Genomic DNA, 72,089 nt, shown 5'->3' with positions numbered 1-72,089 from the left:
ATACTGACCATCAATGGGCAGATTTCTTCACAAAGCCCTTAGCAGAAGATAGATTTAAATTTATACTGAAAAATCTAAATATGGACTTTTGTCCAGTATAAAGATGGATCAGAACCTCTGACTATGATACTTCCTCATCAGAAGATGTCTAGTTCAGAAGGTAACTTAGTCAGAAGTTAAGTACCCATTGGCGCTTACTCTGAGATAAGGCAGTAAGCGTGTGTCAGTTACTTTGATACATCGTTCCTTGTGCCCATGCTGCCAATCTGTTGTAATGAGTGTTGATGTGCTTTATCTCCACCGTGTGATGTGTGTAATAAATGTTCATAATGATGTCCTTAATTTTCAACCGTTGATCTTACTTTTGCTTTTACAATCAACAACGGTTACCTTCTAAAACCACTACGCACACACGTTCTCCATCATTCACGTTTTTGCTTCTCTTTCCTGTTTGCAAAACCCTCGTTTTCTTCGATTCTCTCTCGTATTCTCTCATCTCTATTCTACCCAAACCTTCTACCTTCAACAATGGAAAATTCTGAAAGAGCTGACTCCGGTGAGGGATCTGATTCCGCCGATGGAAGAGTTTTTCCCAGAATGGTTGTGGGTCTTCCAACAGGGCAAGTGGGTCCTGCTCTGCGTCCTAGATCGACTGAGAATGCTCAAGCACAAGTCCAAGACGCAAAAGATGTTATTCCCAGAGAAGATGTGCAGTTACCTGTGTCTTCCCTCCAGAAGATCTCCAAGTTCTTGTTGAATGGAGATTCGACCCCGACAATATTGTTGACAATGGAGTTGATCTTCGTCCTGAAGCTCAAGCTCAAGGCTGGGAAGGGTACTTCCAAAGACTCCATGGTCCCATTTATGACAAACTCGTGAAGGAATTCTGGAAGCACGCTGATTGCAATGAGCATCAAGTGGTGTCATTTGTTCTGGAGAAGAGGATCATTATTACTGATAAGTCGTTTGCAAAGCTTCTGGGTGCATAAACAAGCAAAGGCTACAGATTCCAGTTGCAGGAATCAAAAGTCAAACTAAAGACCAAAGAGGCAGTCAACATGGCTCTCTACTCTACATGGAAGCCAGGGAAAAATGACTGCAAGACCAAGGATCTTCATCCTGATTTGAGAATCTGGCACAAGATTCTGCTAAACTGCATAAATCAAAGGCCAAAGGGAAGCTCTCCATATTACATCAACTTTACCCAGAAGGTGTTACTATTCTTCATCAAGGAGCGCCGCAAAGTCTGTCTGCCCAACTTTTTCTTCTCCTATCTGAAGGAGTGCATCAAGAAGTCAAGAACCACTGCTTCACCCAAGTCTGCAATCAAATACATACCATTTGGCAGATTGCTTTCTGACTTCTTCATTGAGAGCAAACTGATAAAGGATCTGCGACAATTAGGATGCACTGAAGACTTGACAACAATTACTGGGGATGTCTTCACTCCTTCTTCTATGAAGAGAATGGGCCTGATAGAGACAAAGGTTGAGGTCAAAGTTGCTGATGCAAGACCAAGAAGAAGAACTCATTTGAAGGACTACCTCCTCTGGTCCAAGGCTGATGATCCAGAGGCAATCAGAATCTACCTTGATGATTTGAGACGGCAAGGCTTTGAAATTGATGTGGATGAATTCTTCAGGACTCTCCCAGATCCTCCTGATTTTGAATCTCCCAGGAAGAGGAAGAGCAAGAGAAAGCAAGTTGAAGCCTCTGAGGAGAATGATCCCTCTGATGGTGATGACCATGATGATGATGAACCACCGCCTCAGAAGAAGGCCAAGAAGGTCAGGATTGTGACTCAAGTCACTCATCTACAACCAACTCAGGAGCCTGCTAGACCTGCACCCTCTACCAGAGTTACAAGTGAAGGTGCGAAAAACACTAGAAAAGGGGGGTTTGAATAGAGTTTTTGTATCTCGGGTATACTTTTTGACTTTTTCAAAACTCAAGGATAAAAACTAAGTGCTAAATAATAGAAGGTAAAGCACACGAGTATTTTATCCTGGTTCACTTGAGATAAAAGCTCAAGCTAATCCAGTCCACCTGTGAAGGTGATTTCTTCCTTCTTCTGATGAAGGCAATCCACTAAAATCAATGAGTGTTACAACTGCACTTTGCAACCTGCTAAGTGACTAACAGTACACTGATTTTCTCACTAGTATCCTCTTAAGAAGCTGATCTACCGATCCTCTTAAGACTAGCTAAATACTGAATCAGCCTTGATTCAGTCCTCTCAAGATCTGACCAACCTTGGTCTCTTGATGAACTTTACAATATGATGTAAAAGGTTTCGGGTTTACAATGAGTGCTTCTAACAAGCGAATAGTAAACTCAGATGTTTAAGAACAGTGAAGAAATAATGCTAAGAGAATGGTTCGTTTGTGTTGAATATTTTCAGCAAAGTTTCTTGACCTCTTTCTTCTTTCTTCAGCCTTTATATACTCCAAGACTTGTGATGTAGCCATTGCTAGGGTTTTATCCGTTGGAGTGGCAATTCTGTAATATCAGACTGCTAGGCTGTACAAGGTAGGTGGCGGACAGACTGAGACTTGTACGACGTTGTACTGTGATAGCGACCTGTCCTTTCACCAGTTGACTTGTGATGAAGGAGCTTCAGATGAACGTTTGATGAAGCTTCTGATCATCGTCAGATTGAAGCTTGGAGTCTTCTGACCATGCAACTTCTGCTTCTGAACAAGTTCCTCAGAACTTCTGATCGTCAGAGCTAGAATAGCCTGGGTCTTCAGAACCAACTTCTTGCAAGTCTTCAGAACTTGAGTCTTCTGCTTCTGGACTGTTCCACTGGAACATCTGGTCTTCAGAACTTCTGACTTGAGTTCTTCAGATCTTCTTGAGAGCTTCCATCTTCAGAGCTTCTGAAGTATTTGCCACTGTTCAGAACGAACATGGTAGGTTAATGAGCTCTCTTTTTTAGTAACCCTTGGTTCTTCTTCTTCTGAACGAATAGGCTTGGGTCAGATTCAGAACCTGTTTGTCACAACTAAACAAAACAAACGTTAGGGTACCACAATTGTTCATCATCACAAACCTTAATTGTAATCATCAAAACATAGAGATGCAACCACTGATCAAACCTTGATCTAACAATCTCCCCCTTTTTGATGATGACAAAACAAGTATTTTGATGAACAATTTTTACACAATAAACTGAATACACAAGAGAGAAAAGATCAGAGATTAAACTTATCCTTGTGTAACAGTTTGCTATGCTCTTTCTGAATCTAGGACAACACCTGTTTCTGAGCTAGTGTCTCCCCCTGACTCCCCCTGAATCTATGACTTGATGAATTGGTGAATAGTCTAGATTCGGAGTCTGGTTATGTGATCAGATTTTACGCTTGAATAGATGTATACTCATCAGAAGTGATGGTTCAGAACTTAGCGTATATCACATAATAACGTAGAGTGTTGTCTAGATGTAATTGGAATAGGGCGTCAGAAGCAAGATTAGTTCATGATAAGAACAAAATGTATTCCTTATCTGAGACGCTTGACAATATCTATGTGCTATAAGTATTAATACTTGTTCTCCTCTACTGGTTTTATATAATATAAAAATTTATCAAAACCAATATATGTACTCCCCCTTTTTGTCATAATCAAAAAGAGTGAAAAACAAAAATTAACAATAACAATAACAAGGAAATGATGCAATGAAGATATGTTATTATTTCTGAATGGAGAAGAAGTACAACGGATCGAAAGGAAAGAAGAAGACTAAGCCTAGACAAACAGGAAAGCTCGAGAATTCTTCATGGAGAGAAGTTGAAGATGGAGAGGACGAATGTCCTTATCAAGTGAGGCTAACTGAGTAGCCAAATCTTCCTTCAAGGCAGCATTCTCCTGGACAGCCTCTTGATCTGCTTCATGATTATCTGCCTCATATTCCAGAAGCATGCAAATACCCTGGAGTTGAGCTTCGATGTCCGCCTGGCGATTGGTCAGACGGAGGAGATCATTCAGAACATCTTGAAGGTTCTGAAGACAGTGAGTCTGATGAGAAGTGAGCCAACATGTCAGAAGATGCTCAATCTTCTCAAGAGCTTGAGAGATCTGAGAGGAAGAGAGATTAACACTCCATGGAAAGACTTGGTCAAATACCAAAGTCTTGAGTTCAGAAATTAAGTCGACAGAAGTCATTCTTGAACAAGGGAGAATGAACAGAATGAGAAGGAAGTGAATTGCGTTGTGATGGAGAAGAAGGATTGCGGAGATTATAAGGAGAAAAGGTAACAGAAAATCATGCATAAAACTGATCAAATCATAAAGGCATGTGAGTTACTAAATGGACGGTGCATTGAATCAGATAAATTAAATGTATGCATGATAGAGATGAGGAATTCAAGGCTTGGAGGAGGAGGAGGGAAGGTTGTCCATGAGGTACTTCATGATTGCTTCCATTTTGCCTGAGGACTCTTGAATTTGCTTGCTTTGCTCATTCTGAATACGGCCTTGTTCCTCAACCATCTGAAATAACCTCTGCTGATCATTCTGAATTCTGTCAATTCGGGCAGCAAGAACTTCAACTTCTGGAGCTGGATCAGATGTAGGAACTTCTGGAGCTTGAACATGAGGAGTAACTTCAGCCTCTGATGACATTGCAATATCAACTTGAATTGGCCCTTGCTTCTGAACTTCATCAGCATCTGCATCTTCCAGAATGACTATGCTATCTGTGCTTTCTTCTTCTTCCTCTGCTGAGAGCATCACAACATCTTCTGAGGTACATTCAGAGACAACACATGGTCTTTCAGCCATAGCTCTCCGCAAGGGTTCACAGACCTTGTGTAGCACTCTCTGCTTCTGCTCATAGGCTCTTTCGGATGCATCATGAACTCTTAGTCGTTTCTCCCTGCTAAGTTGCTTCTGAAGTTCATGACCTTTGCCTTCTGACCATCTCTCAAATGCAGACCATAGACTATCAACAAGAGAAGCATCAAACTAATTATCAGTTACCTGATACAGCCAGTTCAGCCTTCTAGTGGCCTCTTCAGAAAACTCCTGAATGAGTTGAGGAAGGTTCTGAGGAAGGAAAGAGGTGGCCAGGGTCAGAACAGGCTGAGGAGTTCTGGCAGCATTGGAGCTTGAAGCATTTGATTCATCCATGTTCTCTGAGATAGTGAAACCAATCTCATGGACCTTCTCTACGCCTGAGTGATCTGATTCATCCATATACTCAGCTTCAGAAATAGTATCTGGCCTTTGCCTTGAGGTGACAGTCTTCTCAGGTGAGGTGAAACTCAGATCCTGTGAGTTGACTGCTGAGTAGTTAGACAAAGACACATAGGAGGTCTCAGCAGCATCTGGAATCCGATCTTCAAAATTGGAAGCAATTTGTTGAAGAGGCTTCACATTGAAAGGTGGCACAAGGATCTGGACATCATCATCTTCCTTTTCTTTCTCAGCAGGGATCTCACCAGTCTGGGTTATGAGAAAGGTGTGTGGAGGGGATGCTGGCTTGGGAGTGAATTGCTCAACCAAGGTTTTTAGAGTTGCCTCACTTTGAATAATGCCTTGAATGAAGGAATTGAAAGGAGGTACTGGTTCAGTTGGGATGGATGTGGAAGAGGTGTAAATTGGAATGGAAGGGATGGCTGTGGTAGCTGTTTGGATGGTTGAAGTAGGATCTTGAGGTTCAGCTTGTGTGTGAGTTTGTGTTTCAGGTTGAGTGGGTGCTGTTTGGGTTAAGGTAGGCATGGAAGTAGATATAGGCAGGTGTTGTTCAGGTATAACTACTAAAGCAGAATCAGAATTAATGCTTTCAGTAATTACCTTACTGGGGCTTCTGATGGGTGAGGTTCTGGTGAGACTTGCAGCCCTTGCTGGATCAGATGTGCGTTTAGATCTTCTTTCTCTCTGAACTTCTGAAGTTGGTTCAGATGCTTGTTCTGCCGCTGTTTCCTTCTGCTGAAGTGGTCCCCTCAGAGGAAGCTTCCTTCTCTTCACTAGGGGAATAACATCAGAATCAGTGGATTCTTCAGCATCTGAAGCTTCCCTTATACCCTGAATCACATTCTGGATGATCTCATGGTCATCCTGCTCATCTTCCTCTTCCTCGAGAATAATTTTGCGTCTCTTAGCCAGAGGCATGTCTTCATCTTCAGTCTCCTCACTTGAGGAGTCTTCCCATGTGTCTTCTGAGCTTTCAGAATCAGACATTTGTTGTTGTTGAGCTGAGGTTCTCTTCAGAGGCCTTTCAGGAGATGGTTCCCTGATGATCACAGTCTTGGAAGCAGCCTTCTTCTTTGCAGGTTCCTCTATCAGAATCCCTTTGCCCTTAGGATCTGAGGGCTTGCTGCTTGTTGCTCTCCTGGATTTCCTGGTAGTCAGCTTAGGAGGACTTTCAGGAAGAGTGTTAACAAATTCTGTAAGGGTGATAGGATCTCCTTGTCTTCTGAGCATCCTTACATATTCCAGAATGCATGCTGGATTGTCCTTCTTGGACCAAATGGGAAAGTCATCAATGGGGTAATTTCTCCGACGAACTTCATCAGAGGTGTCTTCTTTGGGAGCAACTTTAATCTTCTCAATGATCTGCATTTTCTTCAATTTTGTGCCATTGAGAGCATCACCAACTGTCATGGCCAGATCTTCGTGAAGTCCAAGATCTGATAGAGTCTTGACAAGCTTATTTTGGACGAAGATGTCTGACAGGAGCCTTCCATACGGAATGTAGGAGATGAATCTTTTGTTCTCAGAACCAGTTGTGGTCCTTGATTTTTCAACACATTCCTTCAGATAATTGAAAAGTAGGAATGGCAGACATATAAGCTCACCAGTTGAAATATAGTACATGATTACCTTCTGAGTTGCATTCAGGTAATCAGTTCCTCCAGTTCTGGGGTGAATACAGTGCATGAAGATCTTTTGCCAAATCTTCATTTCAGACTTCAAGTCCTTAATGTTGTACTTGGTTTTCTCATAAGACCAGTTATCATAGAGCGCCTTATTGACCACGGTCCTCATTCCAGCAACATTTGCTTCAACATTCTTGATCCTTTTTCCCTGCTGAAACTCCATACCCAGCAGTTTTGCTATAGATTCTTCAGAGATCACAATTTTCTTGTCCAGTACATGGGAGACGACGTAGTAGTCGTTGCAAACTGCATTCTTCCAGAACTCGACAACCAATTTGTGATAGATTGGACCAACGAGCCTGTTGAAGTACCCAGACCATCCTTGCAACTCGACTTGGTTCCTAATATCAAACCCATGTTGAGCAAGATTATCAAAATCAACTCTTGCTTCGCAGCACACACTCAGTTCTTCCACTTTCTTTGCACAGGTGACTACATTTGGTGCATTCAGAATCTTCTGTGCTTCCTCGAATCTTTGCTTCTCTTGATCTTTGGCAGTTTGTGTGGTAGAAGCAGAAACATTCGCCTTAGGTTTCCTTGATTTGCCCATGATTCTTAGAGATGGAGGTTTAGGGTTCAGAGAGAGGAGGAAATGTTGGAGGAAGGAATATGAATGAATGCAATGCACACGGATAGTTTCAAAACCGTAAGTGTAAGTGAGTGGGAGATCGTGTGTGACAGTGCATATAGTGGGTTTAATGGTAACTGTTGACAGTTTTTCTAAGAAATTAAAGGCAAAATCAACGGTTATAAATATATAGTCTGAAAATAGCATAGTAGAGGAGAGTAGACATCATCATTATAGCAGATATACCACGCGACCCAAGGAACTATGTCACAAATGAAGTGACACATGTATTGTTGTCTACCACAGAAGTTTAACCAGTGGGTTAAGTGCTTCTGATCGAGTAACTTCTGAAAGGGGTAACATCTGATGACTTCAGAGGTACCATGGTCAGAAGTTCTGAAGAAAACCTTACTCTGGACAAAAATCCATGTTCAGGTTTTCAAGAATAAATAAAAACCTATCTTCTGCCAAGGGCTTAGTAAAGATATCTGCCCACTGATGGTCAGTATCAACATACTCTAATGATAGAGTGCCCTTCTGAACATGATCATGAATATAATGATACTTTACCTCTATATGCTTTGCTCTTGAATGTAGAATAGGATTCTTGCTGAGTGAAATAGCAGCCGTGTTGTCACAGTAGATAGGAACCTTCTTCATAGACAATCCATAGTCCTCTAGATGGTTCTTCATCCATATGGTTTGTGTACAGCAAGTGGCAGCTGAGACATACTCTGCTTCAGCAGTTGATAGAGCAATTGTGTTCTGTCTTTTGCTTGACCAAGATACAAGATTTGATCCAAGGAAATGACAGCTTCCAGAGGTGCTTTTCCTTTCCACTCTATCTCCAGCAAAGTCAGCATCACAAAAACTTGAAAGTGTATACTCTGATGTTTTTCTATACATCAAGCCAAGGTTAGTAGTTCCTTTCAGATATTTGAGGATCCTCTTAACAGTAGTTAAGTGAGTCTCTCTAGGATCTGATTGGAACCTAGCACAGAGATGCACACTAAACAATATATCAGGTCTAGATGCAGTTAAGTAAAGAAGAGAGCCTATCATTCCACGATAGAGCTTCTGACAAACCTTAGAGGAAACTTCCTCTTTCTCAAGAATGCATGTTGGATGCATTGGAGTCTTTGAGATGTTGCAGTCACTCATGTTGAACTTCTTCAGAAGTTCCAGGGTGTACTTCTTCTTATGGATATAGGTGACTCCTGGTCGTTGATCTATTTGAATTCCCAGGAAGTATTTAAGTTCTCCCATCATGCTCATTTCAAATTCAGCCTGCATTAACTTAGAAAATTCCTTGCACAAGGAGGGATTAGCAGAACCAAAAATGATATCATCAACATAAATCTGAACTATAAGAATGTCATTCTTATAGGTTCTGCAGAAAAGAGTATTGTCACCTTTACCCCGTACAAACTCATTCTGTAGAAGAAAGGAGCTGAGCCTTTCATACCACGCTCTGGGAGCTTGCTTCAATCCATAGAGTGACTTCTTGAGCTTGTAGACATGCTCTGGATGTTTGTCATCTTCAAAGCCAGGAGGTTGCTTGACATACACTTCTTCTGAAATGTAGCCATTGAGGAAGGCACTTTTGACATCCATCTGATGGAGAATGATGTTGTGATTTACTGAGAAGGAAATCAGTAGCCTTATAGCTTCAAGCCTTGCTACAGGAGCAAAGGTCTCAGTGTAATCAATTCCCTCTTGTTGACTGTAGCCTTGAGCTACCAGTCTTGCCTTGTTTCTTGTTACTTCTCCTTTTTCATTCAGCTTGTTTCTGAATACCCACTTGGTTCCTATGACATGGAAACCTTTGGGTTTGGGCATTAAGGTCCATACATCATTCTTGGTGAACTGATCTAGCTCTTCTTGCATTGCTTGAATCCAACTTTTGTCTTCAAGAGCTTCATCAACTGATTTCGGCTCAATGATAGACACAAGTCCCTTCAGACTCAGAAGAGTCTCTTCTGAAGGTTTGAGCATAGACCTGGTTCTGACGGGAGCATCTTTGTTGCCAATGATCAGTTCTTCTGGATGAGAAGCAACTATTCTTTTCTTCTTCTGAAGTGGATCAGAAGTTGTTGGAAAATCTTCAGATGCTTCTGCCTCTGGAGCAACATCCTCTGGGCTTTTCATTGGTTGATTTGCTTCTGAACAGTAAATGCTTAAATCTGCAAATCTTTCAAACAGCTTTGACTTTTCTGAGCCAAGCTTATCATCAAATCTAATCTGGATGGATTCCTCAACAGTTTGATGAATAATATTATAAATTCTAAAACCTTTAGATCTTTCAGAATAACCAAGAAAATAACATTTTAAAGCTTTGGAATCGAATTTACCCAATTGCTCCTTAGTGTTGAGCATGAAGCAAGTACTTCCGAATGGATGGAAGTAAGAGATGTCAGGTTGTCTTCCTTTACATAGCTCATAAGGAGTTTTCTCCAGAATTGGTCTAATGGAGATTCTGTTCTGAATGTAGCATGCAGTGTTGACTGCTTCTGCCCAGAAGTGCTTGGCCATACTTGATTCTTGTATCATGGTGCGAGCCATCTCCTGAAGAGTTCTATTCTTTCTTTCAACTACTCCATTTTGTTGAGGAGTGCGAGGACAAGAGAAGTTATGAGAGATTCCTTGAGAGTTGAATAATTCTTCAAAAGCTTTGTTCTCAAATTCTCCACCATGGTCACTTCTGACAGTAATCACGGAAGATTGAAACTCCTTCTGAACTTGGGTAATGAAGTTGGTAAACACAGTATGTGTTTCATCTTTGTGCCTTAGGAACTTTACCCATGTCACCTGCTATAATCATCTACAATGACTAACCCATACTTCTTTCCTCCAATGGATTCAGTTTTCACTGGTCCAAAGAGATCAATGTGAAGTAGCTCAAGGGGCCTTGTTGTAGATACTACATTATTTGCTTTAAAAGGCTTCTTGGTGAATTTACCCTTCTGACAAGCTTCACATAGAGCCTCTGATGAATACTTCAGACGAGGCAATCCTCTGACGAGATTTAGCTTGCTAAGTTGAGAGATTTTCCTGAGACTTGCATGTCCTAGACGTCTGTGCCAGATCCATTGCTCATCATTAACTGACATGAGACACTTAACCTTCTGAGATAGCAGTTCAGAAGATCTGATTTTGTAAATATAGTTTTTCCTCTTCCCAGAAAACAGAACAGATCCATCTGTTTGACTAACAGCTTTGCATCCGGTTTGATTGAAGATCACATCGTAACCTTTGTCAGCAATTTGGCTTATGGAGAGCAAGTTGTGAAATAATCCTTCCACCAGAAGTACATCATTGATAACTGGAATTTTTCCATCTCCTATGGAACCTTTTCCAATAATTTTTCCCTTCTGGTTTCCTCCAAAGCCAACATCTCCTCCTGACTTAAGCGGTGTCAGTTCTTGGAATATAGACCTTGTGCCCGTCATGTGTCGCGAGCATCCACTGTCCAGGTACCATGACAGGTGTCTTAACTGAGCTGCATAAGACGTCTGCAACAGGAATAATTTTTGCTTTAGGTACCCACATCTTGGGTCCTTTCTTGTTAGTTTTCCCAGAAGTTCTTGGAACTTTGGGTGCAACAGGAGGATAATGCAGAGGAACTTGAGTATAATATTTAGACATATCAAGTTTAAACTTCCCCTTTGGTTTCACCACCTTTGGTGTAACCTTTTCTGGAATGACAGTGCCAGCGGGAACGAAATGTTTATGCAAGGGTTCGCGTTTGGACTGAATTGACTCATCTTTCATGGATTGAAAGTAGCCAAGGCCACTGTTCCCATTTCTGCTCATGCCATAGATCATTGAAGCCATAAGACTTCTGTCTATGCCCTTTGCAAGGAACTTTTGAAATGCTTTCTCATATTTTGTCTCATACTTAACATCAGATGATGCAAGTTGGTCTTCTAACACATTATTTTTAGCACGAAGAACAGCATTGTCATTAACAAGAATATAGTTTTCATCCATGAGTTCAGAGACTGACTTCTCATGAACTTCTGAAGAACTGGTTTTAGCAGCATATTTCTTTTTAAGCTCTTTATGCTTATTTAGCAAAATATCATGTTTCTTCATTATTTCAGATAAAGCAGTTCTTAGCTCAGATAGAGAGAAGTCAGAGAATACCTCATCATCATTTTCAGAGTCTGAATCATCTTCTGAAGCTTCAACACCTCTGCTGGTGGTAGCCATTAGAGCCTCCACAGCTTCATCTTCTTCTGACTCAGCTTCTTCAGAATCAGTTGCATCAAAGGTTATGAGGGCTTTCTTTTTGAAGACTTTTCTTGGTCTCTTGTCCTTCTTAAGCTTGGGACAGTCACTCTTGTAGTGCCCAGATTCCTTGCACTCGAAGCAAGTGACTTCCTTTCCTGATGATTTCTTCTGACCAGATGAAGATTCATATCTTCCTGAACTTTTCTTTGGTCCTTTGCCTTTGCTATGTCTGTTCTTCCAGAGTTTGCTTAACCTCTTTGTGAAAAGAGATAGCTCTTCATCATCAGACGCGTCTGATAGCTCTTCAGATGAATTTTCCTCTTCTGCCTGATAGGCTTTTGCTTTGTCAGACTTTGACTTAAGAGCAATAGACTTGTCTTTCTTCTGAGGCTTGTCTCCTTTGAGTTCAATCTCATGGCTTCTGAGATGACTCACGAGCTCTTCTAACTTCAAAGAGTTCAAATTTCTGGAGAGTTTCAGGGCAGTGACAAAAGCTCTCCACTCTTTAGGCAAACTTCTGATAATCTTCTTGACATGATCACCAGTAGAGTAGCCCTTGTTTAGCACTCTGATTCCAGCAATCAGAGTTTGAAACCTTGAGTACATCTCCTCAATGGTTTCACCAGATTCCATCTTAAACTGCTCATATTGTTGTATGAGAGCAAGAGTCTTGGTTTCCTTGACCTCTTCATTTCCTTCATGCGTCATGACCAAGGAGTCAAAGATGGATTTAGCAGTTTCTTTGTCAGAGATCTTCTCATACTCAATATATGATATTGAGCTGAATAGCATGGACTTCGCCTTGTGATGATCCTTTAAACGCTTCTTCTGAGCGTCAGTCATTTCAGAACGAGGGATCTTCACTCCTGAAGCATCTACTGGATCAGTATAGCCTTCAATGACCATATCCCAGAGATCTGGGTCAGTGCCAAGGAAATAACATTCTATTCTATCTTTCCAGTACTCAAACTTTTCACCATCAAAGATTGGTGCTCTGAGTTGATTGTTGTTGTTGTTGTTGTCAACGGAAGTATTGGCTTGGGCCATTGCTTGTTTTTCACACAAGGTTCTGGATCACTGAACACTGTTAGGTGTTAAAATCAGAACCGGAGCTCTGATGCCAATTGAAGGTGCGAAAAACACTAGAAAGGGGGGGGTTTGAATAGAGTTTTTGTATCTCGGGTATACTTTTTGACTTTTTCAAAACTCAAGGATAAAAACTAAGTGCTGAATAATAGAAGGTAAAGCACACGAGTATTTTATCCTAGTTCACTTGAGATAAAAGCTCAAGCTAATCCAGTCCACCTGTGAAGGTGATTTCTTCCTTCTTCTGATGAAGGCAATCCACTAAAATCAATGTGTTACAACTGCACTTTGCAACCTGCTAAGTGACTAACAGTACACTGATTTTCTCACTAGTATCCTCTTAAGAAGCTGATCTACCGATCCTCTTAAGACTAGCTAAATACTGAATCAGCCTTGATTCAGTCCTCTCAAGATCTGACCAACCTTGGTCTCTTGATGAACTTTACAATATGATGTAAAAGGTTTCGGGTTTACAATGAGTGCTTCTAACAAGCGAATAGTAAACTCAGATGTTTAAGAACAGTGAAGAAATAATGCTAAGAGAATGGTTCGTTTGTGTTGAATATTTTCAGCAAAGTTTCTTGACCTCTTTCTTCTTTCTTCAGCCTTTATATACTCCAAGACTTGTGATGTAGCCGTTGTTAGGGTTTTATCCGTTGGAGTGGCAATTCTGTAATATCAGACTGCTAGGCTGTACAAGGTAGGTGGCGGACAGACTGAGACTTGTACGACGTTGTACTGTGATAGCGACCTGTCCTTTCACCAGTTGACTTGTGATGAAGGAGCTTCAGATGAACGTTTGATGAAGCTTCTGATCATCGTCAGATTGAAGCTTGGAGTCTTCTGACCATGCAACTTCTGCTTCTGAACAAGTTCCTCAGAACTTCTGATCGTCCGAGCTATAATAGCCTGGGTCTTCAGAACCAACTTCTTGCAAGTCTTCAGAACTTGAGTCTTCTGCTTCTGGACCGTTCCACTGGAACATCTGGTCTTCAGAACTTCTGACTTGAGTTCTTCAGATCTTCTTGAGAGCTTCCATCTTCAGAGCTTCTGAAGTATTTGCCACTGTTCAGAACGAACATGGTAGGTTAATGAGCTCTCTTTTTTAGTAACCCTTGGTTCTTCTTCTTCTGAACGAACAGGCTTGGGTCAGATTCAGAACCTGTTTGTCACATCTAAACAAAACAAACGTTAGGGTACCACAATTGTTCATCATCACAAACCTTAATTGTAATCATCAAAACATAGAGATGCAACCACTGATCAAACCTTGATCTAACAACAAGATCTGCAGCTAGAGCTTCAAGTAAGTTTGTTGTTCTTTCAGATGATGATTTCAATCTGCTTGATGCAATTCATGATCAAACCAATCCTGAACCCACACCAATCAATCAATCAACCTCTCCTCCTTCACCCCCTAGGGCCTCATTCTTCCAACCTTCCATTGAGGAAGAACCCCTCTGGAAAATGCTCCAAGCAAACAAACCCTCTGCTTCCACCTCACCTATTATACTTCCATACAATCCAGAAACCTCTGAACCACAAGTCATTGAAACACAAGCCTCTGATAAAACCACCTCTGAACCTCATACACACACTCACTCTGAACGTGAAATTCTCTCTCCTGGTCCCTCTGTTTCCTTTCCTACCAATGTTCCTTTCTCTTCTCCCTCAAATGAATCTGAAGCCAATCGCAAATTCTTTCAGATTGCAAGAACAATGATTTCTGAAATTCCTGCACATTTCATATCTGTTCCTAGTCCAAACCGCTACCCTGGACCAAGGTCAGAACCTTTGGTTGCTCCGGATTTCCCAATCCAAGCAGTACCTTTGGCCTCAATGCCTCCTCCACCTCCTCCTCCTCAAACCTCTCTTCCAGAAAATGCTGAATCAGTCTCAAACCATTCCTCAGACAAATCACCAAACCCTGAGACTGAAACCTCTCATCAAAACCCTGAGACCAACACGTCTGCACATCAGACTCTGCAGGTTGGCTCTCCCTCTGAGGTAGCAAGTAGCAACCACTCTTCATCACCTGAACCAAACCTCTCTCTTGTTCCCTACACCTACTCTGGACCAACCACCCTCCTTGATTGCATAAACTCATTTCATCATGAAGCATATTTAAAGGTTCGCAATGTGCATGGTCGCACTGACCTGAGTGAGCATCCAGACATGGTTGTTGAGGGTTGGGATTGTTTGTGTTCTTGGATTGTTGACCAAGTTCCGGTGATGGTTGGTTTCTTAAATGCTGAAAAGGATAAGTGTGTTGAAGCTGCCACTCAACGCCTCAGAAGAAGGGAAGCTCTGAATGAAAAGCTGATGAGAGAACAACTCTATTCTGTTATTGAAGAAACCAGAAGGAAGAAAGAACAAGAAGAAGAAGCTGCACGGATTTAGGCAGAACAAAGTGAAGCTGCAAAGTTTCACGCTCTGGAACAAGCAGCAATATTACAAGCTGAAGCTGAAGCACTCAGAAATGAAGCACTTAGAATTGTTCCAGTTACTTATGTTGCTTCCACATCTGCTCAAGTTCCTCCCTCTGATGAAGCTACAATGTCTGCTCAACCTCAGTCAGATTCAAGGATTGATATTGATAGCGAATCTGCAAGTGTACAGATTGCTCGAAGTAATAAAAGATCGAACCACAGAGATTGCGTAGTTTATACTCTAAATTAACTAAACTTAGAATGAAAGGACGTGAAAATAAAAATAAAAATAGAGAGATGAATGATTGTTGGTATGAAACTTAACTGCAATAAAATAAAATAAAGCAAATAACACGGTTGAAGTGAATTCAATTTCAAAGCGCGCTAGAGATCCTGATTTCGTTAACCTTCTCCCTATGTATCTTCCCAAACAGTTATAATTATGAATTCAATAGATTATCAAGGTGCTAAACCTAATTGTCCACTTATCAATTCCTTGCATAAGTGTCCCTTCCAATTAATTAGTGATAGCTAATTCCTTAGTACCTAATCCTAATTAATTAGAGATGAAGTTCAATTCAATTCAGGCAAACACAAGCAATTCGTTACCCTTATTCCTAAGGTGGACAGACCCTTGCTCAACATCTCCCCAAATCCCTAAATTCTACCAATTTTCCAACTGCCTAGAAAATAGTATGACAAACTATTGCAATAGAAAGTTTCAATTAAAACAGAGGAGAAATTCAAGACATAAAATAGAATCCATAATCATAACTGAAACTTGGTTCAAAACATAGCTTAAAGGAAAACTAGATCAATCACCCTAACACAAAGGGAGTTTAGCCTGACATAGTCATGGAAACAAATCAAAATTCAAGCCAAACCTCAAAATCTTGACAAAGAATCAAGTAAGCTCTAAGCAAAAACCCAAAAACGCAGCTCTCCAAGTTCTAACGTGAAAAAGTATCCTTAGGGTTGAAACTAAACACGTTTAAATAATAATAGATTCGTGACTGTGCCATAGCACGAATTACAGGAAAAATTCGTGCTACTCTCATGCTAGAAATTCCATCAACGGCTTCTGTCATGCAATAGCATCAATTTCCAAGCAGAACTCGTGCTACTTCATGCTACAATTTTCAGCATTGGTTTATGTCGCGCTACAGCACGGTTTTTAGGCTAAAACGGCACGAGCTTCATGCTGAAGTTTCAAGATTTGGTGCACTTCTGAATCTTGCTTATCTTGCCTTGATTTTCTCCTCTTTTCCTTTATCTCTTCATAAAATAAAACATATAATAATTAATAAAGGATGAAATAAAGATAATTACCCTAGTGAACTTTTCAAGACTCAAAATAACAACCTAAGTCCTATAAAACTCATAGAAATAACATAAAACTATAAGAAGATAATAAAACTAATTAGAATATCAAAATATTAAGATAATGTGAATACTCAACTAAAAATACTAAAATACTTAAATAAACCTTCAAAACATATGCCAAATACTAAGAAAAATAGCATTAAATCCCGGGTCATCACACCCATATACTTAACGACAGCTTGTCCTCAAGCGGAAACTTAGGAAAGCTTGTCCTCAAGCACAGAATAAATCAATTCTAAATCATATGTCTGCACTTTTAAAACACAAGATACACAATCAACAAAGAATGATCAATCCGTGAGCATATTGGCTAAGCGAAATAAGGAATTCAGTTTAGAGATAGTGAAATCAATAGGACAATGAGACTCAAAGTTCACATCAAAACTCACAATTGTGATCATCAATTATCAATTATTTAGTGCATCTGACAGTACAAGCACTATGCTTCAGTTCTGATAATCAATCAAATCAAAGTCAGACAATGTTATGCTATGCAATAAGAAAGAGATTTACCCAGGTTGTAACTTGGCCAAGGTGTAACTTTAGGTAGGGTAAGAAAAGGATAAAGCAAGATTACACAAACAGACTGTTAAGTGATCTGTTTCTTCTTCCAATGCAGAACATTTATTTAAAGCACTCAAGGTTCTTTCTCTCTTCTCTCCTCTTTTTATTTGCAAACTTTGCTTTCTTTTTCTTTCTTTTCTTTCTTTTCATTTTTTCTTTATTCTTTTTTTTTTCAAGCATTTTGCTTCATTTTCATGCACACTAGGTGAGAGAAGGAACCAATACGCTAATAATAATTTTTCTTTATTTGTTCAATTCAAAATTCAGATCACTTAACAGTTCACAAATATTTCCAAAGTTAGGGACCAAGAAAATTCACATTTAGGTTCAACTTGGGCAACTAAGGAGTAACTGAAACAAAGTCTGAAGGCCATCAAAAATGCCTAATAATCTCTTAACAAATCACAGGCATAACAATATCAAACCGACATGCATTTCAAAACAGAACCAAACATGTGCAAGCAAGTCAGGAATCATCAGAGATCACTCATCACTCAACAAAAACAAGGGGTAAAGAGATGAACCCCAGTGAACTGCTATCACAATATCCATTGAAAACACCACTCAGTCCTAAAATTCACTTACTTCTCTCAATAATATGTCATGTCCAATACATTAACTGCGCATGTGTATCACAATTTCCATAAAAATAAGGCATAGATTCAGAATTGAAATCACTTGAGTAGTCAAATACAAAGGTGAAATGACTAATGTAACACCCCGATTTCCGGGTGCCACTTTAGTAACCAAAAAATAAACTTTACGCGGAAAACAGGTAATTTTTTTTTCGTTCGATTCCTTTTAATAAAAGCAATAGAAAATAAAGACATAACCCAACAACTAAACTAACCGATATACAAATATATACACATGTACAGCCTCAGCTGCACTCCCATGTCACGCGCACTCGCAGTGACTCCAAAGTAGTGTGCCCGCATGCAAATATATACAGACCAGCAGTGTAAGTGAAAGTATCAAAAGTACAGTCATCCAAGAGAAAGTCGGCACCCAAAAATGGCCTGAACAAAAGACCCCTATACTCCGACAGACTCTCTGTGATTCCTCATCAAAAGAACCACACAAAAAGCCACACATCGGGAACCTACCCTGTCCCAAAATAAGACGAATCAGAGCTCTACACAAAAAAATGACGCTGCCTAACCTACCCTCCCAGTCCAGCTTGTAGCTACTCCTCCTCCTCCTCGTCGCTGCTCGGCGAGTAGCTGTCCCCACTGCTCTCGGAGTCAGAGTCGGAATCCACCGTAATCATCTCGGTGTCCAAGTCCTAACTGTCCTGCGCACCGTCCTATTCAAGCCTGTCTCAACATCCACCTCTCCGGTAAGAACATCCTCCTCCACCACGCGAACCAGGGGATCCACAAGGTAGCCGCGCGGTGAAGCAAAAGAAAAGAGACGTGAGGCAGATGGGACAACAGACTCCCTCTTCGGCCGCACAAGTTTAGAGGACGACGCCACGTCGGTAGGATCGATAGCAGTAGCAGGAGGTGGCGCAACAGGTGTAGCAACAACAGGCTCGATCTCCGCTGGGTCCTCATCATCAGAAGGTGAAGTCGGAGGTGGTGCAGGTGGTCCTCGACCAGTACCTGGTCCACAGTGAACTGAGGGCGGCAAGTCAAAGCTTAGCTCCATACGTCGTAGCACTCCTCTCGTCAAACGTCCACGCTCGTATGTCCGGTCCTCCATGACCCTTCCCCGGTACGTCGCTCGGTGACCCGCAATGTCGATCACCCAAGCGGTGGGGGCATGACGGTCCACCAACTCATACCTGATCCCTCCCGAGGGAGAGACCATCGAAAACCAGTCCGCCATCGACATCTGGCAGCAGGCCGACCGTCCAAACACAAACATGAAACCAAAGCCAAGGCGCTAGGGTCAACTCACGGAAATAAGTAATTATACACTCAACATGTGACATGGGGTATAGATATATATGTTGATATATATATATATAAATAATCCTAGCATGTTATTGGCTCTAACAATGCTTCAATAAATCAAACAGCACACAATTCCAGTCAGAGTGAATGTATGCGTGAAATGCAATCAATATGATCCGGATATTAGTGAAGCATTCCCATTCTTCACTAGTGAAGCATTCCCGTTCTTCACTATGGATGAAGCATTCCCGTTCTTCATCCTTGATGAAGCATTCCCGTTCTTCGTCGAATTATGCATTGGTGAAGCATTCCCGTTCCTCACCATTGATGAAGCATTCCCGTTCCTCATCGAATTATGCATTGGTGAAGCATTCCCGTTCTTCACCAAATGATGCATGATGCAATATGGTTAGCCAAACATTGAATCGTCCTCGCAACACAAGCATTTAGCTCAAAACCCAATCTCAAAACCCAAGAGTTAGTGTCGGTCAGTACAACACAACTCAGAGTTAGTGTCGGTCAATACAACACAACTCCAACAGCAAGGGTACTACAGTACTCGGTGATTTCCAATCATCACCGTGGCTCACCTCCCCCGCCCCCCCGGTGTCCAGCAATTCCCCAAAACCCACAACAAAAGTCGACTTTTCCCCGTCTTTCGCAATCATTTTCCCCTTTAGGTTCCCTATGGTTCATTCAATAATGAAAACGGTTTAAATTGACTTAGTCAGGTTATGAGTTTAATTCTTTGAAAACTAAGTTCTCTAAGGTCTTTAGTTTTCGAAATTCAATTCATTCTAAGTTTTCCAAAAACCCACCAAAAGAAGTTTCCCGGGGAAAGTCTAAGAATACGAACAAATGGCTAAGTCTCAAAACCCAAGTTTGAACTTGCCTAGGGTTGTTCCTCCAACCCGAAATATCAAATAACACCAGTTCAATGAATCCCCACTCCGAAGTCGCGTCAAAACGCACAATTCAATAACATCTCAACATCATCAGTTATGGAAAATATCATAACATCAGTTCATCAACATAATCAACATCAAAGTAAAGCATAAGTCGAATTTATCGACGCCTATCATGCAGTCATAGCTAATAGTAAGTTGCCCTAACCTCGAGCTGCTCCAGCCTCGTGATCTAAATCTCCTTCACACAAATGCTCTGAAACTCCCAAAGTTCCTTCAACTGAACCTCGGAGAAAATTAAAGAAGAATCCAAACAAAATCGATTAGTTCGATCGCAATTCAAATCATAAACGATAGACAAAGCATTAAAGCTTCAGAATACAACAATCGAGTACGAAAAGACAAGTTTTCGAAAACGAAAAACTCCCCCCCTGACTACAAGCTCTCGGCCAAAAAGGAAAAAGGGCTCCGGCTCTTTTTCTTCGATCAAATCTGTTTACAAGGTAGTTTTAGGGTAAAACTAAGGCAAAGAAGCTGTCGGAAAAATTTTCGGACGATCGGATCGAAATACGGCTGTTCAGGGGCGTTTTGGTCCAAAATAAAAGCTCAAAACCTCAAAGTTATCACTTCGGAAAACAAATTTCACAGCAATGATCCTAACGACATCCGTAACAACTAATCCTAAAGGCACGAAGTCAGATTACGACTTTTCGACAGTAAAGTTTCGAAATGTGCGCCAAAAAGAGTTTTGAATCAGTTTTTCAGATCCTTGACAACTCGATCCATATCGGCGAATACCGACGAAGGTTCTAGGCTCTTGGGCATGTAGAGAAGATACCCCAACAGAGAAATCAGGAAAAACGGACAGTTTTACAAAAAGCTCGAAACTTTGAGCACAGAAACAACTAAAGAAACGCAGTAGAAACAGTGATCAGAGGTAAGAATCAAGCTAGTTACCTCGATACCTTGAAGTAGGAACGAACTGCGCGAAGATCGGTCAAGTTTCGGCGAAAAATTCTTCTCCCTCTTCTCTCCTTGAACTCGCGGCCTTGATGGATGAAAATGAGAAGATATTTTGAATTTTCAACTATTTATAGGCAGGTGAAATCGCGGGAAAATGAAAATTTCGCGATTCCGATTTTTGCAGCACATTCACCGATGAATTCTAAGAGAGATTTTGGCGACAGAATTCCAGAACTCAAAACAAATCTCTAACTTTTGGGGAAAACGATATCTAAAATCCCAAAAGCGGTGCAAGTTATTCTGTCTCGAAAAACTACTTTTTGCTGTGATGGTCAGACGACAATTCTCTGATCTGCTTAACCTTCTCAGTCGTCTGTTGCAGCAATTCTGGCCCAATCAACAAACTCTCCCCATCTTGATACCAACACAACGGTGTCCTACACTTTCGACCATACAAAGCTTCATACGGTGCCATCCCAATACTCGCATGAAAACTATTGTTGTATGTGAATTCGATCAATGGCAAAAGATCATCCCAGCTTCCTCTGTTATCTAACACACAAGCACGTAGTAGATCCTCTAGCGACTGAATAGTTCTCTCTGTTTGCCCATCAGTTTGTGGATGATACGCCGAACTCAATCTCAGCTTGGTTCCTAACGCATCATGAAGAGCTCCCCAAAAGTGCGAAGTAAACTTTGGATCCCGATCAGACACAATACTCGTCGGAACTCCGTGTAGTCTCACAATCTCCGCCACATAAATCTCAGCCAACTTTTCCACATTGTAGATAGTTCTCACTGGTAGAAAATGCGCTGACTTAGTTAAACGATCCACAATCACCCAAATCGAATCGTGTCTCTTCTGGGTTCTTGGCAAAGCTACCACGAAATCCATGGATATACTATCCCATTTCCATTCTGGCACGTCTAGACTCTGTAGCATACCAGCAGGTCTTTGATGTTCTACCTTCGCCTTATGACAAGTCAAACATGCAGCTACATACTCGGCCACTTGTTTCTTCATTCCCGGCCACCAAAAAATCAGTTTCAGGTCTTGATACATTTTGGTCATTCCCGGATGAATACTCCATTTGCTCTTGTGTCCTTCATCCATGATTAGCCTTCTCAATTCTGGATTATTGGGTACACAAACTCTGTCCTTGCATCGTAGGATATCATCAGCTCCTATCTTGAATTCCGGGTCTTTCCCTTGAATTACCAAGTTCCTCTTCTCTAACAGAAACGCATCTTGCAGTTGTTGCTCTCTAATCTCTTCCATCAGTCCACTGGCGATTCTGATCATTCCGAATTTCAACTTCCCCTCAGACGGTGTCACACCTAAACTCATATCTCGAAATTGTTCCAGTAACTCCAGCTCTTTAACCATCATTGACGAGACATGCATCTTCCTACTCAAAGCATCAGCAACTACATTTGCCTTCCCAGGGTGATATTGCAGCGTAAACTCATAGTCTTTGATAAACTCCATCCATCTTCGTTGCCTCATGTTCAGCTCCTTCTGATCAAACAGGTATTTAAGACTCTTGTGATCGCTAAATATCGTGAAAGTACAACCATAGAGATAATGCCTCCAGATCTTACGCGAAAACACAATGGCAGCTAACTCCAAATCGTGAGTCGGGTAGTTCCTCTCGTGAGTCTTCAACTGTCTTGAAGCATAAGCCACCACTTTCCGATGTTGCATCAGTACACATCCTAAGCCTTGATGCGAAGCATCACAGTAGACCTCATAAGGTTCCTCCGGTTGTGGCAAAATAAGCACAAGTGACGTCGTCAAACGTTCCTTCAAAGTCTGAAAACTTGATTCACACGCCTCAGTCCATGTAAAAGGTTGATTCTTCCTCGTCAGTTAAGTCAAAGGTCCAACAATCTTGGCAAATCCCTCAATGAAGTGTTGACCCGGGGATATAAGGGTACTTTTGTGGGTCTTTTATTTTATTTTTAATTTATTTTCTGAGTTTTAATTAGTTTTTATGATATTTTTAAGTAATTTTCCGATTTTTAATTATTTTAGGATTTTAGGAGTTTTTATTTTGATTTGTTAGATTTTAGTAGTTTTTATCTTATCATTAATTAGTACTTTTTAAATTATAGATTTAGTTAGGATTTAAGTTGTTTATTTTTGGGTTATTATATTTCTAGTATTTTATTTGATTTATTTTATTTTATTTAGGATTTTCGGAACAAAAAGAAAAGAGAAAATCAGAAAAAAGATCTGATCCGGAATTGATGGTCCACGGAGCTGCCACGCACCCTAGCAGATCTGACGGCTGCAGCGTCTCTCATTGCCATGTGGCTGAATCTGACCAGAGGTCCACCATAAGAGTGTGGTCCGCGATGCAGTAGAATCCTACCCACTTTAACTTTGATCCAATTGCACGAAGACACGTGGCATTGGATAGGTTCTTTTGTCTTATGTGGGGGCATAGTCACGTGAAAGGAGAACAACGTAACAGAAGAAAAAGTGGGCGGTGGAAGTTTGGAAAAAGAAACTAATATATATATATATTGGTAGAAGTATTATTTGGGAGTTTTTGGTGATTGGAATTGGGCACAGACTTCTTAGGGTTTTGAGAGCTTTTGCAAGGTTTCTCCTGGAGATTTTAGGTGCTATTTTTCTTATCTCTTAAATTCTTGATTATGGCCATGCTTGGCTAAACCTCTTTTAGTACCTGGGTGTGGATCCTTTTTAGGATTATGTTTTGATTCGAACCTTTGCTTCATATGAATTTTGTTTAGTAATCTACGTAGTTGTTTCAATTTATCTTGATTATACTTGAATGCATGCGAGTAGTTTACTGATTCTTATGAGAACGGAAGTTGATTAGGAATTAGAGAAACAAGGAAACAATTAGATTAGGCGTTCCCTACTGCTTGATTCAAGAGTAGAACCTAATTGCGTTGGCTAGTTTAAATAGAACTTAATCTTCAATTCCCTGGTCTAGGTGCTCGTAAAACAGACTTAGTAATTGAATTGAAAGTCTAGGGCGTGTGAGTTATCAACATCCTAGAACATAGGCTAAATCGCTGTAGAGGAGTTTATTAAATTCATATGAACATTGTTAGAATAAAGGCATAAGCCGAATAGGTGAAACAGGACCCAAGTACTATCTTTCTCATCTGATTTCATAAACTATTTGATTTTCGCTTTTACTTTTTATTAGTGATTGTTACAATCTTTAAAATCCTTAAAATTGGTTTTTATTTTCATAATCTAAATACTAGAAGTTAATATAATTAGTATTGAATCACAATCCTCGAGGGATCGATAATTTATTACTACGGGCAACTTTGTACACTTGCAAATGAGCTATCAAGTTTTTGGCGCCGTTGCCAGGGATTGTCTTTCCAATACTAGTTTTAATTAATCTCTTTTGTTTAGATTTTTTTTGTCTTTCAAATTTTTTTTATTTCATCTTTATTGAACGGGTGCTTCTAATTAGTGTGTTCAGTGTATGCGAGGTACAGTTGATCCAGAGACATTGCTTTTTGATCCAGAAATCGATCGCACCTTTCATTACTGGTTAGCACAACAAAGAAGAGCCCTTGCATCTGCAATGGCAGCTGAAACAAATGCTGAATTGGAAGCGCGACTTCGAGCGGAGTTCGCAAGGACTCAAGAGGAACAGGTGCAGGAAGCCGTGCGCCGAATCCAGCAAGAAAGAGAATTAGAGGAGGCCAACCGCCCCCTCAGGGATCTGAATGAACCTGTCATGAGTTATGATTACCCAGGAAGTATAGCCCCTCAGAATGCCGAGGCTCAGAACTTTGAACTCAGACCTGCACTCATCAACCTGATCAGTCAACATCAATATGGAGGATCTGCCACTGAAGATGCCCATGCTCACCTAGAGCGGTTCATCAGAAACTGCAGTACTACACGTCTTCCCAACCCCGAGCTTGTTCGTTTGCAACTTTTTCCTTTTTCACTAAGGGACACAGCTGAGGAGTGGCTCAACTCCCAACCTCAAGGCAGCATAACAACTTGGGAAGATTTAGCTAAGAAATTCATTAAAAAGTTCTTCCCTCGTACCTTGCTGAGGAAGCTGAAGAACGACATCCTGATTTTTAAACAGGAAGATACTGAGAATCTCCATGAAGCTCTAGAGCGGTTCAAGAAACTGTTAAGGAAGTGCCCTCAGCACAACCTCACATTGGGAGCACAGGTGGAGAGGTTTTATGACGGCTTGACTGATTCTGCCAGATCAAACTTGGAAGCAGCAGTTAGTGCCGAATTTGATGCTCTTTCAGCTCAAGCAGGTTGGGACTTAATCAATAAAATGGATGAAAGTGCAGTGAACTCTACCAATGACCGCCAAAACAAAAGGGGTGTACTGGAAATAGAAGCGTATGATAGGATGGTTGCTTCAAACAAGCAATTATCTCAACAAATGACAGCTATGCAACGACAGTTCCAGGCAGCCAAGATATCTAATGTGAATAATGTCCAATGTGGAACATGCGGAGGTCCTCATGCCAGTGAAGAGTGCCGAACAGATTTTGACGAGGAAGTCAAGGTTTTGGACAATTCCCAAAATAATCCTTATTCCAACACCTATAATCCGGGGTGGAGGAATCATCCTAACTTTTCCTGGAGGGAACAGAGCAACTCCAATCAAGGAGGAAATAATCAGAGGCAATATTCAAATCAACGATTTCAGTCTCAGAATTCAAGACCTCAACAAACTCAGGATCAAGGAAGTGGCAGTGGAAAGAAAAGCTTAGAAGAGATGATGGAGAATTTCATTAACAAAGCAGATACTAGTTTCAAAAATCATGAAGCTGCTATAAAAAATTTGGAGACTCAAGTGGGACAGATGGCCAAGCAAATGTCAGAAAGACCCCCAGGTATGTTTCCTTCAGATACCGTCATTAATCCTAAAGAAAATTGCTCTGCCATAACTCTTAGGAGTGGTGCTACCTTGAGTGAGCCTAAACAGAAAATTGTAGAAAACAATAATGTCAATGATGAGTTTGTAGGAGATATTGAACCTTTAGGAGAAAATAAGAAAAAACAGAAAGAAAAAGAAGAGGAAAAGAGAAAAGTAGAATTAGAAAAAAAGTTTACCAAAGTCCATTTTCCCCCTTTCCCCACTAACATAGCAAAGAGAAGGTTGGAGAAGCAATTCTCCAAGTTTGTATCTATGTTTAAAAAGTTGCGTGTAGAGCTCCCATTCTCTGAAGTTTTGGAAAAAATGCCTCAATATGCTAAATTCATGAAGGAGATACTCTCAAAGAAAAGGAGGTTGAGTGAAGAGAATGACATCGTTGAGCTTACTGAGGAGTGTAGCGCTATTCTGCAAAAGAAGCTTCCACCTAAACGAAAGGATCCAGGTAGTTTCACTCTACCTGTTAATTTTGGGGCTTCAAAGCAAGTGAGAGCCATATGTGATTTAGGGTCCAGCATCAACTTAATGCCCCTATCAATGTTTGAGCGACTTAATGTTGGTGAACTGAAGCCGACAATGATGATGCTTCAATTAGCGGATCGCTCCATAGTGGCTCCATGGGGAGTTGTTGAAGATGTGCTAGTAAGAGTAGGAGAGTTCGAGTTCCCGGTAGACTTCGTGATAATTGATATGGATGAGGACTCTAAAATACCATTGATTCTGGGAAGACCATTCCTAGCTACTTCACAAGCGAAAATAAATGTGGGGAAAGGAACAATATCTTTAAGGGTAGCTGATGAGAAGATCATTTTCAATATATTTGACCTGAAGCCAAAACCAGTAGAGAAGGATGATGTATTCTTGGTGAAGATGATGGAAGAGTGGAGTGATGAAAAGCTGAAGCAGTTCTTCCTTAAAGAAAAAGCTGTTGCAACAAATAAGAAGAAAAAGGAAGACGTGCAGAGCGACCAAACTAAGCAAGTCTACTCAATGAGCATGGTTGTCAACTCCGAGCAGAAGAAGGAGATCAATACCAAGCAGAAGGAGGAAATGAAGTCAGAGCAAAAGGAGAAGATCTACTTAGAGGAAAAGGTAAAAGGTGGGTGCTTCCAATGGAAGCCAAAGCGTAAGAAAGAAGAGAAATCTTCAATCCCTCTTAACTCTAAATTTAATGATTGTGTTTTAGCTCTTGAGGTTGCATGCAAAAATCTAACTATGGTGTGTGCTCAGCTGAAAGATTCCAAAAGTGCAATGCACTATGAGATAAACCCTGGATGACATTCTGAGTCCAGGGAAGTCTAGCAAAGACTATAAAATTGCGCTTCTTGGGAGACAACCCAAGTGATAGTTTTAGTCTTATTTTGTTAATTCTAATTTCATTTTCATTTTGCTTTCTTAGTTTTAATATTTTTTTTTTCTGTTCTCCGTTTCGTAGTGTTGGTATTATTTATTAAAATAAAATATAAAAAAACATCTGCCAGTCATGGCCACTGGATTTTGCAGCATGAAAACAGTGCCTTTCCAATGCAATTTTATGGCCATAGCATGAGTTGAGGAAGGTGAACACACTACTGGAATTTGCAGCGCGGAAATTGGCGCTATTCCTTCAGAATTTGGCGCAATCGTGCGAGACCAGAGGAATAAACATGCTACTGGAAAACATAGCATGGGTTTGGTGCTATTTTTGTTGAAAATTGGTGCGACAGCACCAAATTTGAATTTTAAAGAATTGAAAGATAATTTCACGGGAAAATATAATTGAAAGATTTAGTTTTCTTTTAAATTCAATATTTGATCTTAGACTTATCTTTTCACCTTATTTTAAAAAGTAACTCTTTCTTCAATTAGTTTTTGTTATCAACGTGTTCTTCCATTCCTCTGGTTTTCATCCACGCCGGTCTTCCATCTTCTTTTTCTATGTTCTAAAATTTTCGAATTTTGGTTTCTTTTCTCCACGCGTGTTTCTCTCCACCAAGGTATGCTTTCTCATCCCTTCTTCTTCTCCACTCACTTCTCCATATTTGGAGCAAAAATAGAACTTCAAAGTTACATGTTTGAATTTGGGGGGTCTGAATAATATTGTGGGGTTATTTGGTTAAATTGCATGTTGTGATGTTATGCTCACCAACTGTTTCATGAAATGTCACAAAGAAATATGAACTTGGTTCTACATATTTTTAGTTGATATCACTCATTGATTGTGTTTTAAGGTGTTTTTTATAGGATTATCTTGGAGGGAGAAGGCGTGAGCATTGGAGCTGGAAGGGAGAATGATGTTGAGCCTCAAGCTCAGAATGAGGGAGTTCTTTCCCTTATCTTTTTACTGTTTTATTTTTCGTTCAGTTTTAGTTTTCTTAGTTTCTATGTCTTATTTAATTACGTTTTACATGATAGTTAGTCTGTGTTTTGTGGAGTCAGTTTACCCTTATATGCTTGTGCTGTGCACCATGTTACTTGCATGTCTCAAGCGGATTCACCCTAAATTTAGATGCTTGTTTTGTTTGTGAAAATTGCTGAAAATAAGTTATTTGGGGCGATTCACATGTGGGAAACTGTTTGTGTTAAGAGAATGAGAGTTGGGTAACTTTGGGAACCTGAGTTAAGTTGCTTGGAAACACTGTTTTGAGTTCTGATTATGGGTACACTTACCCTTTTGTTTCTGAGTGTAGAGTGAATAATTCTGACATACTCGTACCTGCTTGAACCTGTCTTGATTTGCATCTCGGTTGAATATGTGCAGTTTTGTGATTCAGAGAGAGACTTATAGGAATTTTTGTTGGCTTTCAGAATTTGCTTTTATGTTTCCCTTAGCGCCCCTTTGAGCCTTAATGATTATTTATTTGGTACCTTGCTTTGGTGATTTGTTTGGTTGTTAAGTGATCTTAGTTACTTGAAAATTGGCAAGAGCTTCGAAAATTGTAGGCTTCTCTTCTCTCAAAAAAAAATGAAAAGGAAAAAATATGAACTAAGTGAGTAAGGTTATGGGGGTGGTCATCCCACTTTCTATATTCCCCAATCACTTCATTACTTTGTTCCAAATGATGAAAAAGAAAAAAAAAATTAAGAGAGAGAGCCTAAATGTGTGAATTTATTGCTCTTCTGTGCTTCATGAAAAAAGATCACTTAACCAACATTGGGTAGCCCTTTGAGTTGTCAATTCTTTCAATTCCATACCTACATTGCACCCTTAGCCTTGTTACAACCTGATGAGGTCTCTCCTAATTGCTTTACTGTCTTATTTGATTTTGAGTTGAAAGATAGCCAGGTTTGATGCACTGTACTTGTTTGTTCACGAGCTGAAAGATGTGTGAGCTTATTTGTGTACGGACTCTTAACTCTGTTTTCCCTGCTGCTTGTAATTCTCACTTACTGAAGTTTATTCACTTTCTTATCTTAGCACTTGCATGAACTACTGTGATGAACTCTAGGTTTTTAGACTTAAAATTTGGCATCTGATTTAGGGGTGATTAGTTCTGTGCTTGAGGACAAGCTACTTGAGTTTACGCTTGAGGACAAGCTGTCGTTGAGTATAGTGGTGTGTTGACCCGGGGATATAAGGGTATTTTTGTGGGTCTTTTATTTTATTTTTAATTTATTTTCTGAGTTTTAATTAGTTTTTATGATATTTTTAAGTAATTTTCGGATTTTTAATTATTTTAGGATTTTAGGAGTTTTTATTTTGATTTGTTAGATTTTAGTAGTTTTTATCTTATCATTAATTAGTACTTTTTAAATTATAGATTTAGTTAGGATTTAAGTTGTTTATTTTTGGGTTGTTATATTTATAGTATTTTATTTGATTTATTTTATTTTATTTAGGATTTTCGGAAAAAAAAGAAAAGAGAAAATCAGAAAAAAGATCTGATCCGGAATTGATGGTCCACGGAGCTGCCACGCACCCTAGCAGATCTGACGGCTGCAGCGTCTCTCATTGCCATGTGGCCGAATCTGACCAGAGGTCCACCATAAGAGTGTGGTCCGCGATGCAGTAGAATCCTACCCACTTTAACTTTGATCCAATTGCACGAAGACACGTGGCATTGGATAGGTTCTTTTGGCTATGTTTGGATTGATGGAACATAACGGAGCGGAACGGAACATAATATAATGGAATGGAACAAACATCACATTCCATCGTTTGGGTATTTTATGATGGAACGGAACAAAATTTCCACTCCATTGTTTGGATAACGGACGGAGCGGAATCAGTTATAACTTTTTTCTTCCTATATTACCCTTTCTATTTTTTATTGCTTTACCAAAACTGTCGAAAAATAATTATCATCTTTTTCACAGCAAGAAATTTCTCAACCCATTTTTGTTATAAAGTACATAATAGTTATATATGATAGGTAATGCCTAAAGAAGCAATAATTCAGAATGGTAACAAATTAACAATGAACTGCAATTTCAAAAAAAAAAATGAACTGCAACTAGTCATTAGAATTTATCCAGACAACTATGTATAAAAATTACGCAACTTTTCTTTTTCTTTCAAATGCAGAACACTGTAAGACAATACAAAACAAACCTCACCAATGACATATTCTTAACTTGAACCATTCTTAATTTGATGGTTGCAGTGTGTCTTATTGAAGATGTTGCAATAAACATTGTGGCTACAACTTTAGCAGCGTCAGCAACATTGAAGAGAAAAAAAACATAAACAACGTGAATGAGTTTCGGTGGAAAGATGATAATATGTACACAGAAGTATGAAGCTTTTTTCACAATTGCAAAATCAAGCAAGGTGTGAAGAGAGAAGAGTAGGGTAAAATTATGGGGGTTATGGAGGGAGTTACAAAAGGGTAAAAGAGTATTTTAATAATTTTATTAGACATTAGTTTTTAGCTCCATCTCATTCCTCCCAAATTTGGGGGGAGGAAAAATGAGGGAAAGTAGTGGGTATCTGATGGAATGTGTACCATTGGGTTCCATTCCACTCCATCCAATTTTAAATAAACCAAACAATGGACCTATCCCTCCCTCCCCTCCCTTTCACTCCACTCCCTCCTCCTCCATCAATCCAAACGAAGCCTTTGTCTTATGTGGGGGCATAGTCATGTGAAAGGAGAACAACGTAACAGAAGAAAAAGTGGGCGGTGGAAGTTTGGAAAAAGAAACTAATATATATATATATTGGTAGAAGTACTAGGTAGTAACCCGTGCTATGCACGGTGCCATTTTTTTTCCAAAATATTTTATTATAATATAATATGATGTGATTCAAATGTCTTAATCCAATTAAAATATAATAAATTAAATTGTACCTCACATCTTATTTTTTCCTATTTTTTTTCTAATTTAATTTAATTATAATTTCATACGAAAATATAAAGAAAAACAAATAACAAAGTATCAAAACAATATCTATAAAATACTATGTTATATTATTTTTTTTCCAAATATTTTACAATGAGATATTAAGTTAACAATAAAATAAAACTAAGTGTCCATATTTTGAATTTTGGTTTTTCATAAATATAAATAGAATACTCATCCTACCAGAATTTAATATATAACAATCATACCAAATAAATTATGAGATTAATTTCTATGCACCAACGGTGTAAATAAGTTTTACACCACCATTCGTATTTGTGCTTAATTAAAAGAAACTTGTCACATCCACCAAAAACAATCTTCCACTTGTCAATACTTGTTTTGTGTTATTCAATTTCAACCCTTCTAATTCACTTTAACACAAATTTCCTATAGAAAGACTTATATCATATACTCTATTTTCATTGAATTTCGGTTCTTTTAATTTTTAAAAACCTACCTTGACAACAAATTAACCAGTACCATACATTATACCATGTGTAATCCCACTTACATTACTTTTACAATTTTCATTTCCAATTTTTAACCATTTATAGAACTAAAGCAATATTGAAATAAAATCTCACAAATCAATCTGCATATCTTAATTGCCTAACTTCAGTTGGACTGTTTTACCATGTTAAAGATGGATCTCCAAAGAAGACACAATGGACAAAAGGACTCAAAGCTATTCTACAAGCCCCTCCACCTACACAGGGTAATGATCAAAGACACTTATTGAATTTATATTTTGCAATTTCACTATCTGTTATGTTGCTTTTTACTTTGCTTTCTTTTCACTTTACTACCTTTCAAACTTAGAAGAGCCTCTTGATTACCTGTTTGCCTCCCCTTCTATATTGATTTAATCCTCTTTTGAAAACAAAGAGTAAACACTTGTTCTTACCAACAGTACTTTCTGTTTGTTACCTTTCTTATATTTTATTTCATCTAAATCCTCAATTTTTCATTCTTCTACTTAAATTGCAAAATAGTCTGCTGATTCCACGGTGGTTAACCAAAATATATGGACAAGAACTGCAACACCATGCCCTATTAGAAGATCCAGCAGGAAACGTCCTAGTTATGAAAACACATAGGCATAGAAACAGATATTGGTTCGGAAAATCTATAACTATCCTCAGAACTATATATAAACTTCACACTACAGCATGGATCAAATTTTCATATATTCAAGCAGCTAAATTTGAAATTGGAGTCTATGACAGCAACAACCATGAGGTAGAATATCCTGCTAAGATCACCAACAACTTAGAAGAAACTCCCCAGCATCACAAAGGCAAGCATGCTGACAAACCAGGTGTTCCAGTGAATTACGATACAATTAGATACTGGAATGAGATGGTTGCTTCAGGTAAACATGGTCTGCTCATGTGGAAGGCAATCTTAAGTCCAGAAGAAATGAAGGGAAAATCTGAAAGGGTATTTCACTTACTACATTTCATCATTTTCTTCATACCAAATCATTGTATATCATAAATTATACAAGTTACCATTTTCAGGGGATACCATCCTGAAGGTGCGAAAAACACTAGAAAGGGGGGGGGGGGGTTTGAATAGAGTTTTTGAATCACGGGTATACTTTTTAAGCTTTTTCAAAACTCAAAGATAAAAACTAAGTGCTAAATGATAGGAAGTAAAACACACAAGTATTTTATCCTGGTTCACTTGAGATAAAAGCTCAAGCTAATCCAGTCCACCTGTGAAGGTGATTTCTTCCTTCTTCTGATGAAGGCAATCCACTAAAATCAATGAGTGTTACAACTGCACTTTGCAACCTGCTAAGTGACTAACAATACACTGATTTTCTCACTAGTATCCTCTTAAGAAGCTGATCTACCGATCCTCTTAAACATCTGGCCTTCAGAACTTCTGACTTGAGTTCTTCAGAACTTCTTGAGAGCTTCCATCTTCAGAGCTTCTGAAGTATTTGCCACTGTTCAGAACGAACATGGTGGCTTAAAGAGCTCTCTTTTTAGTAACCCTTGGTTCTTCTTCTTCTGAACGAATAGGCTTGGGTCAGATTCAGAACCTGTTTGTCACAACTTAAAAAGACAAACGTTAGGGTACCACAATTGTTCATCATCACAAACCTTAATTGTAATCATCAAAACATAGAGATGCAACCACTGATCAAACCTTGATCTTACAATCTCCCCCTTTTTGATGATGACAAAAAAAGTATTTTGATGAACAATTTTTACACAATAAACTGAATACACAGGAAAGAAAGGATCAGAGATTAAACTTATCCTTGTGTAACGGTTTGCATTGCTCTTTCTGAATCTGGGATGACACCTGATTCTGAGCTAGGGTCTCCCCCTGACTCCCCCTGAATCTATGACTTGATGAGATGATGAATAGTCTAGATTCGGAGTCTGGTTATGTGATCAGAATTTACGACGCTTGAAGAGATGTATACTCATCAGAAGTGATGGTTCAGAACTTAGCGTATATCACATAATAACATAGATTCTTGTCCAGATATAATTGGAATAAGGCGTCAGAAGCAAGATTAGTTCAGTATATGAACAAAATGTATTCCTTATTTGAGACGCTTGACAATATCTATGTGCTATAAGTAATTATACTTATTCTCCTCTTCTGGTTTTATATATATATAAGAAAAAAAAATTTATCAAAACCATTTTTATGTACTCCCCCTTTTTGTCATAAGCAAAAAGGGTGAAAAACAAAACCAACAATAACGATAACAAGAAGGTGATGCAAATAAGATATGTTATTATTACTGAACGGAGAAGAAGTACAAAGGATCGAGAGGAACGAAGAAGACTAATCCTAGATAAATAGGAAAGCTCGAGAATTCTTCATGGAGAGAAGTTGAAGGTGGAGGGGACGAATGTCCTGATCAATTGAGGCTAACTGAGTAGCCAGTTCTTCCTTCAAGGCAACATTCTCCTGCACAGCTGCTTGATCCGCTTCATCGTGATCTTCTTCATATTCCAGAAGCATGCAAATGCCCTGGAGCTGATCTTCAACGTCCTTCCGGTGAGTGGTCAGACGGAGGAGGACAGTCAGAACTTCTTGAAGGTTCTGAAGACAGTGAGTTTGATGAGAAGTGAGCCAGCATTTCACAAGAGTCTCAATCCGCTCAAGAGCGAGAGAGATCTGAGAAGAAGATACATTGACGCTCCATGGAAAGACTTGGTCGAATACCAAAGTCTTGAGTCCAGAAATCAAATCGACAGTAGTCATTCTTGAATTGGAAGTTATGGAAGATTTGAAGTGAATGAAGGATGAGGTGAATTGTGGTGTGATGAAGAAGAAGTATTGCAGAGATTATAAGAAGAAAAAGTAACAGAAAAACATGCATAAAACTTATCAATCATAAAAGCATGTGAGTTACTAAATGGATGGTGCATTGAATCAGAGCATGAAAAATTAACACAGTCAACATGAATTAAATTTAGTCATGACAAATAAATGCATGCATGATAGATGTGGGGGATTCAAGGCTTGGAAGATGAAGGAAGGTTGTCCATTAAATACTTCATGATTGCTTCCATTTTGCTTGAGGACTCTTGAATTCGCTTGCTTTGCTCATTCTGAACATGTCCTTGTTGCTCAACCATCTGAAATAACCTCTGCTGATCATCCTGAATCCTGTCAATCCGAGCAGCAAGAATGGCAACTTCTGGAGCTGGAGCAGAAGTAGGAACTTCTGGTGCTTGTGTAGGAGTAGCAGCTGCAGCTTCTGAAGACATGACAGTATCAACTTGAGTTGGCCCTTGCTTCTCAACTTCATGATCAACTGCATCTTCCAGAATGACTATACCATCAGAGCTTTCTTCTTCAACCTCTGCTGAAAGCATCACAGCATCTTCTGAGGTACATTCAGAGACAACACATGGTCGTTGAGCCATGGCTCTTCTCAAGGGTTCACAAACCCTGTCCAACACTCTCTGCCTTTGCTCATAGGCCCTCTCAGATGCATCATGAACTCTTAGTCGTTTCTCCCTGCTAAGTTGCTTCTGAAGTTCATGAACTTTGCCTTCTGACCATCTCTCAAAGGCAGACCATAGACCATCAACAAGAGAGGCATCAAACTGATTATCAGTTACCTGATACACCCATTTCAGTCTTCTGGAGGCCTCTTCAGAAAACTCCCGAATGAGTTGAGTAAGATTCTGAGGATGAAAGGAGGTGGCCAAGGTCAGAACAGGCTGAGGAGTTTTGGCAGCATTGGAGCTTGAAGCATTTGATTCATCCAGGTGCTCTGAAGGTGTGGAATCAATCTCGTGGTCCTTCTCTACGCCTGAGTGATCTGATTCATCCATGTGCTCAGCTTCAGAGATAATATTTGGCCTTTGCCTTGAGGTGACAGTCTTCTCAGGTGAAGTGAAACTCAGATCCTGTGAGTTGACTGCTGAGTAGTTGGACAAGGACACATAGGAGGTCTCAGCAGCATCTGGAAGCTGATCTTCAAAGTTGGAAGCAATTTGTTGAAGGGGCTTCACATTGAAAGGCGGTACAAGAATCTGAACATCATCATCATCCTTTTCTTTCTCAGCATGCATCTCACCAGTCTGGGTTATGAGGAAGGTGTGTGAAGTGGATGAAGGCTTGGGGTTGAATTGTTCAACCAAGGTTCTCAAAGTGGCCTCACTTTGAGCAATACCTTGAATGAAGGAATTGAAAGGAGGTACTGGTTCAGTTGGGATGGATGTGGAAGAGGTGTAAATTGGAGTGGAAGGGATGGCTGTGGTAGCTGTTTGGATGGTGGATTTAGGAGCTTGAGGTTCAGCTTGTGTTTCAGCTTGTGTTTCAGGTTGAGTGGGTGCTGTTTGGATTGAGGTAGGCATGGAGGTAGATATAGGCAGGGGTTGTTCAGGAATAACTACTAAAGCAGAATCAGAGTTAATGCTTTCAGTAATTACCTTACTTGGACTTCTGATGGATGTGGTTGTGGTAAGATTTGCAGCCCTTGCTGGATCAGAAGTTCTTTTAGATCTCCTTTCATGTTGAACTTCTGAAGCAGGTTCAGATGCTTGCTCTGCAACTGCCTCTTTCTGCTGAAGGGGACCCCTCAGAGGAAGCTTCCTTCTCTTCACTAAGGGAACAACATCAGAATCAGTAGATTCTTCAGCGTCTGAAGCTTCCCTCATAACCTGAATCACATTCTGGATGATCTCATGGTCATCCTGCTCATCTTCTTCTTCCTCAAGAGTAACTTTTCTTCTCTTACCCACAGGAATATCATCATCTTCAGTTTCCTCGCTTGAGGAATCTTCCCATGTGTCTTTAGAGCTTTCAGATTCAGACACTTTACGTGGTTGAACTAAGGTTCTCTTGGAAGGTTTTACAGTAGAGGGTTCTCTGATGATCACAGTCTTGGATGCAGCTTTGTTCTTTGCAGGTTCCTCTGTCAGAATCCCTTTGCCCTTAGGATCTGAAGGCTTGCTGCTTGTTGCCCTCCTTGATTTCCTTGTTGCCAACTTAGGAGGACTTTCAGGAAGTGTCTTGACAAACTCCTCAAGAGTGATAGGATCTCCTTGTCTTATGAGCATCCGCACATACTCCAGAATACATGCTGGATTGTCCTTCTTGGACCAAATAGGAAAATCATCAATGGGGTAGTTTCTCTTACGAACCTCATCAGAAGTGTCTTCTCTGGGAGCAACTTGAACTTTCTCAATGATTTGCATTTTCTTCAACTTTGTGCCATTGAGAGCATCGCCAATAGACATGGCCAGATCTTCGTGAAGTCCAAGGTCTGATAGGGTCTTGACAAGCTTATTCTAGACGAAGATATCTGACAGCAGCCTTCCATACGGAATGTAAAATATGAACCTCTTGTTCTCAGAACCAGTTGTAGTCCTTGATTTCTCAACACATTCCTTCAGATAATTGAAGAGAAGGAATGGAAGACAGATAGGTTCGCCCTTAGAAATGTAGTACATGATTACCTTTTGAGTTGCATTAAGATAATCAGTTCCACCAGTTCTGGGGTGAATGCAGGTAAGGAATATCTTCTGCCAAATCTTCATCTGAGGCTTCAAGTCCTTTATGTTGTACTTGGTTTTCTCCATTTCCCAGTGGTCAAAAATCGCCTTGTTGACCACGCTCCTCATCCCAGGAACATTTGCATCAACGTTCTTAATCCTTTTTCCTTGCTGGAATTCCATACCCAGCAACTTTGCAATGGACTCTTCTGAGATTACAATCTTCTTGTCCAGCACGTGAGAAACAACGTAGTAGTCGTTGCAGACAGCGTTCTTCCAGAACTCAACAACCAATTTGTTGTAAATCGGACCATCAAGTCTATTGAAGTAGCCAGACCACCCTTGTAAGTTGACCTGATCCCTGATGTCGAACCCATGTTCAGCCAGATTGTCGAAGTCAACTCTTGCTTCACAGCACACATTCAGTTCTTCTACTTTCTTGGCACAAGTGACTACATTTGGTGCATTCAGAATCTTCTGTGCTTCTTCGAATCTTTGATTCTCTTGATCTTCGGCAGTTTGTTTGGAAGAAGCAGAAACATTTACCTTAGGTTTCCTCGATTTGCCCATGATTCTCAGAGAATGAGGTTTAGGGTTCAGAGAGAAGGGGGAAATGTTGGAGGAAGGAGTATGAATGAATGCAATGCACACGGATAGTTTCAAAACCGTAAGTGTAAGTGAGTGGGAGATCGTGTGTGACAGTGCATATAGTGGGTTTAATGGTAACCGTTGACAGTTATAAGAAATTAAAGGCAAAATCAACGGTTATAAAATAGATAGTCTGAAAATAGCATAGTAGAGAAGAGTAGACATCATCATTATAGCAGATATACCACGCGACTCAAGGAACTATGTCACAAATGAAGTGACACGTGTATTGTTGCCTACCACAGAAGTTTAACCGGTGGGTTAAGTGCTTCTGATCGAGTAACTTCTGAAGGAGGTAACATCTGATGACTTCAGAGGTACCAGGGTCAGAAGTTCTGAAGAAAACCTTACTCTGGACAAAAGTCCATGTTCAGGTTTTCAAGAATGAATAAAAACCTATCTTCTGCTAACAAGATGAAGATAACAAGATACCAAATCCAATGAGAGAAGTTTGAAGAAAAATGTTCAACAAACTTAGTGCTAAATAGTTGAATTTTAACTGGATAAACTTTTATTTTAGCGACTTTGTTTTTAACCTTATATGTCATACTTTTTGCTCCAAGACATACATATCAATGTTGGCTTTTATATATGGCTATAGTTACTATATTGCAGTTTATGATAATTGAACTTTTAGTATGAAAGTTAACTACTGACGTAGTACTGATTATATTTATGCTTAAAATGGTTTTGTGTGTAAACTTCCATTGCACAAATGGCCTATCCCTTCAACAGGTTAGACGTACATATTTTTTTATTAAATGAAGTTGCTTCTTTAAGTTAACAGCGAAACCAATGAATACATAATAAGTTCATCTTTAACATTTTACATATAATAAATTAAATAATCAGATACTTACATGTACAAATACTAAAACCCTATAAAAGAAGAAAACTACCCCACCTAATACCCCCTTGAAAATAGACTTAACAAAACATGCCTCATTAAAACCTTTCTAGGATAAAACCCCCTTGGGAAAACCTAGCAAGGAAAAAGAGTACCTATTTTGAAAAGTTAAGAGGAATTTTCAAGGGTGTTTACAAAGAAAACTAATACTCAACCCAAACCCAATTCGTAAGCCTTCCAAAATCAAGACCAAACATTCCACCAAATTCTTAATACAGAATCTGTACCTCCAGGAAATAACCAGCAGAGGTAGACTTGTGAAAAAGGAACCAGGAAGCAAAAGCCATTCTAACGGGAGCTCACGAGTTTGCATCAATCAAAAAAACCAATATCCTCCACCAAAAGAGAGTGTTGCAACACCATCACTTAGAGTTCAAAAAACGGCCATCCATACTTCATTTTAGTTGAACAAATCTGTTATTTAACTGAGCAATACAAGAGCACGGCTACAAGATCCATTCAAGCAATGTACACCTAAAATCACTTACCATTTATGAGAATCCATGCCTTCCATTAAATGGTACATAGGAGACCTTCCCCATCTGGAGATTCATTTGAAAATAAACTAACTACCATAAATATTGAGTTAACATAAATCATAAAATTACTATTTATCACAGTATTTGCTTAAAAATTGTCACTATCTAAACCTACTTTATACTAAATTTAAATAAGGGGACCAGCATATATAATTGACAATTGACTCATCTTCATACCTCAGCTTAAATTTTTGAATACTTCTTTGTAAACAACATTTTTTGTTTGCTCCAAAGGCGGAACTTCTGTCTGGTCAACATAAATTTTCAATCCATCCCTTGATTTCACACGCGACAACGCAACATATAGTTGACCATGGGAAAAAACATGTCTCGGTAAAAAAACCCCCACTCGAGACAACGTCTGCCCTTGACTCTTATTAATTGTCATTGCAAAACAAACACACACCAGAAATTGCCTACGTTGAACTTTAACATGTAGACCACTATCAGAAGGAACAATAGTCATGCGTGGGATGTATGTTTTTGTGCCAGCTTTATTTCCATTTAGCACTTTCCCATAAATCAAATTTGGTCTAAGATCCAACACAATAAGCCGAGTTCCATTGCATAACCCAGCTGAAACATCAATATTTCTCATTAACATAATGGGCGTTCCAATTTTCAAACACAACCTATGATCAGGAAGTCCAGATCCCTTAATGCCGTTCAAAAACTCAATGGTTATCCAATTTGCATCAATGGCTACATCTTCATCAACTTTGACTACACTGTCTAAACTTAAATACACTTTTTCTTTGCAAGGTACTATTGAAAGCACAAACTGGTTCACACCATCAACAATATCCAAAGTGGGAGCAAGAATAGCTTTATCAATAAAATATTCCTCATCAAAAAATTTCCTTTGAATATCAGGGTAGGTGGAATAAACTATACTTGACACAGCATCATCTTTAAAGGGAACCATCAAGTCATGTGGAATATCTAAATCACATTCACCATCATTGTAATCACCCAAATTACCATCACCAATATCAAGTATCCACTTGCTAAATTCAACCAATTTTTCACAATCATGTAAAGAATCATTCCCATGCAAACGCATATTCTCAGTAAGTTTTAAGACTTTGCAAAATTTCCATAGTCTTGATGAGTTAATAGTAGCCATTACAATTTCTTCCCTACTTGCTTTCGGGATAATAGGAAGAGTTTGTCTAAAATCTCCCCCTAAAACCACAACTTTTCCACCAAACGGCTTTCCCCCACCATAAACATCCCCAACTTCCATTATATCACGCAAGGTTCTATCAACAGCCTCAAATGCCCACCTATTAACCATAGGTGCCTCATCCCATATAATTAAACTTGTATGTTTAAGCAACTCTGCCTTGTTACTACCCAGCCTAATATTACAACATGAATCCTCATTTAACACAAGTGGGATACTAAATAACGAATGTGCAGTCCTCCCACCAGGTAACAAAAGAGATGCTATACCACTGGATGCAACATTCAACACAATCTTCCGCTCAGATCTTAATCTATAACTTAGGGTTTTCCAAAGAAAAGTTTTTCCTGTACCACCTGAACCATAGACAAAATAAAATCCTCCATCTGATTTATTAACTGCATCAATAACCTCATCATACACTTTCCTTTGACCATTATTCAACTTCATCAAATGGTCATTATGTTTAACTGACATATCATCAATGTCAAATCTTAACTCGTTAAACAACATGACATTCTCAAACTGAGGGACTTCATCTGAAATAGGATACGGAATGCCAGGAAAATCCTTTAGTGTTTTCCCATTATTAACTAACATTTTTTCAAGCTCAACCAAACAAAGCGTCTTCAAAGTCTGATCATCCAAACGCAAAGCTAGATAAAATAAAACAATTTATATAAAGTCAAAATAACAATTACTTTAACAACCACAAAGAAATGACATGTACAAAACATAAATATATACATGTATATAAACAAATACATAAATAAATAAAAAATACCTGGATTGCAAAGTAATTTCCTTCACTTATAAAGAATTCCATCGGCTAACAACCTCCAAGTTTCCTCAAAAACTTTTCCTGGTGTGACAATTGAATTAGATAATAGCAACACCATAAACAACTTTCTAACAGACATACCACCTGACAATTCAGCACAATCAATTAATCCATCAATAAATTCTTTATCATCCTCTAATAATCCCAAGGCAGAACATGCTTCCTGAAAGCTCACTCGAACAACACCATCAACAGTTCTCAAATCGGCATAACTTGTGCATCCACATTGTAGATTTAACAATAAACGCAAATAATATACCTCCCCACACCCCAAAGGTATAAAATTCATTCTTCCAATGGAAAACCCTCTTTTGCGTGGTCGCCACTCTTTATCTTTAGGATGCCAAACAAATAACTGCGGATACTCAGCATATGTCAAATGCCTACCATGTTCATATATCATATTAGCAACCATCCACCCAGTAAACATTGTTTCAGACATCTGACCTCTTTGAACGACCCTATCAATTGGTTCTTCATTACCATATAATACAACTTGTTTGTTGGGCATATGAAAAGGTAATCGCTGAACGGGAGGTCAATGATCATGAATACGAAATGAAAATGATCTCCAAGCAGCTTCACAAGCAGACAAATAACGACAATCATAATATTGTTGGATCTCATCAACCTCCGGCACATTTTATCCTTCATTACATTCATTTTTCATTGAAACTGTAACCCGATCAACTCCTTTGTTGATATACTTAAATAAGTATTTGATGCAATTCGATTTGTTACAATATTCAATGTTAATGTGGGCTTGGTACTTCATCAACAATTTTGCATTATAAGGAACAACATACCCATTATCTAATTGAACATCACGTCTTTCAACAAAAACACCAGTGTTCCTCCTTCGATATGTCGGATAACCATCAATGTCAAATGAGGTCTTATCCACATATTTCTTAGGAAAAAATTTGGAACACCGACCATTTACCATGCACGGAGAATTTTTCCTACTACTACCACATGGACCATGGACCATGAACATAGAAACAACTTCAAATAGTTTCGGGCTAGCAACTGGATCAGGTAACTCTGCACATATAACTGAATCAATTTTCTCTGGTGTTGTTAGCTTTGAACCAGGCGCTAACCAAATAAGTATATGGGCATGTGGAAGTCCCCTCTTTTGAAACTCAATGGTATACATTCCTATAAATAAATTAATCACCCATATAATATTTTTCAATATCTACATATATATATATATATTATATTCAATTGAAATATTACTAACCAGCTGAGACTTTCCCAAAATATTGACCTTTCCTCAAATCACGCATTAACTGCTTCACTTTAATATGAAAAACCCGACACGAGATATCAGGGCGATCATAGGCATTCAAGCCTTTTTCAGAAACACACCTTTGAATTTCAAGCCACTTTGGGTTGCAAGTAACAGTTATAAAAAGATCTGGATATCCAACATGTTTGCAGATTGCCATTGCATCTTGACAATTGTTAAACATATATCTTCTTCCACCAGTAAATGATGAAGGTAGAACTATCCTTGTTCCAACTGATGCTGAATCGACATCACCTTTCTCCATAGCCTCCTCCAATCCAGATAAGAAGTCCCGACGTATTGTCTTTTGATTACCCTTGATATATGATAATCTTTGAGCCTCAATCATCGAATAACAATCCACAAGAAATTGTTGGAATAATCTTCTACTACGCAATATAACTGAATCCTCTCTCATTCTTTCATGAATTCTAAAAGAAATAAATTCTCTCAAAGATACTCGTACTCTCTTTTTAAAAACACGACCATCTCCATCTTGGCGAAACAAAATATCTTCTTTATATCCATCTTCTCCATTAGGAAAAAGCAAAGGATATTGCAACGGTAAAAATGAAGTGTGTGTCTCATGAATTCTTCTAAGAGTACCATCCATTGAACTAACAACTATGTCTCGACCACAATCAGTAGAATCAAAATCACCAACAATTAAACCAGCTACCTCATCCACAGAAGGTAAATTGTACACTCTTGGGTCTTTGGGTCTAGCCCTAAACAATCTTAGAGAAATCCTTAACAATGGGTTGATAGAAATGAAATCACGTACCTTTCGAAATGATTTCACCAAGACATTACACTCATCAACCATTGCCAAAAGATCTTCAATTAAGGATTTGTTTAGCTTACAACTTCCATCCGAATTCCTAAACAATAAAACAAAAATATTAATAACATTAAAACATAATATACAACATTCATAAGAAAAAATAGCATTTACGTACCTAAAGTGTGAACTTCGATTTTGGATCTCATTCTGAGTATCATAAACATAAAGTTGGGCAAATTTAGGAGTCTCTCCCACATTTGGAAGCAAGCTACCAATACGATGATAATTTTGCCCACTAATAACAAATTGTGGTGGACCGCCTCCGTCATTTAGACCACTTTCAATTTTTCCACCAAATGAAGTAAAAGCAAAAGCACTATTATAACTTCTTATATTTGCTAAGAATTCTCGACTACGAACATCATTTCCCATTATCAAATCCCATAATAAAGTCGGAGGCTTCCTGAAGAAAGGAACTAACACTTTTCCGTTTAGACAACACAGAGAAAAAATTGTGGGAATATTATTCTTTTTCTTTCTAACTCCTTCAGCATACCAATGCAAAGCCCCACAATACTGACACTCATACTTCATGTCTCCAATATCAGAATATTCTGCATTTAAATTCAATAACACTTACATGGAAAATTTTTCACAATCAACCTTTAATTACAAATTTATATCATAAAACAATAATTTACCCTCAAACTCATCAAAATTTTTACTGCAAGGCATATCATCTCGTTCACCATCTTCACTATCTTCACTTTCATCACTTGATGAACAACCACTAAATGTTTGAACTTCATCTACAAATAGTTGCAATTTATTATTATTTCATAAATAGAAAGAATAGAACAAAAAATATAATAAACATTATTCAAAACCTCCATTAAAAAAAAAGCAATTCTACTCTATTGATCAAAAAGTTAAGCGATATGCATAAAAATATTTACTTAAAAAAATAATTGATTTTATTTTAAGTGAATTTTTTGAATAAAATAATTTTTTATTTAAGTTTGTCAATAAGTTTTTTTTACAAAAGATGCAATTTAAAACCATTTGGAGATAAATATTTCAAATATAAATTAGGAGCAATATGGACCATTTAAATTTTTAAGAGTGTGTTTCATTATGTTCCACCATTTTCTAAAGAACAAAAATGTAATATTCCAAGAGCATTTAATGTTCTTCTCTTCTGCTCCATCATAAAAACATAACAATCACAAAACTGAACTCCAATGTGACATTCCATTCACAAATGTCTACCAAACAATACTTTAAATTAAAAATCAAAATCATGGTTGGAAAATGGAAATGAACTGTCCTAGACACCAAAAATTGGCCATAAAATTATTTAAATTATATACTGGACTGGGCGAGCCCCTAGAGGGGCAACGCCCAGCATGTATCCCGCCCTGAGGCGGGGCCCTGGCCTTCAATTGGGCCTTGACCTCGGAGGCCCAATTGGCCCAATAGGTAGTACCCAAGCTCTATAAATAGGAGGTAGTTATCAATCGGAGGGGACTTTTGGCTCATTTGATGAAATAACACTTGAAATTCAGCACTCTCTCTCATTCTCACTCTCTCTTGGCACAATCCCTCTACCTCTAGGTACTATGCCTCTCTTCAATGTACATTCCTAGAACATTTGGCGCCGTCTGTGGGGATCGAACCCCTCCCATTCACGTGGATTGATTGTGCATGAAGTTACCTCTGATTGTGATTAGGCAATTCTCTAGTTTTCTGATTTTAATTCTGTGACTAGTGTTGGTTCTCCGATCGAGTTTGCATCGTTTCTGGTTTGGATGGAGACTCGACGCAGGAGGCAGCATCATTCACCAATGCGACAGCGGATTTCGCCGCCTCGGCGGCCTCATCGTGTGGACCTGGATTCTCCGGTACGAACGACAGGAGTACAGTCGCCTTCTCCTCTTCCATCACCACCACCTCCTCCATCGCCTTCACAGGTGGGATCTCTGGAGCGCTCACCAGAGAATTCACCTGCTCCGGAACAACAGCCGGCGGTGACACAGGAGCAATGACGCCATTTGATGCGCAGTATTGGCAACATCCAGCAGCGGAATGAGCATCTACAGGCTCAGTTAGATTTCTACCGTCGCGAGCAGCGAGATGATGGAAGCAGAGAAGCAGACTCCGTGGCTGAGTTCCGTCCGTTCTCGGAAGATGTTGAGAATGTGGCGATTCCGGATAACATGAAAACGTTAGTTCTGGATTCTTACAGCGGAGATTCCGATCCGAAAGATCATCTTCTGTATTTTAATACGAAGATGGTGATAATTGCGGCGTCAGATGCGGTGAAGTGCAGGATGTTTCCATCGACGTTCAAATCGACGGCGATGGCGTGGTTCACAACTTTGCCGCGTGGATCGATTTCAAATTTCAGAGACTTCTCATCCAAGTTTCTAGTGCAATTCTCGGCAAATAAGAATCAGCCGGTGACAATCAATGACCTATACAATATTCGCCAGCAGGAAGGGGAGTCACTGAAAGAGTACATGGCAAGGTATAGCGCGGCGTCGGTAAAGGTAGAGGACGAGGAGCCTCGAGCTTGTGCTTTAGCATTTAAAAACGGTTTGAAGCTCTCATCGCCGGATTGAAGTTGGCGCGGGAAGTGAAGATCAGGAGTTTGTTGATAAGAACGGACTCACAATTGGTGGAGAATCAAGTGAAGGGAACTTTCCAGGTCAAAGATCCTAATCTGATCAAGTACCTTGAGCGGGTACGGTATTTGATGACACTCTTTCAAGAGGTCGTGGTGGAGTACGTTCCTCGGGCAGAAAATCAGCGGGCGGACGCGCTAGCCAAACTGGCGAGCACGCGGAAGCCCGGCAATAACAAAAGTGTGATTCAGGAAACGCTGGCGTACCCAAGCATCGAAGGCGAGCTCATGTCCTGCGTAAACAGAGGGAGAACATGGATGGATCCCATAATATCTATCTTGGCGGGGGACCCGGCAGAAGTGGAGCAATGCACGAAGGAGCAGCAGCGGGAGGCGAGTCACTATACTCTCATTGACGGACACTTGTATCGCCGTGGTTTCTCGACGCCATTGTTGAAATGTGTATCGCCAGAGAAGTACGAAGCGATAATGTCTGAAGTACATGAAGGAGTGTGCGCGAGCCACATCGGGGGAAGGTCTTTGGCTTGCAAAGTGTTGAGGGCGGGTTTTTACTAGCCCACCCTCAGGAAAGATTGTATGGACTTCGTGAAGCAGTGCAAGGAGTGTCAAGTGTTCGCGGATTTGTCTAAGGCACCGCCAAAGGAGTTGGTAACGATGAGCGCCCCGTGGCCTTTCGCCATGTGGGGTGTGGACTTAGTTGGACCTTTCCCGACCGCCAGGGCACAAATGAAGTTTATATTGGTGGCGGTGGACTACTTCACTAAGTGGATTGAGGCTGAACCCTTGGCCAAGATTACTTCTGCAAAGATAGTCAATTTCTACTGGAAGCGTATTGTTTGCAGGTTCGGGATCCCAAGGGCGATCGTATCTGACAATGGGACCCAGTTTTCAAGCAGTCAAACAAGGGAGTTCTGCAAGGAAATGGGCATACAGATGAGGTTCGCCTCTGTTGAGCATCCGCAGACGAACGGGCAGGTGGAATCTGCAAATAGGGTAATCCTACGAGGACTAAGACGACGGCTCGCGGAGGCTAAGGGAGCTTGGTTGGATGAACTTCCGGCGGTGCTGTGGTCGTACAACACCACCGAGCAATCTACTACAAGGGAAACCCCCTTTAGAATGACCTATGGGGTAGATGCCATGTTGCCGGTGGAGATTGACAACTTTACATGGCGGACTCGACCAGGTTTTGAAGAGGAAAATGAGGCCAACATGGTGGTGGAGCTGGACCTTTTGTCGGAAACGCGCGACGAGGCGCACATTCGGGAAACAGCGATGAAGCAGCGCGTGGCGGCAAAGTTCAACAGCAGGGTTCGCGTCCGAGATATGCAGGTTGGCGACCTGGTCCTCAAGTGGCGATCGGGAGCCCCGGGGAACAAGCTTACTCCCAACTGGGAAGGGCCCTACCGCATTATTAAAGTTCTTGGTAATGGGGCCTATCACTTAGAAGAGCTTGATGGGAGGCGGTTACCTCGATCGTTCAATGGTTTGAGCTTGCGCTACTTTTATAGTTGATTGCAGGCGAGAAGGTGAACAAGTCGGAATCGCCGGAGCCAGATATCTTTAAGATTTTCCGAAGTGTTTTCAAATTGTCCAATGTACTGCAACGACAAATCAATAAAATAAGACGAAAATTCACGAAATTCGTGTCCAAAAAATTCCAGGGATTCCCTGACGATCGGAATTGCCGATCGACATAAAGAATTACGGCGATCACTAAGTGGGACAAGCTTGATCCCCAAAGGGGCTTGCTGGAACCCTGAAGGTTGTGGCGATTCCACAAATGGCCTTTGACGCCTGGGAATCACCCTCCGGAAAGTCTGACGTGATCGCCGGTCCCGTAAACGATGTGCTGGGTAAGTCTCGCCAGAATACGACGAGCGCCGTTAACTAGGCAAAAGTCTTGGGACCCCCAAATGGCCATTGGGATCCAAGCATTGTAAGCCCCGAGCGGGCAAAGCCCCGGGCGAAGTCCTCGAGAATGGAGGCCGTTTCTTCCTATTAGGGAAAAAACGTCTAAAGTCTTGGTGGTGGAATACCAAGCAACAAGTCCTAGTTAAAATTAACGCACGAAATCGTTAGGCGTAATTCAATCATATGACGCGTGAAAAATAGCGCAAGATATAAGGTCGGCGAATGAATAGGAGGGAAGGCGAGGCGAGTAGTGTACGGCGAAAGCATTCCAATATGACTTACAACATATCCAACGGCGATATAAAAAGCTATGGCGAAAGGTTGCTTAAACATAGAGGAATGGCGGAAAAGTACACTACAAGGTGACAGTAAAAGATAAAAGTAATGTTAAAAATTACATTATTCATTGTTTTCTTTCTCCTGTTCTTCTTCTTCCTCTTCTTCTTCAGTCGCTGTCCAGAGGTTTTGGTCAATCAGGGGAGGATCGTCGGGACCAACCAGTCCTGCGGCGGTTATCTCTTTCATTACTCCCATGGCGCTAAAGTCAAAGTTCGGGTACAAATGTTGGGCCTGGTCTTTGGCGAGGTAGAAACCGCGCTCGCGGTTGTCAAGGGCGATGTCAGCGGCTTGTTCCCTCGCCTCAATGGCTTTGGCCTTCTCCGTCGCCAGCTCGTCCTCTAGACTTTTGATCTTTGCTAGTTGGGAAGTAATTTCAGCATCTTTCGTGGCGAGGGCCTCGGCATGAGTTTCGGTCGCTTTCTTGATCTCCTCGGACGTAGCCTGCATCACCGCCTCCATGTCAGATTTCGCCAAGGCCAAGGACTCCGCAGACTTTTTCTCTTGCTCTGCCAACGCCTTTTTCACTAACTCCAGCTCAGCGCACAGTATGGCAAGCTCTGACTCCTTAGCAATCAGCGCCTCGCCTCAGGCGATCAAGTCCTTCTCAGCTTGCTCTTTTTCCTTCTTGCAAGCTTGAAGGCTTGCATCAAGCTCATCTGCTTCTTCCTTCATCAGCGCCAGCTGATCCTCCAGCTCGCCGATTTTAATCCCCGCCGTGCCAATCATCTTGTCGGCATAGACTTTGTCTTTTCCTGCCTGCGTCGCCAGTTTGTCGAAACGTTTTTCCCAAGCAGCGGCGGCTTCTTGATGCTTAGCACTTTCGGCCTTCAACCGCTCAGCTTCAACGTTGGCGGCATTGAACTTCTCAAACGTGTGAGCAAAGATGCACCCAGCGCGTAGGAGGCAAGCAAGAGTCTCCTCCTTGGTGACATTCAGGCCCTGACTCAAAACTTCTTTTTCTATAACGTCACGGTTGAGACCAGCAAGTAAGAATTCTGAGGGTTCAATGGCGTTGGGGAGCATATTATAGTAGCTTGAAGAACCGACCTCAGGAGCAGGGGCTTGTTCAATTTGAGCTGCTTCAGAGGTAGTGGCAGCGCCAGGACAGGATTTTTCCCCTTGATGAGGCGGGGAAGGCATGGAGCCCGCATCATGTGTTGAGGGCGGGCTAGGAGGCGCATCTTGGCGAGGAGGAGACTTTGGGGTTTCATTTTCTTTTTCCTTATCTCCAATAGGAGTGTCGGAAGATGCAGCAGCTTTTGTGGCGTTAACGCCTGCGGAGGCGACTGTGGCGCCAATAGAGGACTCAGCGGCAGCAGCAGCGGTCGCACCGGCGGAGGCAGGAGAAGAAGCCGGTACGGCGGTTGGCTCGGTAGCTGCGGCGACAGAGGCTTCAGCGACATTTTTGCCTTTAGGCGCAGCAGCAGTGGTGGGCTGAGCGCCAGGGTTGGATGTGCCGGCGTTGGAGGAGGCTTTGGTCAATCTTCTCCTCTTGGGAGCTTTGGTGCTCTCGGCTTGGTTCTCAGCACCGCCCCGTTTTTTCGCGTCGCCCTCAGTGTTGAATTTTGGGGAAAAGCGAGCCATTCTCCTCTCGCGGGCCTTCAGGAGCTCGGCGTTCGTGAAATTCATATCTTCTGTAACAATAAAAAAAAACGATCAGTGATAACATAGGAGTCGAGAAAGGAAATGTCAATAATAAAAGTGAGCTATGGGCAACCTAAGTATTTGGGAGTTCTTGAGAGGTCAGCGCCCTCAAGGACTGTTGTGCAGTCAAGGATGGGAAGTGGGGCAAGGAGATTAAGAAAGGCTTTATCGTTGGCGGACAAGGAATCCTCTGAAGGATCGGTGATCCCGTTGGGCTTCTCTGTCCAGTAAAGAGGAAAGAGGGCGGTCCCGTCTCTGAGGGTGAATGCTTCTGGGTAGGTTCGTGCGAAAGAGGACTTCGCGTTACTTTTGTGGGGATGCAAACACTTCCGGCCGGCTCGGGCCTTCAAGGAAATCCATCCTTTGTTTTTGATGGACTTGGGGTCGACGTCGTAAAGGTAGAAGAAACTGGTGGGGGATGGGGCGATGCCGACAGCGGCGCTTAGGATTTCAAAACATCGAATGAAGGCCCAGGCGTTAGGGTGGAGTTGACAGGGAGCCGCGTTGATGTCGCGGAGGACGGTTTGGACAAAGGGCGAGAAAGGAAGCCTGATTCCAAGCTCGCTAAACATGTATTCGTACGCAAAGAAAAAATGGGATCTCTTTACGTCGCCGTCTGGCTTGTGAAGCCAGGGGCGATCCCCGGGACTGCAAACCCAGATCCTGAGTTTGGCGTTAAACTCATCGTCATTGGACAAGCCACCCAGGGAGTTCACGAATTGCACAATGGGATCGCTATCTTGGAAGATGGAAGGTTGATCTATAGCCTCGTGTTTGGGGGCTACTTGGACTGGAAGGGGCAGAGTGGCGTAGGTTTGTAGTCGGTGAGCTGGGATCTCCGGAACCTCTAAACGGAGGCCGCCGGCAGCGGTGGAGTCAGGGTCGCTTTCGGAGGAGGAAGAAGAGTGATTAGGGGAGGTAGGGTTTGAAGCCATTTTTAGAAGGCAGTGAAGTGAAAGAAAAGAAAAGATCAGTATGTGTGCGATGTAAAGATAAGGACAGTGGGACTCACCGGAGTAGGATGTGAAGAGTGGGTAGCGGAAAGGGTGATAAGCGACGGCTCCGGAGCGGAAGTGGGCAGAAGGAGTTTGGTAAGCGATTAGGGAAGTGAAGAGGGGTCTTGGAAAGGGATGACAGTGGGGAAGAAGGGTTTTTATAGGAGAAGGGGAGAAGCTGGAAGGGTGACGCGTGTTGGACGCGTGTGGAAGGTTGGAAGTCATGGTGGTTTTGGGGAGGTGGGTCGCGTGCAAAGGGGAGTTACTGCGCACGATGGGACGGTTATGAAAGGTGAAGTGACGGTTCCGGAGAAAGAGGGAAATTGATGTAACCAACACATCACGTGGGGCAGCCACGTGAGGCAGATAGAAATTTGAAAGGGTTTTAAAATAAGGGAAGGCGCGAAAAGCCTCGCCACTATAAGGATCAAACGCCATCGCCTGACGATTGACACCAACAACGAAGTTCGGTCGCTCATCGGGGTCACCGCCAGTCAATGATTGAATGATCGGCACATGACCCATGCCTGCCACCTTTCCCGCCGGCGAGAGATCATACACCTGCTCCAACTTGTCACCAATACAAAGTAGTCGTTCTCGCCGCTTGCGGACTTGTGGACTTTCCAGCTTGGTTTGCTCGTCAAGTCAGTGGACTGGGTAACTGAAAATGCTAGTTTCCTTTTGCTCACGCCATGTTGGCGGTATAGTTAACTTCTCTTTTCTCAAGCCATGTTGGCAGTGTAGATTCCGGTGTACAAACAGCATTTAAAAGACACCCTTAGCTCTCGTACCTCGAGCTCGGTGTCTTGTGGACTAGTGGACTGGGCGAGCCCCTAGAGGGGCAACGCCCAGCATGTATCCCGCCCTGAGGCGGGGCCCTGGCCTTCAGTTGGGCCTTGACCTCGGAGGCCCAATTGGCCCAATAGGTAGTACCCAAGCTCTATAAATAGGAGGTAGTTATCAATCGGAGGGGACTTTTGGCTCATTTGATGAAATAACACTTGAAATTCAGCACTCTCTCTCATTCTCACTCTCTCTTGGCACAATCCCTCTACCTCTAGGTACTATGCCTCTCTTCAATGTCCATTCCTAGAACATATACCCCTGACAGCTTATCATCTCTACTAATCCAATTATCCACACCAACATCACTCGCGCCATCTTCTTGTACTGGACTTTAAAAAGTATACCTTATATTAATTTCTTCAACTTCAGATTCATATCATATCATATGACACCTAAATAACCTCCATTGTAATATTTTATAATCCACAAAATCATCCCCTTGGATTTAAACTACTAACTCAAAAACAGTCATCTTTATAATCCCACTTTTGATAATTCGTTCATTTGACAGTTAATATTACTTATCTTAAAAATTTCTAAAATCAAGTTATACATTTTTCCGTCACTCAAAATTTCACATTATAAACCATTAGAAAAAAATACCAGCATTAGTCGACACCGATGACGAGGAAATATCCATAGCATCATAAAGAGTGTCATTAGCCAAACTTGAGGTAGTCCTTGAGCACACTACCAAAAGATAAAAACTAAGGTAAAAAAAACCTTCACAACAAAATAATCACTACTAATTAACATGCTAAGTTAATTAACTCAACTGAATTTCTCTTGGCCCATATATCTTTGGCCTCTCGGAAAACATTTCTTTTTGTTACCCCTTGTTCTTTCTTCAGATAATGAGGGCACCGATCCCTGTCCAATACCTTACCAAAAAGAACACAAAGGATTAATAAGCTCAGCTCTTCTTCATATATTCATATCAAACACTTTTAATCATAATTCTTTCACACAATTGATATAGAAGGAACACATATTTACCTGTTGATTTGCTACTGGACGACATTACTCTTTTATATTTTCTAGGAACACCAGCCATGACAAAGCACATCAAATCTGCCCACACTAATTACCTAAAAATTTAACAAACATGATACTAATTAAATGAATATGCCAGAAAAAAAACCAATTGTTCCTCACTGGTTATACTTCAAGTCTTACCTATTCTTTTGGACAACAAATCTAAGGTAAGAGCTTAGAAAATAAGGGCAATAAACAAAACACAATGATCACCTAGCTTACATGCTCTTCACAAATGAAATTTTACAACCTACTTGTACTATATTTATACTGAAAATGTGTTTTTTTTGCCTCCACGGGTGTTAAAGGTATTACCTCTATAGCAAACTAAATCCAATATACTTAGAGTCACTTTTTCATGAAAATGATTCTTCCCAAAAAAGTAACCAATTCATTACAAAAGTCAATACTTCTCTAGTACACAATTTTTTAAAATTTTAATGCGTTACACTTTTTACATGATAAAACAACTCTTCATCCTTATATTTTGTCATCGTACCAATATAGCTTCTAGAACAAACATAAGCTAAAAAAACTTTTCCAAGAATGACAAAAATTTACTAATAAATGTTAACTTTTTACAATGCTATGTGAACTTCTCTTAGTCAAGTACCCTATGTTATGTACTGAATACATATAACCTCTATCATAAATAGCGTACTACCAAATTTAAATAACAAAATTATACATACTTCATAAATCAGGTATTTACATATACTATACTATTAAAGTAAGAACAAAATAATTTTCCCACTAATACTTTATGGTAACCCAAATTTGATTAAAATACATTGCGTTGCACCCAAGAACACAAATAGAAGGGAAATAACATGTCAAATGTACAAAAGAAAAACCAAAAGAAGGTCAACCATAAATTAAATAACATTATTGAGCAAAAGTTAGAAGAGGAAACATGGAATTGGCCATCATTTAACTTGGGTTATCTGAGTGAAAACAAAATTAATCTATTCAATGGTTTACCAAATTTGAAGTCTGGGCAGCAGAAAGTGCTAGAGGCAGAGAGACGTGAAGCTGAAGCTGAAGCCCTTACACTTGCACCAGTGGTTTTTACTCCTGCTGCTTCTGCTTCCACTACAGCTCATCAAGCAGCTCAGAATGTTCCTTCCAGCTCCACACCGTCAAGCTCGTCCAGACTCGACCTCATGGAACAACGTCTTGATACTCATGAATCTATGCTATAAGACATGAAGCAAATGATGATGGAACTTCTGCGTCGCACTGATAAACCCTAGTTTTAGGATCTCTCCGTTTTCCCTCTTAACTTACTTTATTTTAACTTCCTTTTATTATCTTCTTTAAGTTACTTTAGCTATTCTGCTTTGTTCGTTACTGTTTCTCTTTGCATATATCTCTCTTTGCATATATATATATATATATTTGTCACCTTGTGTTTGCAAAAATTTTTTTATTCATAATCATTTTGTTTACATCATACATTTTATTTTTCCTAAAGTCTAGAATGGAGGATCCTTCCTCATTCTTCTGCACTCTTGACGCTGCTCTGACCTCTCCCTCTCCAGACGATCCAGTGAATACTGGATGTTGTTGAGACTGACGTTCAGCTCTTCCCTCTCAAGAACCTCTTCTGTTGTCTTGAGCTTCTCCTCTATGGTCTTCCTTTCTTCCAGTAGCCTCAGCTCAAGCTGGCTGAGTTCTTGAACTTCTTCCACGAAGGCAAGAAATTCCTTCAAGTCGTTCTTCAGCTCTGGACGAAGGTCCTCCTCAAGCAGTGTCCTCGTTAGCTCTGATATGGTCGTTGTACCCTCTGGATGCCTTATGTTCAGGAACAAGTCCTCCTCACAGGCCTTCCTTCTGAGCTCTTCAAGTGCTTCCATGTATGATGCCATTTTTTTTAATTGTTCGAGTTGTGAAGCTTACCCTCTTTCTCCATCGCTTTATATAGGCTTCACTTTCTCTCTGAAAGTTAATGCTTCTACAGTTTCTCGAGGTTAAGTTCTTGGTAACTGACCCCTTTCATTACTTCCTTGGCCGGTGGTAAACGTTCTTCTTTTGCATTAACTCTTCTATTTATTTCGCCTAACTCTGATTCTTGCATCATTTTATTTTTTCTTCAAACTTAGACCTTCTCTAAGGGGGAGTACCTTGTACTTCAAGCTAAGTTTTTCACACCCCAAGCTTTTTGCTTATGACAAAAAGGGGGAGTACAACCCAGTTTTTGATGTGTAAGATGTGTTAGTGTGATTTATTTTTCTTTTGGAGAATTTAAGAGTTCCACTCTTATGACCATAGATGTGTCACTGGGCAAATACAAGGAATATGTAAGACCCAAGATTTTAAGCTTAGGATCAGTGGAAGAGTATTCCATTTACGATTAGGGTTGATGTATTGTGAAGGGGAACCTGAACTAGAGTTTACCAAATGAAATAAATTTATGAAGGAGAAAGTTCAGGAAAAGTCTGAGGATCGTATTGAAGTCGATTTAAATTATAGCACGATCGTTATACGCTTAAACCTAGGTCAGAAACCCTAGAATATAGCTAGTTTTCACTTTTAGGCACGATGGAAGTTAATTCCAAAAATCTTCAGAGAAATGTTAGAACTTCTCTTTTTCCATTATCACAATCGTTTCGAGGCGAAACTCTAGGATCTACGAACGTCCGATTCCAATCATCGGAAGTTTGCCGAAACCGAATCCCTGGTATTTCAAAACCCTAGAATTTCTCGACAATGAAGACTTTATCTATTCAGAGCTTCAAATGAATATTCTACACGCGTACACCCATTTCTCTTGATGATTTCAATCTTTCTTCCGAAGGAAGTTTTCTATTCCGACATTCGATGCAAAAAGCAACTTATCGGGTAAAATAGTTTTATACCGACTATGCATTAGTTGCCAAAAATACAAGGAGACCTCTTTATAGTTTTGGAACTCTTTTGCCAAAACATATCTATTAATTCACGGAGAATGACGCCGGAAAAATCAGATTCGCGAAACTTTCATTTTCCCGCGAATTTCCAACCTTTATATATAGCAAAGAAAGGAAGAAAAACTCAAATTTTCCTCCATTTTCTTCATCAAGGCCGCGAGTTCTACAAGGGAGGGAGAAGAGAAGATTTTCTTCATCGTTTGCTTGATCGTCGATCAATCAGTTGCTACTTCAAGGTTTCGAGGTATAGTCGCTAATCCTTACCTCTGATCGCTTTTTCCATAGCTTTTCTGTAGAGTTTTCTGAGCGGATAGTTTATGGGTTTTTGCAAAACTATCCTGAATCTTTCATTTCTGATTCTAAACCTCTTCCTTATGTGCCCAAGATCACTTCTGCCGGGTTAGATTTTCCGTTATGTCGCCGGAATTCCGCCGGAATCAATTTTAGCCTAAAATACCCATTTTTGGAGTTTTTGGAGTAAAGCTTCAACCTTTAGGCTGAAAACTATCGCCTTAGCTTAGTGCTAGTAGGATTAGTTGTCATAAACGCCGTTGGTGACGTCCCTGCAAAATTTGGTTTTTGGGATTTCAGTTTTGAAATTTCTAAGTTAAAAATCATGACCAAAATACCCCTGCGACAGTTTTTGATCCGATAATTTTTCCGAGTTCAGAATACCCTTAGTTACGGCTAATGATAGTATAGGAACCAAGTTTGATCGAAGAAAAATCGAGCCCCACAATTGTGAAAAGTGGCCGAGCCCTATAGGAGAGGAGGGAGAAATTTCCTTTTCCGAAAACTTGTCTTTTCGCGCTAGATTATCGTACCTTAGAGTATAGATTACTTCGAGTAACCTTAGTAAGTATCGATAGCTTAGTTTTCGATAGATTCTAATAGTATTTCTGTGGTTTTTCTCTAAAGGTGATTTTGAGGAATTCCCAGAGGAGCAAGGCTTTGATTGTGAACAAGTGTTAGGAGATCGTCCTGGAGAATCTTCAGGTGAGGGCTTCTCACTGAATCTCTAGTTAATGCTTAGGGTCGATGCTTTCGACATTGTTTACTGTTTATGCACTGGATTGTGTGTGATTGGAAAATGTTTTCTGAGGCTTCGGCTGACAATGTAGATGATGAATCTACTGAATGTTTTTGAGATTGACTTATATGCTATGTGCTATGTGGGTAATCTAGGATGTTATCCCTAGTTATAAGCCTAAGTGGCTAATCCTTTAATGGTATCTATTGGTGGTATTATTTATATAATTCTTTGGAGTTGACCCTCGCGTCTTCTGTGTGTGCTTTGGCGAACAAACGCCCTTTGTCAGATGTCTTTGGCGGGCTGATTCATGATGGTTCATCCTTCGGGAGGAACTAGGGTTGAGATGCAGGAACTGGAGCGTATCGCGGTTGCGAGAGGAGGATGGATGGTGTATGTAGACTAGGTCGTTCTGGATTTCGAATTCGGACGACGATCATGCTAGCATGTAGGATTGAGTGTTAGTGTGAGCTCCTCGAGATGGGATTAGTGTAGGAGTAGAGTCCTAGCTCTGAACATCATTTGTTCCTTTGGGAACAGGGTAGTTTCCCACCTATAGCTTTTTGTGTGGTTTCTTTACGGGAATCACAGGGAGTTGGTTGGACTTAGAAGGTCTTGTTTTAGGCCATCTGGACTGACTTATTCTCAGTTTTGAGGGGTGGTGTTGCGGACACTTCACCTTTTTATTTGGTTTGTACATTTTGCCTACGGGCGTTGCACTTTTCTTTCCGTCACTGGAGGTTACTCGTGACGAGGTTGTTACTTACAGCGGGGGCTGTTTATATATTGTATATTAGTTCTATTGCTTTTCGCTTTTGGGTTTTATTTAATTCAATCTTGTCTTAGTTAAAAAAAAAAAAAATTTCACGTTTTTCCGCATTAAGTTTACTTTTGGTTACTAAAGTGACGCCACCGAAATCGGGGTGTTACAGAATACATTTCACTTCTTCTGAATTAGTTTGACTCTGACCCAAGACTCTGATACCTTGTCCGTTGACTCTGAATACTTATGCGCTCTGATTATTCTATTTCATCTATGTCATAAGTTTTTTCACTCTGAACTCTTATATTACTTAGCTCAGAATCTAGATTCAGGGGGAGCTAAGCTCAGAATCAAGCTGTGGCTTGAATTCAGAATGAACAAGATAAACTATTCACATCAGGATAAGTCTTATTCTATATCCCTAAACTCTGAGTGAATTCAGTTTATTGTTTAAGAATTGTTCATCAAAAATCTTAGTTTTGTCATCATCAAAAAGGGGGAGATTGTAAGATCAAGTTTTGATCTAGTAGTACAACTTTATGTTTTGATGATTACAAGTTAACCTTTTGACATGAACAATTATGGTACTCTAACGTGTTTTTCTGAGTGTGCTATTTACAGGCTCTGACCTTGATTCTGTCTCACACAAATCACTCTGACCCAAGCAACGCTTTCGCATTCTCCATGTTCACTCTGAACAGTGGAAAAGCTTCAGAAGATCTGAAGTCTTACAAACTCTGATATGGACTCAGTCACCAGAAGTTCTGAAGATCCAGAAGATCTGACAACCAAAAGACTCTGAAGACTCAGAAGTTCTGATGGTGTAGAAGACTCTGACAATCCAGACTCTGAAGAGTGAAGACTCTGATGTCCAGAAGCAAGAAACTCGGAAGACCATGTACTTCCCTCTGAGTTCAGAATCAGAAGATACAACGGTCAGAGGATCTGTGCTTTCCCTCTGACTCTGATCAATCAGCTTCACAAGTTCCTATACGAAGCGCTCCCCTGATCAGAAGTCTACAAGGTTAAGGTCAAGTCACTATCCTGACGACCTACCTAACATCCTCAGCCACAGCAGAAGCTGGAATTTCCAGAACTGCCCTCCAACGGTAGCATTTCCATGCAACGTTCAACCCTAATCCTTGGAGTATAAATAGTGACTGAAGATTGAAAGAAGCGGCTAGAAGCATTCACACACGCGCAAGAAAGAAATCATCTTAACATGATACAGCAAAACTATATAACATGTATATGACAAAATAATAACTCGATATTCAAAGAACTATACAAGATCATCAACTTATATATAAACATGGATACATACATTCATTACATAAACAATTTTAGTCATCAAGTAGTTAACAAAACAAGACTACAAATTGCTTAGAGTAAGCCAAAATAAACATTAACCTACAAACACTACCTAATATTCCAACTGATTAACCTACCAACTTCTTAGTTTCCTTGATATCAAATAGTGCAACTATGGTCTACAAAAAAACTACCCATAGTTATTAACTTGTTTTCAAAACCAAGGAATAAACACCCCCACTTTCACACAAGTACTAATCTGTTCCATACTTGCACTCCTTAAACTTCACATTCTGAAATTCTTCCTCCACAACAAATTCATCCTCTAGCTTTCTCTTGAATGATTTTGAGCAACCACCATATTCTGTAGTGCTCCTTTCAATAGCTGGCTTCACAATCACAGGGACCACTAAATCAGGAGGGCTTCCCAATAACTCCATATCTATCTCATAATCATCAAGGTTCAACTCAGAAAATGAACTGGGGAACTTTGCCTACAAGATATCAAATAAACAATTAACTATTTTACAAAATTGTTGTTTCCAATACTAACCCAGTAGAACAAAATTAAGCACCAAAATAACATAAACAAACCATAATGGGAGTCTCAACAGATGAATTTGCCATAAACACTTCCATAAGATCAAAATCATCACAAACACGTTTCACAGTATATGGATCCTCAAAGTTGTACACATTAACCAAATTTTTCTCAACCTTAAATAGCAAATCCCTTCCAACCAACCCTTCCTGCATAACAGTGGTAGCACGAGTGCAGTTCGGATCCTAAACAATTTAACAATTGATGAATACATATTTAGAGATATTTAAACTCATCAACTAAGGCTAAATTAGACAACAAAATCGAAAATAATCAAATCAAAATCATAAATTCCCACACACACACACACACACATATATATATATACCTCAACTTCATTTAGCATCTGACTACATGTTTTCTTTAGCAGATTTTCAGCAATTGAATCGGGCATCACAAAATCAGCAGAATCTACCCCATCAGAGACTTGTAGCTTAATCCTAAACCTAACAACATCAAGAACACAAGTCATTTAGGTTTTTATAAAAACAACACAACAACTAAGTACAACTTCAAACTCCTGAAAAATAAATATCCCTTGCAGATTTTAAATGTCAAGATTTATAACATATACCTAGGAGCAACATAATTAACAAGTCTAAAGCAGCCAGAACAGTAATAATGCCCATTCTCATTCATAACTGCACGAGAGCACTTGCAAGCTAGGTACCACCAGCTATCATCTTCCAAAAGTGTAACTATCTTCGCTCGAACAACAAAATCTCAATCCTGCATTTATACATCTTAATTCATTCTTTCCACAAACACAAGGTACTAAAGAAATAAAACATCTCTTAATGGAAGAAATTACAAAAACCTCAATCGTTTCATTCAATGATTTCACAGTTTTTCTTGGATGATTCTTAATAAAATCATCATACACTGAAACAACAGAATTTTCAATCATATTAAACCCAGCTTCATCAGCAAACTTAGTATCAGTCACCATAATCCTGAAAAAAAAAGAAATAAAAGCACAAGTAGATTATATCCACCTAACTCAAAAAAAAAAACCTTACTCTACAAAGAGGTTTCAATTTTGAACAAAAACATACTCATTCCAGAATGATAAAACCTCCGGGAATTGAGCGTTAAAACTTAGCCTCGTTGCACCCACTACACCTTGAAGCACACTTTTTCCTAAAAATACATGTTACATAAATCAAGAAATTATCTACTTATTAAAAAAATACAAACAAAACACATCACCATTTATAGTGAAACAATATATCAAGTTTTATACAAGCTTTATACCTCTGAATTTTTTTATTTTGGCTAACTGGAAAACCAAGATTGCTTCTTCAGTAAAATGAATAGACAGATAGTCCGTGACAAATTTGGCATGCTCTTCAAACAAAACACATTGAACTCTCCCCCTAAATATAAAATTAACACAAACAAGAATGAAATTATAAATACAGAGTAGACCAACAAACACATGCACTAAATAATAGTTTAGTTCTTAACTAAACAGGAAATGAAAATTACTTGTCATCAGCAAGCTCTATGATCATCATCTTAGACATCTTCCCTTTTTTAACACAAGTCCTTTCTTCAACAATACATGTGAGCAACCCAATAAAATATGCACAATAACAAATAAATTATAAACTAACATCTATGCATACCATTCATTAGTTAATATAACAAGTTAATAACCCTACACAGCTACTGAAATCAACCACATATTTATGCAAGTTTTCAGAACTGCAATAGCTTAAGGAAACCTATAAAATCCATAAGTGATTCTACATACCACTATGAAGCATAAAACTTATCACACATTTTAATATTCTTACCAACTAAACAATCTGACCGTCCACAAGCCATATTTACTTGTTCTGAATTCTTTAGAGAAAGACCCCACATCGGAATCAAAGTGTTCTCACATAGGACAACAATAGAATCATGATTAAGAAGAATCTTGAAGGGATGTTCAGTTGCACGAAAAGGTCCCAAATTAGGCACCAACCGACCAAAAGTTATCTTATATACATTCCCTTCCATGAATGTTTGTCCCCATTTAACATACATTTCTCTCCTTAGAGAGCATTGAATCTTGCCTCCCTTCAAATGAAACCATATAACATTTATTATTCACAACAAACAATCATAAATCACACTTAATAACTATCCAATAATAACCAAATTAAACTTTGAATGACTTCTGAAATAAAACAATTCTCAGATCGTACTACATACATATTGATCCATAAGAATTATCTCCACTGATTTTGGTACTCCATTTCCATTACATGTGTACACAGTCCAAAGCCTGACTACCCTCACTATCACACTCCAAATTTGAGAGGGTGGACACAAGGCATTAACAATACCCAGAGAGAAAGAGTTAGCCATCACAAATTACTCCAAGTTCTGAAACTTTATCTTAAGCAAAGACTGAATACTACTAACACGTTTAGCTTGGACCACAACACATTACTATCTTATATAGGCAATATAGGCGGGCTCTTAAAATTTTGTAATTCAAAATTTTTTATTAAACAATTATAAATGATAAAGTTTATCCCTAACTTTTACTGCTTATTACGAAGTTTTATCTAAAACTTGAGTACCTGTCAGTAAAACCAGCCTATTGCACCCAAGCTTAATAAAATGATATTTTAATCCATCTAACTAAACCTAACTATACATCACAACTGATTACCATCATTTTAACTCATATAAGAGACACCCTTTAGGACTGTTTCCAAAAAGAACAACTAAGAGAAACTAATTTGTTATTTACTTCAGACTCACGGCTCATGTATAATATAATAATTAATTATAAAAGATATCCCTTAGTTTACCAATCGGTTAGACATAATAAAAATCTACAACAGTTTGAGATAATAATAATTTAGGGATGAAAGGAGATGCGCTGCAACCAGAAGTTTGCCAATTACATGTTGCTGGGACTGAGTTAGATGAAGCATGGGTTCAGAGGTGTGCCAGGGCACGTACCTTATTGACCACGCCGGTGGACGTTCTACAGGATCAATTCAGTCAGATTGGCCTGTTCAATTTTCGCTTAATTCCGCTGGGAGCGGATGAGGTGCTACTGGAATTTGACACGAAGGATGAGATGGAGGAGACTATCACAGAGTGCAGTTTTTTCTTGGAACAGAAATTGTATGATGTGAAGCCGTGTTCGGTACTTTCTTTTGGTGTAGCTCAACTTGTCTGGATTCGACTGTGGCAGGTACCTTTGGGCTTGTGGAGTGAAGCTTTTTTTACCTCTGTCGGGAACAGGTTAGAGACTTATGTAATGTCTGATTCCACTACTTTGTTGCGGCATAGAGCTGATTTTGCTCGTATCTTGGTTCGTACGCACCATCCAATTCTTCACTGTTTTACTATGGCGGTTGATGTCAGCGGAACGTCGTGTATTATTTTGGTTGAAAAGGATCCTTCTGCTTATGATTATGGGACTGTAGAGGTGAAACCATCGACACCAGTAAAAGCTTACAATTCAGATGAAAATCTGAGTGATGATGATGGAATCACGGGGGAAGAAGGAAGAGATAATGAGGTGAATGTTCTGACTGGGCTCAACACACATCACATTGTTTGCGACTCCCCTGTTGTTGCTGCGTCTGATGAAGAGGACGAGGTTTTTCGGGACGGAGCGGCGGAGGGCTTGCAGGTTTGTCGTGAAACAACCTTCTCTGATTGTTTAGACGATGTGGGCGGGGTTTCGCCGGCAAAGGTGGCGGCACCGGAGGTGGAGCGTGGTGTGGAGCGGGACGTGCGCTTGGAACGGGAGAGGGAAGCAGGCACGTGCGTTATGGAGTGCGTTACGGCAAATTCAAAAAATTTGAATGCAATTAAGTCGGTTGAGCAACAAAAGGAACAGCTAGAGGACCTAATCAATTCAGGTTATACAACTGATGAAATTAAGGAGTGGAGAGATAATTTAAAAGTGGAAGATATCAGTTTAAATGGGAAACAAATATTGGATAATTATATTCAAAATCAAGGGAAGGGATTTTCAGTTACTGGGTACTCTTTCAATGCTGAAAATTTGAACCAGAAATCCAATATTTGTTGGCCTTTTAATGAATTAAATGGGGACCACCAGCAACTACACACAAAACGTGTTGGAGATAGGCTGCGTTTGCCTCTAGTGCAAAACAAAAAAAACAGCTTCTTGGATTTTACGGTTGAAAAATTGCCAGGTTCTGTGACAAGAGGAATTACAGACGTGTTTGTACGTACATCCCCTCATCAACTTATTCGACAACGTGCAATCCCAGGGGCGACTCTTTGCCTTGCTTCTTCACCAGAGATAATAGAGCCACAACGTTCTCCACTCGTGCCCTCTCCTATTGCTTCTGGTCCAAATACGCTTGTTGTTACTGCTGTTCCAGAGTTTCTGCCAGAAGTTAACACACCAAATTCAAACTCGTCAAAGAAGAACTCGCAGCGGGGACGTCCAAAGGGAAGTAAAAATAAACCAAAGCCCCTTCCAGTTGATTTCTTAGAGCCGGTGCCAGGGGAGGATGGAGTGTCAACTAGAGCTCAGAGAACATGGTTACTTGGAAAACGTTTGGGTTTGAAACCGAGAGGGTCAGAGGCTTTGATGCTTCGTGGCTTAGAAACACAAATTCGTCAAAATCACCCACATCTTAATTGATATGTCAGGACCTTGGCTGACTTGGAATGTACGTGGATTAGGAGGCGTAACGAAGCGTGAAGCAGTGAAAAAAGCACTTTTGCATTTGAAACCAGAATTGGTGTTGTTACAGGAAACCAAACTTAATGAATTACGGGAGCGTACGGTAACTTCTTGGACTAAAAGTTTGAATATGCAGCATGCTGAATCTAGTTCTGTTGGAACAGCTGGTGGATTGATGTGTTTGTGGAGGGAGAGTTCTTTGCAGGTCCTGACAGTGGCTATAGAAACTTGGTTTATCTTGCTGACTGTGAAATTGCCTAATATTGATCATACAGTGCTGATTGGAAATGTCTATGGCCCTCATTCTGCGACAGACCGTAATCTCTGTTTTGAAGCTCTAAAACATCGAGTCTTGCGCCACGGTGGTCTGGTGTGTATAGGGGGTGATTTTAATGTCGTTCTATTGGCATCTGAACGCTCTTCAGGTCGTGTTCTTGACGTGGGCGACTCATCCTTTCAGCAGTTTGTACAAGACAGCAATTTACTGGATTTGCCACTGAACAATGGCGACTACACTTGGTTCTCCAGTCGGAATCAGGGGATTTGGAGTCGTTTGGATCGCTGGTTGGTATCTGATGAGGTCCTGGTAACGTTTTCTAATATGTCCCAATCTGTTTTACCATGGAATGTATCTGATCATAGGGCGGTGGGGTTGTTTTTTGGGGTGTCTGATTCAGGACCTAAGCCTTTTTATTATTTCAATCACTGGGTAGATGAGGAGGGATTTAACGAATTAGTAGAGTCTTGGTGGAGGTCTGCTGTGTTTCAAGGGTGGTCCAGTTATGTGTTGCAACAAAAGCTGAGAGGGTTGAGAGGAAAAATTAGAGAGTGGCGTAGAAAGAAGGGTGCTTGGGGTGTGGAAAAAATTGCAAATTTAGAGAAGAGGCTACAGGAGGTGATGGGTGATTTAGAAGCTGAAGGGGGTTCAGAGGTGCTAAATAAGGAGAGAAGGGTGGTTTTAGAGGCTCTGTGGAGGGCATATCGTGAGGAGGAAAGAATATGGTTACAAAAGTCAAGGGTGCGGTGGTTAAAGGAGGGGGATAGAAATACAAAGTATTTCCACCGGGTGTGTAAGACACGTACAGTAAAAAAACCATCACACAGCTTAGGTATGGTGGAAGATTGTTAACTACACCAGATGAGATCAAAGAAGCTATGCGAGCCCATTTCATTAATTTTATACGCAAAGAGGGTGGTCCTAGGCCGTGGTTCTCCAATATAAAATTAAACAAGGTGTCAGTTGCAGAGAAGCACTTTTTGGAAGCAGAATTTACAGTAGAGGAAATATGGGATGTGGTGAAAAATTTTGATGGCAATAGAGCTCCGGGACCTGATGGTTTTAGTATGGATTTTTTCAAAAAATTCTGGAATTTAATTAAAGATGATTTGCTCTGTTTCTTCAATGACTTTTTCCTTACAAGGAGGCTGGTGAGGGGTTTAAATTCTACTTTTATAGCTCTTATTCCTAAAGGAGGTCAGCAAGAGGAAATTTCAGACTACAGGCCAATCAGCTTAATTGGAAGTGTCTATAAATTGTTGTCAAAAGTCCTCTCTGTGCGTCTGAGTTCGGTGCTGCCAGGTTTACTAAGTCAGAATCAGTTTGCTTTTACAGCTGGTCGCCAGATTGCAGACTGCTCTTTAATTGCTAATGAAGTTGTTCACACCATGGCTTCAAGGCCAGAAGGAGGTCTGTTATTTAAAATTGATTTTGCAAAAGCTTATGATAATGTTGATTGGGATTTTATGCTGGAGCTTCTGCAGGAAATGGGTTTTGGGGAAAAATGGATTAGCTGGATGCAGGTTTGTGTTTCAACAGCTTCTTTGGCGGTCCTGGTTAATGGTTCGCCTTCTGATTTTTTCAACATTCAAAAGGGACTGCGTCAGGGTGACCCCCTTTCACCTTTACTATTTAATATTGTGGCTAATGGGATGTCTTGTATGCTTAATCAGTTATTAGAAGGAGATGCACCATGTGGGGTGGAATTGGCACCGGGGTTTCGCATAAATCATTTACAGTTTGCAGATGACTCTTTGCTGTTTTCTGATTGTGATGAATTTCAGTTCTAGACTTTGGCCATGGCAATTGAAGCTTTCTTGTACAGCTCAGGTTTGAAAGTAAATTTTAATAAATCAGCGGTGTATGGGGTAAATGCTCCTCCTTCTTTGATACAACAAGCTGCAACTTGGTGGAATTTTAAAATAGGCTCTTTACCTTTCATTTATCTCGGGTCCCCATTGGGCGGTAATCCTAGTCGCTTGTCTTTCTGGAATCCGGTGCTGGAAAATATGACTGCAAAATTGGGCTTATGGAGTTCTCGCTTTTTGTCGTTAAGTGGGCGGTTAGTGTTGATAAAGTCTGTTCTGAATGCAATTCCTTTGTACTACATGGCTCTTTATAAAGCTCCAAAGGGGGTAATTCAGCGACTAGAGAGGATTATGCGTCGTTTCTTATGGGGTGGTCCTTCCGGCGAAAATAAAATCATGTGGGTAGCATGGGAAGACTTGTGTAAAGGTACCCGGTTTGGAGGATTAGGAGTTGGTTTCCTTGAATGGAAAAATAAGGCTATGTTGTTGAAGTGGGTGTGGCGTTTTGGCAGGGAGAGAGATGCACTTTGGAGGGAGGTGGTTTGTAAAAAATATGGTTTACCGCTGCAACTGATATCCTTTAATGTTGATCCTGCTGAGGTGAAAAAATTATCTAAGCCTTTGGCAGACGTGTATGGCGTTTGGCGTGATAGTGGGCTAGTGGGCAGTGTTTTTAGGGATGGGTTAGCTTGTCAGATAGGGAGGGGGAGTGGTGTGTTTTTCTGGCTGGATCATTGGGTTGGTGCTGCACCTCTTAGCGTGGCTTTCCCTCGGGTGTTTGCCTTGGCAGTAAATAAAAGGGAAACAGTGGGGGAGTGTGGTTCGGTTGCTGGTCCTCAGTGGGTGTGGAATATTGCTTTTGTTCGAGATTTTCTGGGTTGGGAGAGAGAACAGTATCATGATTTGCAGGCACTCCTTCAGACTTTGGTTCCAAAACAGGGGGAGAGGGCGTATGCTGATTCGCTCATTTGGAAACATGATAATATGGGTCTTTATAGTGTTAAATCTATGTGTGCAGTAGTAGAAGCTCGATGGTTCACTGAGGATGGTTGGTCAGTACCTCAAATCTTAAGGCCTATTTTACCTTCCAAAATTGCTTTATTTTTGTGGCAGGTACAGAAGAACAGAATAGCTTCTAAGGAGAATCTAGCTCAAAGAGGGGTGGTCTTAGAGAATGGTGCGTCCTGCATCTTTTGCTTGTCTACAACAGAGTCGGTGCCTCATCTTTTTTTGCATTGTCCGAGAATTTGGATGTTATGGATAGCTGTGTTACACAGGGAGGGCATTTCCTGGTCTGCTCCAGCATCAATTTCGACATTGTTGGATGAATGGGGTGCGTTGCGTAAAAGTACCTCAAGAATTTTATGGGATTTGATTCCTTATGCATTATGCTGGGAGATATGGATGGCACGGAATAATGTGATTTTCCATGATAAAATTTTTGATCCAGAAGCTATTTGGGAGTCTCATGTATTTTTAATATTTACCTGGATGAGAGCTTGGTGGCAAGATTGACCTTATGATGCAAATCAGTTTGCAATGGGTTTCACAAAAATTGATGTACATGCTAAGGTTAGCACGCGGCCTGTCATACCTTGGAAGCCACCTCAAGGATTGATTCTGAAATTCAATGTGGATGGTTCTTTCCAATCGGGCAGGGCGGGCATTGGGGGAATTCTGAGGAATAATGTCAAGAAGGTGGCTGGAAAATTCTCTAGAAAGGTGGAGGTGAAACGTGCGGATGAGGCAGAGGTTTTAGCAATCTTATATGCCTTATTATTCGGTATATTCGGTAGAAATTGAGAGTGACTCAAGTCTCGCAGTGGATTGGGTGTGTGGGACAAAAAACAGACCTTGGAATTTAACAAATGAGTTGAATATGATTGACTATTTACTTCCATTGGTGGCTTGTCGTGGGGTATCACATATTTTGAGGGAGGGGAACATGGAGGCGGACGAGTTAGCAAAGGAGGGATGTTCTCGTGAGGAGCCAATTTGGCATTATGATGGGCACAAAGGCTGACATAACAATTTTGGTAATTTCTTTTGGTACTGATTTTTTGCAAGGCCGTAAACTAACTGAGGGTGGAAATTCCGGCCATTTTTGCTGCTGTTTTCGCTGTTTTTTGTCGCTGTTTGGAGTTGCTGGCTGCTGTCTTGCTGTTTCGCTGTTTGCTGTTTTGCTGCTGTTGCTGTTGCTGTTGCAGATTTCTGCTTTGTTGTTGCTGAAGCTGCTGTTGCTGTTTTCTTTGGGTCTGTTTTGCTGTTTTGCTGTTTGTTGGTTGCTGTTTGGAGTTGCTGGATGCTGTCTTCCTGGTTGCTGTTTGCTGTTTTCTGCGTTTGCTGTTGTTGCTGTTGCTGTTTTGCTGTTTTTTGTTGCTGCTGCTTCGTTTGGTTGCTGTTTCTATTCGCTGTTTTGATGCTACAGAGATTGGAATACTGCTGTTTTTACTGTATACGAATTTCCTGTTGCCGTTTGGGCTATTTCGCATGTTTTATAGAAGCATGGTGGCTTTCCCAAGTTGGTGGTACTCTTTTTCCTTGCTGGGTTTTTTCCCAATGGGTTTTTCTCAGTAAGGTTTTAACGAGGCTCCTTCTTGGGAACATGTTAGAAGCCATCATGCGGGTTGGTGGTGGGTTTGGTGCATTTTTAAGCACTTGGTTTGTCAGGAACCATTCTGTTTCAGATTGTACGTTATTCTTGCCTTGAGTTATTTTGGGTCAAGCATTTTCTTAATAATATTCATTTCGTTTTCAAAAAAAAAAAAAAATCTACAACAGTAACTGAACAAAATTGGAAACATGCAAGTACCAATCACCTGACACGTACTGGAGAGTGTGATAGATGACATATAAATCACCTTCAACAAGTAGATAATGGACAAAGCGGCAAAAAGAGTTTTCGAATTCACCATATCCCTTTTCACGCCCACTTCATGAAAACAACACTTCAAAAGGCAGACACCTTGCCCCTAACCTGTCAATTTACCCAAAAATCAGCAGCACCTTTACAACCTGAAACTTACCCAAAATACGAAACAGAGGAACACCACATATGCCAGATCCTTCTAAACCTGACAAAATCTTCCCTCATTGACATTCCGAATGCAAACCACACGTGTATATAACAGAGGCCAATGTCAAATCCTTTTCAAAGTTTTTCCACACAAAAAGCCCAATCACTATTATATAAAATAAAAGAAAATAAAACAAGATCACAATTTATTTATATATCAATTAAAAAAAGTTGTCTTAAAATTGGAAAATATCTTTTTATGTAAATACCATTAATTACTAACTAATAAATAATAAACATAAACTTCACTACAAAATAATTTATCAAATATAGTAAAAAATAAAAAAATCTCAAAAAGGTATTTGATGTTCACTATATCACATGTTTTATTTTAAATATTCTTTAAATATATTTGATCTATAAATATCATATTGAAAATAACTTCAAGAATTATAATAACAAATAATTATAACCAAGGAAAATAAATTTAAATTCTAGTAAATAAAATTTTACAATATACAAGTTCTAACATATTATAATTTTAAAAGTTAAATCGTTTCATTGTTGATAAAAAAATAAATAATGCTATTATATCTTATACTACCAATTTTTTAATTAATATAAAATATTTAAATTTCACTTAATTGTTTCCAAATTTTAAAAAAAAGTTAATCACTAATCTTTTAATGCTATTCTAATAATAGTTATTCAAATAACTAAACTAAACTATTAGTATTATTTTTATTAAATATTTTTATATTAACAAATAAATAATTATTAAAAATAATTTCAATATCCTGGATACTTAGATTGCAACAACAATATTTAAAAAAAAAAATTGCCTTACTAACAACCCTGGCCAGATGATATATTAATTACACACGATATAACTGAAAAAAACACATATAAATTAAATAAATAAATATATCAAATCTAAATAAAATATCCTTATAACAATTATACGCATTCGATCGTTTTTAATCAAATCCCAAACAAAATAAAAAACCATAAAATATATTTTAACCTTATTTGCTTTATCGAACAAATCAAAATATGAACTACTTATAAAACAAAGATATAAATAAAAATTACAAAGGTTAAATAAAATATAATGGTCCATGACTCAACATATTATCTCCCTTTATTATCTTTATCAGATGACATCTACAAATCCAGATACAATAGTCTTATAATTCTTAAAATGTAGAAAACTAAAAACTTCCAGTCCACATAGAAGGAAAATTACGGCATACAACTTTGATAACAAAATAAATTAGACAACTACAATATACAACAAACACCATACTCCATCTTTCTAAGAAATTTAAATACTAAATAGCTTACATTAGATACTTCCAACATCAACCCCAAAAAAATACAAATCTATAGTACTGAATATTACTCCAACCTAACACTCCAAGTAATTTGATATCACCTAAATCTTCCTTGCCTTCACATCAGCACAATTGTTCTCACAACCTTCATCATCATCCTTAGAAGATCCCTCAACAGACAACCTTTTGCATGGTAACAAAGATTTTCCAATAATAGAATTAGAGGCCTCACTTCCACCTTCTGTGCTTACAAAATGTTGAACAACATCTTCGGTTTTATCAAATTCAACAGCTAAACCCCCACAAGAAATATTTGCCTGCATTCACCAAAGAATATAAAAACTTAAACTAACATACAGATAATTAAAAACACCAACTGCACTTTAGATTTCATACTAATCAATCAGCATACCACTGCCTTTTTTTCACAAAAAGAAGAAGCTTCATATGCTTCCCATATGTCATAGTAATTAAACACTATGGACCTGCCGAAATCACACACTTCATAAACATTGCAATAGTTTTCATCGACATTAAGACAGAGTCCATTATGTCCCATTGGTTCATAGAAAGAACACACATAATCCAAATCCTTCAAGTCCTAAACATCCAAACACCTCAATCAATTAGTGCATCAAACAAACAAACTTCAAATGACAAGACTATACCCAAATCTAGATTTAACAATCCATTTTCCACCAACAAAATACCTGAATTGGATATATCACTCTAATTTCATCAATCTTTGGATACGAAGAATTCAGAAAAGATAGATCACCCACAGGTCCACCAACATCTATACCACTTGCAAGAATCCTATAAAAATATGGTTGAATACATTAATCAGTATTTTCAAATAAAATAAAATAAAATTATTTACATTTGATTAATCAAATCAAAAACTTGTTTGCATACCTGTTCTTAAACGATATAACTTCGTCAATATCAGCATTTTAGCTAATTTTAGCAGCAGGTATCAATGTCTGAAGCAAATTTGCACCTACAGCGAGTAAAAAATTTATGCACCAATTGACCAACCATCTATATCTCAAAATAAGCATAAATTAAATACAAAGCCATGAAAGAAACTGGTGTTCAAACAATCAACAAACCAGTTAAACTTACGTCTGCATTTCTTAATCTTGGCATATTGGACAACAACCACAGGCTTCTCATTGGTATGAATCAATAAATATTCAGTCACAATCCTCACACAGTCCCCAAGCACAAGAAATACAACTTTACCCCTATTAGAAATGTTATAAATTAGATGATATCAACACTTAACTAAACTAATTTTTAACATACAATTAGAAAGACTCTCTCAATAATCCCAAATATTAGAGAAATTACTTCTCATCAGATAACTCCATCATAATCATCTTCATTTCTTCCAATCCACCTAATTGAATTCTCTGAGTAGATATAGCAGTTAACAACCCCACCATATCTGACATCAATAATCATAAAAATAAAATTACAACCAAAATAAAACAATTCTGCAAACATGAAAATCATGCAAATCAAGTAGTTAACTTACCAACTAAAAAATCAGTTTGAATTTCAGGACAATTAAGATCTTTAGAAGATCTAAGTGACAATCCTGACATTGGAATTAAA

The 72,089-nt window shown here is 39.6% G+C and overlaps 3 protein-coding genes and 1 non-coding gene across 4 annotated transcripts; 1 reads left to right on the top strand and 3 right to left on the bottom strand.

Annotated features, from left to right (window-relative positions):
* Positions 1-24,974: 24,974 nt before the first annotated feature.
* Positions 24,975-25,081, bottom strand: LOC130716352 (small nucleolar RNA R71). Its single transcript, XR_009011969.1, has one exon. It is a non-coding gene; the product is annotated as a small nucleolar RNA R71 (small nucleolar RNA).
* A 5,114-nt stretch (positions 25,082-30,195) lies between these two features.
* On the bottom strand, positions 30,196-52,761 carry LOC130712602 (uncharacterized). Its single transcript, XM_057562429.1, has 13 exons — positions 52,704-52,761; positions 52,311-52,397; positions 44,027-44,134; positions 43,882-43,939; positions 43,501-43,788; positions 42,494-43,422; positions 41,930-42,408; positions 41,507-41,773; positions 41,329-41,410; positions 39,637-41,062; positions 39,170-39,223; positions 37,091-37,487; positions 30,196-30,222 (listed from the first exon to the last, which is right to left on the bottom strand). Exons 1-13 carry the CDS (start codon positions 52,759-52,761, stop codon positions 30,196-30,198), a joined length of 4,260 nt encoding a protein of 1,419 aa, XP_057418412.1.
* Positions 52,762-59,009: 6,248 nt separating this feature from the next.
* Positions 59,010-61,714, bottom strand: LOC130712601 (uncharacterized). Its single transcript, XM_057562428.1, has 10 exons — positions 61,559-61,714; positions 61,156-61,423; positions 60,845-60,908; positions 60,611-60,732; positions 60,412-60,496; positions 60,174-60,309; positions 59,931-60,058; positions 59,685-59,802; positions 59,350-59,541; positions 59,010-59,249 (listed from the first exon to the last, which is right to left on the bottom strand). Exons 1-10 carry the CDS (start codon positions 61,712-61,714, stop codon positions 59,010-59,012), a joined length of 1,509 nt encoding a protein of 502 aa, XP_057418411.1.
* A 2,279-nt stretch (positions 61,715-63,993) lies between these two features.
* LOC130712600 (uncharacterized) lies at positions 63,994-65,163 on the top strand. The gene has a single exon (XM_057562427.1). It carries the CDS (start codon positions 63,994-63,996, stop codon positions 65,161-65,163), a length of 1,170 nt encoding a protein of 389 aa, XP_057418410.1.
* The last annotated feature ends 6,926 nt before the right edge of the window (positions 65,164-72,089 follow it).

The sequence above is a fragment of the Lotus japonicus genome, chromosome 4, assembly GCF_012489685.1.
Source record: "Lotus japonicus ecotype B-129 chromosome 4, LjGifu_v1.2".
In the NCBI taxonomy this organism is placed as follows: Eukaryota; Viridiplantae; Streptophyta; class Magnoliopsida; order Fabales; family Fabaceae; genus Lotus; species Lotus japonicus.
This window is presented reverse-complemented; position numbering and strand designations above follow the sequence as displayed.

Coding starts and splice junctions, on each gene's coding strand:
- LOC130712601 (XM_057562428.1), bottom strand. CDS start 61,714: ATGGCTAACTCTTTCTCTCTGGGTATTGTTAATGCCTTGTGTCCACCC. Junction 60,909..61,155: donor ACGGTCAGATTGTTTAGTTG/GTAAGAATATTA, acceptor GTATTGTTGAAG/AAAGGACTTGTGTTAAAAAA. Junction 60,733..60,844: donor ATAGAGCTTGCTGATGACAA/GTAATTTTCATT, acceptor TTTTATATTTAG/GGGGAGAGTTCAATGTGTTT.
- LOC130712600 (XM_057562427.1), top strand. CDS start 63,994: ATGTCAGGACCTTGGCTGACTTGGAATGTACGTGGATTAGGAGGCGTA.
- LOC130712602 (XM_057562429.1), bottom strand. CDS start 52,761: ATGGCTGGTGTTCCTAGAAAATATAAAAGAGTAATGTCGTCCAGTAGC. Junction 43,423..43,500: donor AATCGAAGTTCACACTTTAG/GTACGTAAATGC, acceptor TTTATTGTTTAG/GAATTCGGATGGAAGTTGTA. Junction 41,063..41,328: donor TTGTGCTGAATTGTCAGGTG/GTATGTCTGTTA, acceptor TATTTTATCTAG/CTTTGCGTTTGGATGATCAG.